This window comes from Glycine soja, chromosome 2, assembly GCF_004193775.1.
Source record: "Glycine soja cultivar W05 chromosome 2, ASM419377v2, whole genome shotgun sequence".
NCBI classification, from domain to species: Eukaryota; Viridiplantae; Streptophyta; class Magnoliopsida; order Fabales; family Fabaceae; genus Glycine; species Glycine soja.
The window spans coordinates 11,404,841-11,476,487 of NC_041003.1; the positions used below are offsets into that span (position 1 = coordinate 11,404,841).

The following is a 71,647-nucleotide window of genomic DNA, read 5'->3' on the forward strand; positions in this document are numbered from 1 at the left end:
CTAGAGGTGGAGGAGACATCCCCACCATTGTGTAATATGTATTTTGCTTCAAAAAAACCCTATTGTAGCGGAAAGGTGGTACCTTGCCATGAAAGGCTAAAGCTTTTGTTAGGAATCTCTGTCGAGTCTTGATGTAAATATTCTTTACTATCTATTTAATGTTGTTTTGATGTGTTCATTGCTTCTATCTGAATTTAATTCTAGCATATTTTTGGTTTGATCACCCATTTGTGTGTAAAGTTAGGACTTTTAGCATTGGAAAATGTTTTGAATCCTTAGAACTGGATAGAGCATGGCTAGATAACTATATTATCTGGACACGGAGTGCAGGGACTCTAGTTTTTATTATGCTGTGACCTTAATGTGGTTCGGTTAGGCTAAGTTCGATGAGGGATCCGAGAACGAAGTTTAATTAGAATTAGCCCATTCATGCGAGACATCGGTGTTTAGGACAATTGTCCTCAACATAGAACACAAAAACAATATTAGATAGAGAAAAACTTTTAATTGCATCAAGTTACTCAGTAGAAGGACCCGACATTTTTAATTCATTTGTTTATCTTTCATATTTAGATAATTAATTTTGTAGTTATCTTTAGAATTGCAACTATATCCTGTGTTTATCTCCATTTCATGATGTATACAAATGTTTACTTATTGAATGAACACTTTTCTGAATGAAACAAACTCCCTGTGATTCGATACTCGATTCTTACCATTTTATATTACTTGTGACTCAATACACTTGCTGATAAATTTCGCAGTTGTCAAAGAGCGGAACACAGAGCACATCTTTTGACGTTGTTTAGCAATTCCACATAAATTGAATTTCATTTATTGTTCATGGAATTCGATAAATTCTAGGAGAATGATTTGTAAGACACTTCCTGCAAAATGAATTTCAAATACAAAATATTAAATGAAGTTTTAAATGTTATTTTTAATATTGTTTCATATCATATATTAAACTTGCTACCATCTGAAACTTCAAACACATGACCATGCATTAGGCATATTCTGATATCACATGAGACATAACTTTTAACCTTTGTATTTATTTGTATATAATCAAAATAGTCAATGGTCCTGATTTGTCTTAAGACACAAATATCTTTTGACTTAACAATTATTTTTAAGAGAGAAAGTAAAAAGATTTACAAGAATTAAAAAGAAAAACCATGGATCTCTCAAGGATCTACCGGTTGTCATTTAAAAGCAAGATAAGTGTGCTTCAAGGTTACAATCCATCATAGATAAGGTGATATCAATTCTTATTTTTTTGTAAATTCTTGAGTGTTTCTTTGAGATGAATTCTCAAAGAGAATATTGTAGTGAGTTTCTACAAGATTCGGGAAAGATATTTCAAGATTGTCAACAACCTTGTACACTTAATATTTTGCAAATGATTGTGATATGTATTTGTAAGATTCAAATTGTATAGTAAAATTCCAATAAGATTTCTTGGAATTTTTTTATTAGCAAACTTTAGCTTGTTAGAATATTAATTTTATTAACAGGAGAAATCAAACTCTCATAATTAACATTTTTCTTATTTCCTAATCTCTTAACCATCTCACTCACGTTATATTTCTAGATTTATTAAATGCAGATCACATTGGTAGTGATCAAATTAGTATGAAAAATTGTGTGTTTCTTCTTCTTTCCTAGGTGTTTTCCCTTTACATTCTATTATTACTCATGTGTTATGTGTTCATTGCATTCATGATGTTCTCGTTCGTGTAGGTACTTTAACTAATACCAAAAGATTAGATATTGGTCAACCACTTTTGTTCTTTCAAATCAAATTGGTTCAAAGAATTTTCTGAAAATTTTCTTAAAAATAAAGAAAAATTGGTGAAGTTTTGGAAATTTTTAATTGGTCCAATTCACCCCTATTGGATCTATCCCTTTGTTTAATAATTTAGAATATTTTTATATCTTTATTCAAACAATTGAGTTTCACCTCTTAAAAAGATTAATATCAATTACGTTTTAATGCATTCTGAGGTAAAACAATAGTAGTGAATAATTACAAACAAAAATTGTAATAATTATTTTAATAGTCATATATTTTAATTTTTATTAGTTAATGGTGTAAAATTTCTTACATTAATAATACATTAAAAATTAGACTCACTTTTTATTAAGTTAAATATATATGTTTTTATCTCTAAAAAACTCATTTTATAAGTTATAATTCTTCATATTTTATGTCACGATACTGTGATTGAAAAATAATTAGTATTTTATCCCATGCATAGTTATAATTAAAATATATAATTAATAAATATATTTATACTTATAAATTATATTTAAATTTATAATAAATAATTTATATTATGATATATTATTATTTTTAATTATTGATATTTTTAAAAAATATTGAAATCCAAATTAGAACTAAAAATATATTTTTGAAAGGTAGAACTATATGAAGAGATCTTGTGGTTAAGGGCCATATGCTCTAACCAATGGAGCTATTCCAGCTTAGGTTATGATTATTATTCCTAAAATTGGATTAAAACTAAGCAGCTTATGAAGAGAATCTTCGAGAAACACCGGACACAACCCTACTGTCTTAAATATGTTTTGATACTTTTAAGATAAAGCTTTTTTTTTTCTATCTAAATTTTTTTTCAATTTTAATTTCTATAAGTTGGTATTTTTTAATTTTGATTTCTCTAATTTTTTTAATTTTAATCTTACGAATTTATATTCTTTAATGTTAATCCCTTTAAAATTATAAATTTTTTCATTTATAATTTTCATAAGTTTACATTTCAAAGGACCAATATTTAAAAAAATAAAAATTTACATGAATTAAAAATAAATAAAATTTCTTACAAAAACCAAAATTAAAAACAAACAAGTTTACAAAAATTAAAATTTTTAAAAAAATTTACAGGAGAAAAAACAAAAAATGCTAATTTATCGAGACAAAAACATATTTAAGTCAATGCTATGAAAAATTGACACCTAATTAAAATACAAATAAAATACAAATGTTAAATTAAAATTAAAACAAAAATAATTTGTAAAATGAGAAAACGACTCTTCCTCTTTGCTTCCTTTGTTGAATTGAAACTTTTATGTAAATATCTAATTTTGTCTTTGAAAGTGTCAAACAAGGACAATCTCATCCCTAAAAGGTTGAGAAATATTCTATAGCCCTTGAATTTGAGAAAATGGTAACATATTAATCTTTCCGTTAACCCATCATCATTAACCTTAATGTGAGTGTACACATTGCATTTGGACTAATTTGTCACTAAATTCTCAATGGATTATTTTGTCCGTTTTAAAGATTTACTTTTTTTTTACTATAATCCTTTATTTGTGACCGTTGATTGTCAACGATTATTTCCTCCCTCTCATCCTTTATATAATCTTCTTTCTCTTTTCTTTAACGAATCAATCTGCACATATCTCCCAAACAATTATTTTTTTCTTTTCGTTTCATTAGTGACTTGTATCAAACTTTCTAGGTTGATATCAAATGGGCGGAGAGTCAGCATTTGGGTTTAGTGGAAGCAAAATGAAAATGCACAGTTATGGTAGTCATTGTGATTTTGAGTCTTCCAACAATAGTGGATGCAATGAGTGTTATATGAAATGTAACTATGGGAGAAAGATTGTTATTTGAACCTAAAAAAACATAAAAAAAAACAAGAAAAAACGGGGAGGGTGTTCTACACTTGCCCTTTGCCAAAGGTTATTTCCATTTAACACAAGATTTTATTTGTTGTAGCTTTGTTTTGTGTCATGAAAAATTTATGTATTGACTGAGTCTAGAAGTTGTGATTTGATGTGCAACATGTTGTAAGCTATGGTTTTTTTTATTGGATGAACCCTATTAAAGAGAAGTGAATAAAGGAGATTAGAGTGGAGATTGACGGGTTGCATAACTGAAGATTATAAATACTCAATTTTTTCTGTTATGTATGTTGGTGGTGGTTTGTTGCTTGTGGTTGGTTTAGAGGTATTATAAGTGAATAAAATTATGATGTAAGTTGCTAGTTGGTGGATATTGCAATGGGTTCTATATTGTGAGTTTTGGTTAAATTAATTTCTTGAATTATATTGGTAGTTAGAGGTATTGTTCAGTAACAATATTGACATTAAGTATTATTATTGAAGAATTTATTTGTCAATGAGTTGTATTTTAGTGGCAAATTTCCCCAAAGGGGGTGCTTTTACAAAATATTTCCCCAAAGGGGATCCTTTGGAAAAATATTATATGGGGGGGCTCTTTTCTACGTACTTTGCATGGATAATATAGCAAACCGCCACTCCTAGTGGCGAGTTTGCTGGGCACAGCCACGTGGCACGGAAAACGCCACTCGTAGTGGCAAGTTACCCAGCCTGCAAGTTGCCACCATGACTGGCGAGTTAGGGCAGACTTTTGGTGCAGGGTGCAGGCCTAAAGGGGAGTTGCAACTTGCACTCAAATCGCAATTTACAGTTGCGATTTGAGTGCAAGTTGCAACTCCCATTGGCAACTCCCATTGTATAATTAAATCAGTTTTCCTCACGCTGTTTCCATTGTATTTTTGGGATTTTTTTAAATTTATTTGTGTAATATATGTAATATAATTTAAATTTTATTTATTGGAAAATAAATTGGTAATTTATTTAAATTTATTTTGATTTGTAACAAAAAATTATCAATATCAGAAATTTAAATTTTTTTTTACTGGAAAATAATTAAATTTAATAAATAATAGACATGAATAAGAATAAACACTAGACGTATATGGTAAAAAATAGTAAATTTTAAAATTCCCTTCATATTAAGTGTTAAACGTGAATGATAACCGCAAAATTAGAATAACTCTACGAAAAGTTTAAAATTCTTTTCTCCTTTCAAATATAACTCAACGAAGAAAACAGAAGTTTGAAAAGAGTTTTATTTTTTATATTAAAATTCATCAAGAAGATTTGTGACATTTGTTTTAGCTTTGAACTTTGTTTATCGGAAAATAAATTGGTAATTTATTTAAATTTATGTATGTATTTAAAAAAATTACTTGAAAGCTGACATTTAGTTTTAATTAATAATTACTTAAAAAAATTATCATATAAATTATTTTACTGGAAACTACAAAATAAAATATAAAACTAATTTAATTATACAATGAGAGTTGCCAATGGGAGTTGCAACTTGCACTCAAATCGCAAGTTGCAATTGCCACCCCCTTTTAGGCCTGCACCCTGCACCAAAAGCCTGCCCTAACTCGCCAGTCATGGTGGCAACTTGCAGGCTGGGCAACTCGCCACTACAAGTGACGTTTTCCGTGCCACGTGGCTGTGCTCAGCAAACTCGCCACTAGGAGTGGCGGTTTGCTATATTATCCATGTAAAGTACGTAGAAAAGAGCCCCCATGTAATATTTTTCGAAAGAACCCCCTTTGAAAAAATATTTTATAAAAACACCCCTTTCGAAAAATTTGCCTATTTTAGTGACACCATATTCTTTACTTTACGTTGCAATGCAGTGTAGACGATATAAGTTGGTCTTGGTCTTCAAATAATGCAACGAAAAAGCTTGTCACGATAGCTAGGAAGGTAGTGAGAGTCATGTCTCTCACTCTAATGATGACTAGAAGAAGAAAAGACACAAACTTTCTCTTAATCAACATTTCTATCACTCTATTAAAAGTGGATGAAAAAAATATAACCTTGTTGAAAAGTAAAAAGACATCACATCCCAATATTGACACGTCTGCATTGTATGTGTGACATGCATAAAACTTAACTTAAAGTTAATAGTGATGAGTTAATTGAATGACTTGTTGTCATTTCCTCTTAGATCAGGGACTAAAAAATATTTTTTGATTTTTCACGAACGACATTGTTCGCCCTTGACACTTTTAACGACAACATTGGATATTTATCCAAACTTTTATTCCCTTCCAAACTGAACTCTAGAATCGGTTTTCTTTCTCAAATAAAAAACCCTCGTCACTCTCCGAAACCTTAAAACCCAACAATGGAAGGTTTCCTCGAATCTCGATTTGTTGAATTTAAGGTTCTGTTTTCCAACACCGGCGTTGCCTGTTTCGACCGAATCTGGATTGGTTGATAGATACAGTGCTCAGTGTTGTCACAAAGTAAAATCAAAGACTTGATTTTTGCACGGAAGAACAACCATTGTGCAGAAAACATCACCACCGCTGCCGGAGAATGCAACTAACTCCAGAGGTGAGAGAGACGCAATGTTATTTTTATTATTTTGAATTTAATAATAAATAATAATACTAGTATTTTCAATGAGGTGTCAACATGTAATTTGATGTGTCCAATTAGGGTAGTGTCCACAGAACCATACGAGTGTTTCTCGGATTCAGAAAAAGAGCTATGTTGGTGATGGTTAATTAATGAATGAAGAATGGCAAAAAAAGCTGTGTTTTTTCTTCTTCCCCACAGAGCTTTTTCTTCCTCAACCACAGAAACCCCCACCCTTTACTCCTTCCTTCAGCCCTCAGTCTTTGCTCTCACCAAAAAACAACACCAACCCAATTCAGAGCCTTCTCCAAAGTCCCCAACTTTACTCTCTTCTTCCCAACTTTCCACTCTCCAAACCACCCTCCAAAACTCCCTCACAAGAAGCAACACTGATGAGGCATGGAAATCCTTCAAAACCCTCACCACTCACCACTCCTTCCCTCCCAAAACCCTAACCAATTCCCTCCTCATCCACCTCTCCTCCCTTGGTGACACCCTCAACCTCAAGAGGGCCTTTGCCTCCACCCTCTTCCTCATGGAGAAGAACCCCATGCTCATTGACCATCATACCCTCCATCAAATCTTGCTCTCCATGAGGGATGCCAACACTGCTGCACCAGCCTTTGCACTTGTCAGGTGCATGTTCAGGAACAGGCTCTTTGTGCCCTTCCATGTGTGGGGCCCTGTGCTGGTTGAGATCAGTAGGAAGAACAATGGTGGCGGCCTTGGTGGTGCTTTTTTGAGGGTCTTTGAGGAGAATTGTTGGGTGGCTCTTGAGGAGAGGATTGAGTTCATGAAGCCTGATGTTGGTGCTTGCAATGCAGCTCTGGAAGGTTGCTGCTGTGAGCTTGAGTCTGTGAGTGATGCTGAGAGGGTTGTTGGGACGATGTCAAATCTAGGGATTAGGCCTGATGAGTTCAGTTTCGGGTTTCTTGGGTATTTGTATGCACTCAAGGGGTTGGAAGAAAAGATAAGGGAGTTGGAGGTTTTGATGGGTGGGTTTGGTTGTTTGAACAAGAAGTGGTTCTATTGTAGTTTGATTAGTGGGTATATTAAGTCAGGGGATTTGGCTTCTGTGGAGGCAACTGTTGTTAAATGTCTTGGTGATGGAGGTGGTGGGAAGGATTGGGGTTTTGGTGTTGAAACTTTCTGTGAAGTGGTTAAGGCTTATTTTCAGAAGGGAAATATCAAGGGGTTGGCTAGTTTGATTGTTGAAGCTCAGAAGTTAGAGGGTTCGGATATTATGATTGATAAGTCTATAGGGTATGGTATTGTTAATGCGTGTGTTAATATTGGACTATCTGATAAAGCACACAGCATTCTTGATGAGATGAATGCTCTGGGGGCTTCTGTGGGTCTTGGGGTCTATATACCTATCTTGAAGGCTTACTGCAAAGAAAATAGAACTGCTGAGGCTACTCAAATGGTGATGGAGATTAGTAATTCGGGTCTTCAGTTGGATGTGGGAACCTATGATGCTTTGGTAGAAGCAGCCATGTGTGCCCAGGATTTTCAGTCAGCGTTTTCCCTGTTCAGGGACATGAGAGATGCAAGGATTCCTGATTTGAAAGGGAGTTACTTAACTATAATGACAGGTTTGATGGAGAATCATCGGCCTGAGTTGATGGCAGCTTTCTTAGATGAGGTGGTTGAGGATCCTAGGATTGAGGTAGGTACTCATGATTGGAATTCCATCATCCATGCTTTCTGTAAAGCTGGGAGACTAGAAGATGCAAGAAGGACTTTCAGAAGGATGATGTTCCTGCAGTTTGAGCCAAATGATCAGACATACTTGTCCATGATTAATGGATATGTCTTGGCAGAGAAATATTTTCTTGTGCTGATGTTGTGGAACGAGGTTAAGCGAAAGCTATCTTTGGATGGGCAGAAGGGGATCAAGTTTGACCACAATTTGGTTGATGCATTCCTGTATGCTATGGTCAAGGGAGGTTTCTTTGATGCTGTTATGCAAGTTGTGGAGAAAGCTTATGAGATGAGAGTATTTGTTGATAAGTGGAGATACAAGCAAGCATTCATGGAGACTCATAAAAAGCTCAAAGTGGCAAAGTTAAGGAAAAGGAATTTTAGAAAAATGGAAGCGCTTATTGCTTTCAAGAACTGGGCTGGCTTAAATGCATGAACTTTTAACACTGGCTACTTCGTATCTCAAGGATTGTTAGACCATCATGCCTGAAAGAAGCAAGTCAAAATGAAGGCTGAGGAAGGTTTTAACCTTGCATATTCTTTCAAGAGTAACACTCAGTTTAGGCTTTGGAAGGTTCTGCTCAACAAGGCCCTTTTCTCCTTTTTTTGGCCCCTGATGTTACACAAAGCAATTAATTGACACTCTTTTGATAAGTTTATCCAGTTAATTCTTTCATTTGGGCTAAATGTATTAATCTCTTCTACCATTTTGTTCAACGTGGTCCCCCAATTTTGGTTGTTGTTTGCTGTCTTGAGCTTTCTTCTTGTACTTAAGATTGGAAAGTTAAAGTTTTAAACACAGTGAATCAATGAACTGCTTATACATACATGGTTTCAAGTCAACATTCCCCAAAAGATGGTCAAATGTTCACTACTTTCTTGCTAACTATTTATGAAGGACGACGTAACCTGTAACTCTAGGGCACAAATAAATACCATCACACATTCACACATAGTAGAGTTCAATTTTCTATTTTCTTGTTTCGTGCTTCTTATGAGTTGTTTTAATTTTTTTCATTGTCTTTATCTGAACCAAATTAGAATTAACACTAGAATTGAACCTGGTTTGAAGCAGGAGATTGTTCTTCCCCAAGTCTTGTATATTCAGGTTTAATATTTTGATTCAGCCTCATGCTTTCTCTTGTAGCTCAAAACTGTTTGATAGTAATTGAGATTTTATGTGCTGCATACTATATCAGTTACAAATAGTGAGGGCAAAGGTTTTACACCTTCATGACAAAAATCTGACTTACTTAACTACTTTATATCATATAATCTATAACAATATATAAAGGGGACATCCCCTTTTTGTGTACACATTTTTTTATACGTTTTTCCCCCTGAAATATTCTGCACCCACCTACTGCAACGGCAATTTATGCATCAATTAAAGGATAAAATAGGAAATGAAATGATTAAATGGGAAAAAAGAACGTGTACACAAAAAAAGTAACTGATGAGAAGATAACTGCTCACTGTCTTTGTGCTTCACAGTTTTTTCATCCCGCAAACTGACACAATAGTTCCATTTTGTATTCATTCAACTGCCTGACTATAGAATAATAATAATAAAAACTCCTGACTACTCTATTCTCTCCTCTCCTTTAAGTTTCCCATTCATAGCAGTGTGGCCACATGTTGATGGTGGTGGTAGCAGTTCGAAAGGAGGGAACCCCCAAGTACATTGGTGTAAGGTTGATTTTGTTCCACGGTGACACTGCACATAAAGGGAATTTTACAGCTTCAGAAACTCCTTCATCCGCTGGTAATTGTGAACATAAGAGCATCATAAGGCTTACTTTATCAAACTCTGGGCCACCAATGATGTTCTTGTCAAATTCAAGCTGTGGTATGTTTATTTCTATTTTATTTCATGATATTTTTTAAATTGTTGTGGTATGTTTATCTCTGAGCAAATTATTTTTTTGTATTGGTAGTATATTGTGTTTAAAATACAGCCTGCAATATGTGATTTATATTCAGTAGGGCTGTGCATCTTATGCTACATTCCTCTCCACCTTATTTTCTAAATGTTAAATCACGATACTTGCAGATCATTTTGGCAAATGAAGTTTCCTTTTCTCGCTTTTGTTAATGCACTCTTTGATTTTGTCCCTTTTCACTGTTGGACAATTAGGATTTTATGTTTTTTCTCTGATTTTGTCCCTTTTTATTCTCTCAGACCTGTAAAACCATGATTAGTTACTGAAGGAAAAACAAGTTGTTTGTGCATTCTGTTGGTTCTCTTCTGAGGTTTAAAAGCTAACCATGATTCATTCATTAGCTATATTGGAGGAGTGGAAAGTAAAACCAAGAAAGCTTTTTACTTATAAACCCGATGGTATTTAACATCCAGAAAACTGCCAAATTAAATGTGTCCCAAGCCAAAATATCATGCTTGCACATCAAATGCTAAATCTGTTCTTTTTAGTAGGACTCTCTCATTTAGTTTTTACCATTAAGCAAGCATCATGCATATTTTCATCTTTCAAATCATCCAATGTTATGTTTTTTCAACATTGGCAGAACATGGGTAATAGAAATCTTAAAGGGTATGGTCCTTTTTCTTAACTGTCAATAGAAAATTTTCATACACAGAAAAAGGTTATTACTAAGAAAGAAAGAAAAAAGGATAAAGATACAAAGAGAGAGAAGTGTAGGTGTGATAGGCAATATGATGTTGATAGGAAGATAGAGATAGAGAAAAACAAGAGTATCAAATAGGTGTTTATGACATATGGGTGTCTATAGATAATGAGAGTGACATCTTTGTTTTTTTATTCCCAAGGTTCCTCTTGCAAATTACTGTTCTGTGAAATATCTCTTCCCTCAAATCAAAATCATCCTTTTTTGCTTTCAACAAACAAATTGATAGCAATTTCTGGGATTAGGCTTACTAAACTACAATATAAGCTAAGCATGAATCTTCTCTGCCTTATTTTATTAGATGATATTTGTATTTATAAGGGATTACAAGATATTTTTCCCACCAAAAGTGATATAACCGAATAACAAACTATGAATTTGAATTTTTGCAGGTTGTTACACGAATAACAAACTATGATACTTGGCAGAGCATTGCTAATGTTCTATCGGTTTCCCGCTTCTACACATAATCTTTTAGATGGGCCGGTTTGATGGAGATCCTCTTGGGCCTGATATTCTCAGTACGTTTGCTATCAATACCCCCTGGCGGAAAAATGTCCTTGTCCTCAAGGACATAAGCAGCAGCCAAATCATTCCAGTCTTCCTAAGTCGAATCTTCCGGCGACAGACCGTTCCACTGAACGAGCACCTGGCGTGATGGTGGGGAGGTGGACGCATCCAATTTCCAGTCCAATATAGTGAGCGGGGCAACGATGGGGTCGTTTCCCTTAGTGGTCTCGGGTAAAAAGCCAGGAGTGGTGGGAGTCTCGCCGGGGTGGAGCTTCAACAGTGAAACGTGAAAAACCGGGTGGATACGAGAGTGTGGTGGTAATTCAAGGCGGTACGCAACTGGACCTATGCGTTCTTGGATCTTGAATGGGCCAAAATAGCGCTTGGATAATTTGCAGTAGCCCGGAGCGAGAGAGGATTGACGATAGGGTCGTAGGCGCACATAGACCCAATCTCCAGGGGAGTACGAGACCTCACGGCGGTGGGTATCTGCTGCCTTCTTCATGTTGTCCTGGGCCTTGCGGAGGCGAGTCTGGAGCACGGAGCGAATATGCTGGTGATTCGCGAGGAGGGTGTCCACGGCTTCCACCTGAGAGGAACCCTGCAAATATTGAGGGATGGAGGGAGGGGGCTTTCCAAATGTGACCTCGAAGGGGGAGAAACCGGTGCCTGAGTGGAATGAGGTGTTATAGGACCACTCGGCAAGGGCTAGGAAGCGCGTCCAGGAGTGGGGGTGGTCATGCGCGAAGGCCCGAAGATACTGTTCGACCACCCGATTGAGAACCTCGGTTTGGCCGTCCGTTTCCGGGTGATAGGCTGTACTCATGCAAAGTTTGGTGCCCATTAGCCGGAATAATTCCCTCCAGAATTTGCTAACAAAGATGGGGTCTCTGTCGGAAACCAGACTCCGAGGGAGCCCATGGAGTTTGCAGACAAGATTGAAGAAGAGAGTAGCAACCGAATGAGCTGTATAGTGAGCGGGGAGGGCGCCCAAATGAATGCCTTTTGAAAACCTATCTACAATGACCAGGATGGTGGAATGGCCGTGTGAAGGTGGAAGGCCGCAGATGAAGTCGAGGGATAGCTCTTCCCAAGGGGTTGCCGGAATTGGTAATGGGTGCAGCAAGCCGGCAGGTTTCTTGGTTTCATACTTAGTCTGCAGGCATGTAGTGCAATGGGCGATAAACTTGCGGATGTCCTGTCGCATGGATGGCCAGTAGAAGTTCTCTTGGATTCGGTGGAGTGTCTTGGCAAAACCCAAATGGCCGCCAACCGGAGTGGAGTGGAATTCGTCCATAAGAGCAGGAATGAAGGAGCAATCTGAGGGGAGCCAGAGCTTCTTATGGAGGAAAATCATTTCGCGGTTGGTCGTGTAACCAGGGTGAAGGTCTGGACGTTGGAGGATGTCTTGTAGGAGAGTGGTATTGGACTGTGAAGAGTGCAGTGATTGGCACAGCTGATCCAAGAAGTCAAAATTTGGTAAAGAAAGGGAGAGGAAGGTCCCCTGAGTTGGGATTCGAGAGAGGGCGTCAGCAACGATGTTTGTCGCGCCGGATTTGTATTCAATATCATAATCATACCCGAGGAGCTTTGTGAGGTAAGTCTGTTGTTCAGGGGTCTGAATCGTTTGATTCATGAGATCTCTGAGACTTTTGTGGTCTGTTCTGATGATGAAGTGACTCCCCAGCAGGTAGTGGCGCCACTTGCGAACGGCCACGGTGATTGCATGGAGTTCACAAACATATGTGGATGCTCGCCGGAGGCGGTCACAGAACACCTTACTGTGGAATGCAATTGGGTGGGCTCGTTGGATCAAGACAGCGCCCATGGCGGTCCCAGATGCATCCGTTTCAAGGATGAAAGGTGCAGTGAAGTCTGGTGGAGCGAGGACGGGTGCCTGAGTCATGGCCTGTTGGAGTTGAACGAATGCCGCCTGGGCATCGGAGTTCCATTGAAACGCATCAGTGCGGAGGAGTGAGGTGAGGGGGGAGGCGATGGAGGCATACCCGCGAATAAAACGGCGGTAGAACCCCGTAAGGCTCAAGAAGCCACGCAATTCGGACACCATGGATGGAGTAGGCCAGGAAAGCATTGCTTGAATTTTGTCTGGGTCCGGGGCAATGCCTTTGTCAGAAACAATATGGCCCAGATACTGAAGGGTGCGGCGAGCAAATAAGCATTTAGTGCGGCGGAGATAAAATTCACCCTGAGAGAGTGTATTGAAGACCGCCGCCAGGTGCTGGACATGTGTCGGAAGTGTGGGACTGTAAATGAGGATGTCATCAAAGAAAACCGCAGCGAATCGCCTGAGAAAAGGCTTGAGAAGTTCATTCATTGTAGCTTGGAAGGTGGCCGGCGCGTTACATAGACCAAACGGCAGCACTCGGAATTCATAGTGGCCGTGGTGGGTGCGGAACGCAGTTTTATGGATATCTTCCTTTGCTACTCGGATTTGATGAAAACCTTGGTAGAGATCAAGCTTAGAAAACCATCGTGCGTGGCCCAACTCGTCCAGGAGTTCGTCGATGGTGGGCATGGAAAAACGGTCCTTGATCGTGATGGCGTTAAGGGCTCTATAATCGACGCAGCACCGCCATGTGCCGTCCCTCTTCTTGACGAGCAACACCGGTGAGGAGAACGGACTTTGACTGATGCGTATGAGGCCATTTTTGAGCATTGAAGCAACCTGTTTCTCGAGCTCGGCTTTTTGGTAGTATGGGTATCGGTATGGCTTGACGTTTACAGGGGAGGTGTGAGGATGAAGGTGGATGTGGTGGGAAATTTGGCGGAAAGGGGGAAGGGAGGTCGGTTCAGAGAATAAGTGGGCGAATTTAGTAATGAGGGAGGAGATGTCTGGGGGAGGGTCAGGGGTGTTGGACGGTGAGACGTCGGATGGGCTGGCCGTTAGTTGGAACAGGGCCGAGACACTGTTGGTGTGGAGACAACGTCGGACCTGTTGGGCCGAAATGGAGCTAGGGTGGGGGGGTACATCAGCAGTAAGGGTGATAGGCTGGCCCAGGTGAGTAAACGACATGGTAAGTCGGGTATAATCTGTGGTGATGGGCCCAAGTTCCCGAAGCCACTGAATACCTAAAACTAGGTCTGCGCCGCTGAGAGGGATGGAGAAGAGATCCATCGTGAAATGGTGCCCTTGGATAAGTACCGGAACCGACGAGAACCTGCATCGGTGTTGTCGATAATGAAGGAAGGGCAAGGAACTTTGCGATTCTGCTTTGGATAAAATTGTGCGTGCTTCCACTATCAACAAGGATAAGCACCTGATGGTTGTTGATAGTGCCGAACAGACGAAGGGTTTCAGAGGTTGGAAAACCGGCCAAGGCGTTCAGGCTGAGTTGGGGAGAAAGGTGGTCTGTCGGAGGTTCCAGGGAGGGAGGTGTAACCTCGTCGTCCTCGTCCGCTATGAATAGATGAAGACGAGGCTTACATCTATGGCCGCGGGTCCATTGTTCGTCGCAGTGGTAGCAGAGACCACGGTCGCGACGAACGGCAAGCTCTTCGGGGGATAATCGTTTAACTGGAATTTTGGGGGTGGGTGTGGATGTGGTTGAGGGGGTGGGACTAGGGTGGGTCTGTGTATAGGGGAATGATGGGGTGGGGTGACTGCTTGGGATGGGGTTAAGGTGGTTATGGGAGGGTAACGGAGAAGGCTGGGTGGGTGTGGGGTATCGCGAACCTTTGCGTCTGTCGAGGATCTTATCCTCCTGCAGTTTTGCAAGGGCCACCGCTTGTGGGAGAGAGACAGGTTGCAGAGCCTGTACTTCGCGGCGGAGCTCGGGGTGGAGGCCGGAGATAAAACAACTGAGGATGTAAGGAGGCGCGAGTTCGACGGTCCGGTTTGCCAAACGTTCAAACTCCGTCAAGTAATCGTTGACGGAGCCGCGCTGGAACAATTTGAATAACGCGCCGTGCGGGTCGTCATAGAAAGACGGTGCAAATCGGGACTCAAGAGCCTGTAACATTGCTGGCCAAGAGTTGAGGAAGCCATTATGCATCATCCATTGATACCAGGAAAGTGCCGGCCCGTCCATGTAGAAGGATACCACGGTGAGGCGTTCCTGTTCCGGCACCCCTTGGTAGTCGAAGAATTGGGATATTTTAAATATCCACCCTAAGGGGTCTTGGCCGTCGAACCGTGGAATCTCCAATTTCAGGTGATGGTGATGCTGGTTGGGTTGCGATGTCGGAGTGGTAGGGGCAGCAGGAATCGCAAGCAAGGAAAGACGATCCAGGATGGATTCGAGCTTGTCGTTCATGGCAGAATGGGCCTGGGATAGTGTTTGGACTGCCTCCTCGAGGCGTTCGGTGGCTGACTGGCGGGTGTTGTGTTCCGGCATGGTCAGGGGCAGGTCGGACCAGAATTGATGGCAATTTCTGGGATTAGGCTTACTAAACTACAATATAAGCTAAGCATGAATCTTCTCTGCCTTATTTTATTAGATGATATTTGTATTTATAAGGGATTACAAGATATTTTTCCCACCAAAAGTGATATAACCGAATAACAAACTATGAATTTGAATTTTTGCAGGTTGTTACACGAATAACAAACTATGATACTTGGCAGAGCATTGCTAATGTTCTATCGGTTTCCTGCTTCTACACATAATCTTTTAGATGGGCCGGTTTGATGGAGATCCTCTTGGGCCTGATATTCTCAGTACGTTTGCTATCACAAATTGAGATTAATAGGTAGGTGAACTCTAATTGCATCTACTTGTTATAAAGTTGCAGTTGCATTTGCTTATTCTATAGTTTGCCACTTTTTTCTTTTTGTTTTTCTAATTTATGATTTCTGGGTGAGTTGTGGAATAGATAAGTTGTATATATTATATTATATATGAGATTCTTGATGGATTAAAAATAAGTTTTCTGGAACTCGAGTCTTTATAACTTTTATTATAACTACATACATAGGGTGTGATGTAATTAATCAGAGTTCATGCTGAAACAGCTAACTGAAATGGGAGAATCCAAGTTTGTCTCCTTGGCATTTCTATTGGTTTGTTCATTGCTCTAAAGGGTGTGGTCAAATGGAGATCAACCTCTGTCAAAAGTTTTTGTTCATAAGGCAACAATATCCCTGATTGTTTTATTTAAATTCTTGTCTTGTACAACCAATTGTATTATTTAAGGCAACAATACCTATTGGGGTCCTATAAAAGTTCTATTTGATTGTTTTATTTAAATTATTGTCTTGTACAACCAAACAAGTTTTGTACATTTCAGTGCTTCCACATGTCCAAAATAAAATTGTAGAGGCTATCCACTGCTATTGTGTTTTGTGCTCATTAAAGCCTATACTATATTTTGGTGATGAGTTTACCACAATCATTGCTTTCAGTTGTTTTTCTTGTAGCTAGGGAAAGTTATGAAATAAAGAATAGAAATGATGGTCTAAGGAATGCTTAACCCATTGTGCAGTATCAACTATAAATATGTAAATTAGTGAAATTACTCAAGCCCCCTTAACAAAGTAATTGGAAAAGGGTTTCTAAAGCTTCAGCTGATTAATCAGAGATCAGATTTCTCATTTGCACTATTTTGTCTGGCAGCTTGTCAAACAGTAGCCGTCGTTAGTTTGAAGTTTTGAACTTGCTTGAAAAAGTGGATGTTAATATTCTAAGAAAACAAACCAAATTGAATGCACAAATTATTTCAAAGTAGATTTGGTCCGTGAGAATATTCTTGCCTTTTTTTTTCCTTTTCTTTTTAAACAATGGATACAAGTTAACAAATCCTTTTAAAGGAATCTTTTTTTGTTCCTTCTCTTATTCAGTTTGTATATTTTGTGTACTTCTGCTCTGCTTTTGTAGCAGTTTATATTTTCCTTTGGAGACTGGAAATCTTAGCATTACCAAATCAGATTTTGTTATTCATGATCTATCTATCTATATATCTATACATGAATTTAGCTCCTCTTATGCTTTCATCTCACCTGATATGCTTCCCATAGGCTAGTGGAATAATCTGAAAAGTGTATAGGAAAATTTCCATTCGGTTGTTCAAGAAGTAAGCGGAATGGTAAGGACTGAGACTATTAAACAAGAAGTTGGTTCCATCTCCAAATTAGAGAAGAAAAGCATAGGATGAAATAGATTCCATTCTATTCCATCCTATTTTAACTATCCAATGACAAAAAATTCTATTCCATGCCATTCCTCTCTACCAATCCATAGCAGTCTTATTGCATATGCATAGAACAACCATGGCATATTGGTATATTGATGAGTGATGGCATACATTTCTTTTGTATTTATGTATGTTTATATGATTTCAATGAGGTTGTCCGATTCCATATATTCAGTAACAATTTTATGTCTCTGAAACTTCCAATTTGCACATCTATCTTGAAATATATATATATATATATAAATCAGCAAAAGTGCACACACACAGACCAAACCAGAAAATTAATATCCTGTACCATCAGTCTGCTAAATGTTGACTAAAGATGCATTTGTTCCTTTTCTTCCAAATAAGAAAGATGACCGCGCACCATACCACCTTCTAAATTTGACATTCTGCAGATGATCTACATAGGCCGAGTGTGTCCAAAATTGGCCATCAAGTGAATCCTGAGCAGTCACCGCAAAGTCTGGAGCAACCACTTATAACATTCGTTCCAAACCATAGAAGTAACGTTACAATGTATGAAGATATGATTTAGAGACTCATTATGTTGAAGACAAAATGGACAAAACAATTTAGAGTCCTCCACAATAATATTTATTTTATTCGTCTTTCGTAGGTAGTCTATCATTCAATGCTCTTCAAAACAGAAACGTCACCTTAGCTTGGTATTTTGAGGCGCTTCACCAACGCAAATATCATATTTTGCATATCCACATCATCCTCTATGAGCCGTGATTGGTATGTCGAATTTGAAGTGTAAGCACCCGAGGTTCTCATATTGTTAACATTGATGTTGATTGGTAAAATGTATACATAATATGTTTCCTAAAGAGTGATGATGGCTTAGGTGTTAAAGATTCACACCACATTAACACTTTTTTGTTGGGTGATTAAAATGGTGTGGAGCTTATTGACAAATACAAGCACTATTTGGGTTCATGTCTTGTCTCACACAACACAAACACATAGTTAATGTCAATTTGTCTCTCCGTGACATTATGCATGATGGTACTTGGCGTGTCAACAAATTGACAACTATTTTGCCTCACAACTTCGTGCAACATTTGAATATGATAGATGAGTACTATTAACCCTCTCTTCAACACAGTCAAATATATTTTTATTTATTGATTAAAATTTATTGAAAATTATAAAATCAAGAGAGTCATTAAATAAGATATGAGATCTATAAAAATTTATAATTTTTAATAAAATTTTAATCAATAAAAGAAAATGTGCTCAAAATAATATATTAGAGAATATTCCTAACATTTCTCATCGATTGATTATGTGCTAGTGCCTAATTCTATGGACAACTAGACATGGATCCATTCTCATAATGAGGTTTATTCAACATCATATGAAGGTGCAACGGTGCATGCCACAACTAATGTTTCCTTGTGAAAATTAAGCATCCTAGACAAAAAAAATTAAAATTTCGTACCGACTAATAACTTTAACTTTAGGATTCGCACCCCCACAAATTCTCTCCATAAGCAACACAACCTAGCTTATAGCATGTCCGAAATTATTAATAGTTAAAAGTAATTTTATATCATATTTTAAATTATTTATTATAAATTTTAAATATAACTTAAGCAGCATATGATAAAATGTGATCATGGTGATAGAGACAGAAATGATGATAAAATCTTATAATAAAATGTTTTTGAGAAGAAAATATTTTAAAAAAGTAGTTTTTTATATAAAAAAAAAAGAAAAGACAATTTAGACAAACACAACTTCTTTCATATAAAAATATTTTTTTTTCTAAAAAAAATAAACTCAAGCAAATGCCTAATATGCCCTTTTCTATTTAGTAGGATTTGTTGTTATTAAGTTAGTTGTTAGAACACATTTAATGTCAGATCTTGAGCTCAAGATTTGGTCTTGTGCAGATCTTACAATAAAGATAATGTAGAGATCTTTAGGGTGGAGAATGAGTTTTGTAGAAAAACCCTGAAGATGTTTGCGCAAACTTAAAAAAAAAATTACCAATAGACCAACCCGCGGGAAGAAGAAAGAAAATGGAAGAACGAAATTTTTTTTTTAAAAAAAACAGTTTTACAAAAGAGGAAAAATGAAAAAAAAAAAAACATACCTTGCAGATGAATGGAGGTCTCGGGAGGGGGAGGGAGGAAGAAGAGGAAGGGGAGGGGGAAGGACATGTTGGGAAGAAGGAAGGAGAAAAAAGAAGAAAGGAAGAAGAATAGGCACGAGAAAGGGAAGAGAAAAAGAAGAAGAAGAAGAAGAAGAGACAAGAGAAAGGGAGGAGGAGAAAGTCGAGGTGTTGGGAAGTGGAACGTTGGGAAGGAGAAGAGGCATGAGAGAGAGGAAGTGGAACATTGGAAAGAAGGTCATTGTCTATACAGTAACATTCAAAAAATTGAAAGGAAGAAATGCGAATGATAAAAAAAATAGAAAGCGAATGATTAAAAAAAAAAAAGCACAACGCGTATGTAAAACTAACTAGCCGGAACATTATAAATGGGTTGAAAGGGTACTAATTTATATACCCAATTGTCATTCTCATTTTTGAGTTGTCAATCTCTATTTTTCAAATTCAAGCTCAGTTGATTTTTTTTTTTTTTTACGAAATTCAAGCTCAATTAAGATTTTTTTCCAAATTCAAGCTCAGTTATTTTTTTTTCAAATTCAAGCTCAATTAAACAGTTAATTTCTTTTTCTCCATGGATTCAAATCAATTTAATGGACAAAGTTATAAAATTTTTTTACAAATGCCTCCTCCTACTCAAAATTCACAAAATCGTTTTCCTTCTTATCCCCCTCCTTTTTTATCACCACCACCACCAAATTATTTTATGTCAAACACTCAAACCCCTTCTACTGTTAATTCTCAAAGTTCGCAAACATATCATTTAATCCTAACGAACAGTCCAACCAACGATAGTTTCAAATGATAATGTTGGTTCACAATTTCCACAATTTGCTACCCAAATTGGGTTAGATGAGATCACCGTTGACGAAATAGGAGGATCGTTGACAAAAAGGAAGCCTCGAGTCACCTTTGCAGTTGGAGAAGATACACACCTCATTAGTTAATAGCTCAACATTTCAACCGACCCAATTGTTAGTGTTGGTCAAGGAAAAGAAGATTTTGGTTGAGAGTCATGAAAAATTATAACAAATTTTGAGGTGAACTCCGCGAAAGAACAAATAATCAATTGAAATCATGATAACAAAAAATTAATCTGAGCGTGCAAAAATTCAAGGATCATCAAAAGAAAGCGATATCATTGAAGAAAAGTGGTTGGTAACAATGTAATGCTTAATGCATATGCCATTTGCAAGAAAGACTCGGTGTTCCAAATTGAGCAAAAATCAAATGCCAAGGCCGATGGCAGTGGTGAGTAGGCTCTCAAGGTCAATTTTAAGGTTGGCATTTCATTCCATGATTCTATATTCTACACGGTTCTTATTTTCTTTAATCATTTCTGTCTTCTGATTTTTCAATGCTTTAATTTGTTCTACAATTTCATACTATCATTCTTCTTTTCCCTTTAGATTTTACCTCCTTTAAATCAGGGAAACCAGTGTACATTAAATACTTTTATTTTTCTTCCGCTCTCACTGAATTTCCATAAGCACAAGCATATTTACTGAAGTTTCATCATCTTTTCTTTTGCATCAACTTATTTATCTGCATCCGCATACTTATAATTTTTTCTGTGTGCGGGTACATCGTTGAATAGGGAAAAGGATGAGGATTCAACATTCTTTAAGTGTCTAATGACATTGCTTTCTCTTGAATTGAGTAATCATATTTATCTCTTGAATTAAGTAACTAACATTATCTCTTGAATCGAGTAACTGACATTAGTTTTTAAATTCTGTAACCACCCTTATCTCTTAAACTAAATGTGTTTTTTTGGGGGTAAAAAGTTGTTAACCAAGTTTACCCTCTTTGAAGAGTAAGCGGGTTGAGTCAAGGTTTAAGGGTAAAATGCATGTTGTTTCCATGTGCATTTTCTGTTGTTTTTGGTTCCTTTCTACCCTCTCCTTCTTTGAAAAGAACTTCACTACAAACTGAGTATTTAACTTATTTTCTGCATCTGTACAGGTACTGTTATAATATTCAAAACCTACTCCAAATCTGAAAAGGTTAGTTCTTCAATTTTTAATCCTGCCCATCCTATCTTAAGAGAGAAGAGGATGTGAATAAATAGAGACGTGTGTTGTGAGAATTATGCTAAATGGTGATAATGCTTCTTTTCATCTGATATGAAATATTTGCAACTAAGAATAAGAAACATTATGCTAAATTGCATACTGCATAGTCATTAAATTTAACCTGTTGCCAGAGCATCAATTCTCAATCCTGACTTTTATGTAACTTTGTCCCTTTTGATGTCACGAGATTGAAGGAACTACTTTATCCAAGACCATAAATCATAAGCATGCCTCTATTTTCTGCAACGGTAATGGCCATAAGAATTATTTTTTGGACTGATCAATGCATCCCCACAGCCAAAATTTGGTTGATGTGGCTCTTTTCCAAGTCTTGGTTCTTGAAGTATATATTTAAAGAAGCTTACAATTATTTCTCCCCCAGTGGTACTATATGTTGTTTTTATAGTTGGATTTTAGTTTCTTTATAATTATTGAGTTATCAATTAAATTTTCTAAATTCATTACGTCTTATTTGATATATAAAGATTGTGTGCTTTGAAGGTTTCATAGCAAATCTGTACATTAATAAGCTAACAGTTAACGTTCAAACATTCACTCAACTTTATGAGTATCAAATTTATATGATGTCATGAATTCATATTGCAATTTTAGAATAAATTTTTTTTACAAACACGAGACACCTGGTATAATCGTGATTTGGAAAGTTGTTACCAAGGCTCTTCTTACAAATAAGTAAACATTATACAATCACGTAACTAATAATCAATCTTGCTTTTTGTGCAGGTTTCCTAAGAAGTATATCCAAAGGAGCTATTGATCAAAACGTTTTCACTCAACCAATTAATAAATTAGTTATGCAGCAAGCTTAAAGAAAAAATAACAAGATTGTGAATTGGAGCTTATGATTTGCTGTAACCATCTCACTTTGGAAATTATGAAATTCTATCATCAAATTGGCTCAAGTCTTGAGAGGTTTAGTGTTGATTAGCTTGGCATGGAATACTGTTAGTCATATTCAATTAATACAAGCTTGGTTCTCTTCCTGTTTGCCTATTCATCAGCAGGATACCTTTTTTTGCTATTCATCAGCAGAATGAGTAACGGTAAGGCGGTGGGGCCAGACAACATACCTATTGAAGTGTGGAAAACTCTTGGAGATAGAGGTCTTGAGTGGCTCACCGAACTCTTTAACGAAATTATGAGGTCAAAACGCATGCCGGAGGAATGGAGGAGAAGCACGTTAGTGCCAATCTATAAGAACAAGGGGGATATACAAAATTGTGCAAATTATAGGGGAATCAAGCTCATGAGTCATACCATGAAATTATGGGAAAGAGTGATCAAACGGAGATTAAGAAAGGAGACTCAAGTTACTGAGAATCAATTTGGTTTCATGCCGGGTAGGTCGACCATGGAAGCGATTTATTTATTACGGCGGGTGATGGAGCAATATCGCATGGCCCAACAAGACTTGCACTTGATTTTTATTGACTTGGAGAAAGCGTATGATAGAGTGCCTAGAGAGATTTTGTGGAAAGCTCTAGAGAAGAAAGGGGTTAGGGTTGCATATATTCGAGCTATCCAAGATATGTATGATAGGGTATCGACTAGTGTTAGGACACAGGGTGGAGAGTCAGACGATTTTCCCATCACAATTGGTTTGCATCAAGGGTCAGCCCTTAGCCCCTACCTTTTTACCTTAATTCTGGATGTCCTCACGGAACAAATCCAAGAGATAGCGCCGAGATGCATGCTTTTTGCAGATGACATAGTCCTCCTTGGAGAGTCGAGGGAGGAGTTGAATGAGAGGTTGGAAACTTGGAGACGAGCTCTAGAAACACATGGCTTTCGCCTAAGCAGAAGCAAATCGGAGTATATGGAATGTAAGTTCAACAAAAGAAGGAGGGTTTCTAACTCAGAGGTGAAAATAGGAGACCATATTATCCCTCAAGTCACACAGTTTAAATATCTTGGGTCTGTAATACAGGATGATGGGGAAATTGAAGGGGATGTGAATCATCGCATTCAAGCAGGATGGATGAAATGGAGAAAAGCATCGGGGGTGTTATGTGATGCAAAGATACCGATCAAGCTAAAGGGAAAGTTTTATCGGACTGCGGTAAGACCGGCGATTTTGTACGGAACAGAATGTTGGGCGGTCAAGAGCCAACATGAGAATAAAGTAGGTGTAGCGGAGATGAGGATGTTGCGGTGGATGTGTGGTAAGACTCGACAGGATAAAATTAGAAACGAAACTATTAGAGAGAGGGTTGGAGTAGCGCCTATTGTAGAGAAGATGGTGGAAAATAGACTTAGGTGGTTTGGGCATGTAGAGAGAAGACCGGTAGACTCTGTAGTGAGGAGAGTAGACCAGATGGAGAGAAGACAAACAATTCGAGGCAGAGGAAGACCCAAAAAGACTATAAGAGAGGTTATCAAAAAGGATCTCGAACTTAATGATTTGGATAAAAGTATGGTACTTGATAGAACATTATGACGGAAGTTGATCCATGTAGCCGACCCCACCTAGTGGGATAAAGCGTTGTTGTTGTTGTTGTATATTGATGAACTGCCTTGATCTAGCTTTAACGCTTGTATGCACATCTAACTATAGAGAGGTACAAGCCTACATCCATGAAAGCTTGCTTCTTTGTATCGAGGTTGGGGTGATAATTATGCTGAAATAATGCAAAGAAAGTGGGTCTACAAGCACGGTTTTGTTCTCAGTATTTTGTGTCTTCAAGTGTCCTGCATATGTTATCTGACATGCATAGACAACTCCAAACATAACTTATTCGAAATGGGTTTATTGGTTATTCATGAACACGTTTTAAGCTATAATGCCAATGGCCCAATACTTCCAGAACCAGTTATATTGGTCAGCAAACCTTTTGTCACTAACAATTATGGACAAATTTAATTACCACACAGTAAGATAAATTTACAATATATCGAATTTAACACAATAGAAATGCAATAGGACAATAGAAATGCAGATACATAGGTGTGACAGTGCCATGTGTTTCTGCTAGTGAAAATAATGTGTTTGTATGATTTTGTTTATAGGGTTTTCTTATCGAATGTATTTACTTGAAGCTAATTTTGTATTCATGTTCTCTATTTATATTTTGGAAGTACATTTTTATAACATTCCTGGTTCGTGAATGTTCAATACTTGACATGTCTTGCAGATTAGGCAACAATGACAACTCAGGTCCAATCAACATCTGGCATTTTCGTATGTGCTATGTACCAGGTTTGCCTTGCATCAAGCGAGGGCATCTCTGTCCATGCAGATTCTATTTTCTTGACCTGGTCGAAGCCATGGCAAGGTCCTTTTCTATGTGCTGATTGTCACAACAAGAATGATACTGTAGAAGGAAAACTCCCTAGTGGAGTTAGAGTAGGCCTATTGTTTATGTCCTTATTCTTTTTGCAACAGATGTATATGTGATATTCAAGAATTGAGTAAAATGGTCATTGTATTTGAGTAACTAACTTCTTTTCTATAGAAGTTGTGTTGCCTAATATGCCACAAAAGTGATGAAGTATGCAGCACTGTGGATAGCATACTACCTTTACCCAATATTCCTGTAAATAAATTTCCATCACCTTTTCAATCCTGTATTAAAAACTACCCAATATTACTTTTCTTCATGTTACTTGAACCCTCTCTCTTCTGTCCTCTACACTGTTTTTTTTTTCCTGTCTTTTTCTCTTTACTTAAGAAGGCCTTGTTTTGTGTTTCCCTTTGGAATTAGTGGAAGGACAAAGAAATATGCACTGGCACTGCATCTTTCGCACCTTTTTGGTGTACAAGGTCTCTGTTTTTCATTTATAATTATTGTTGCTAACACATGCACTGCATGTATTCTTAAAACATCAAAAAATGCAAAAAGTTCTAAGAGAATATTTGATTTGTTTTTGTTGGTTTGTTAACTGTTCTCCATAAAATTTCAGTGTTTACCTCCTAGCTAAATTCCTTACACCATTATTGTAGCACCAAGTAAAATAAATGCCAACTTAATGAATAATTACACCAATGGATAAATAAAGATGCCTCTCAGCTTAAACTATTGGGTTAGTGGGTTACAAGTGTGAGGTGAAGTCTCACATCGAATAAAAGTAAAAAAGTTGAGCATCATATAAGTGAGGAGAAAACTCATAAAACTAAGTTTTATTGTGATTCATTAGTGTAAATCTTCCCTGTATTTCTTAGCTATATTTCTTAGCTACTCATGACCAAGTTAAAAAGAAAGCATCTTTAGTATGCAATTACTACAGCTAGTGTTTTTTTCTTTTTTTTTTTAACAATAGCAAACTTTTGACCAACTTTACAAACAATCACAAAAATCGAATAGACTTTTACTATTTTAAATTAAAAATTTCAATTTCTAACAGAATAAATGAAATTTAGACTACAATAAATAGTGCAATTTCTTTCGCCAATTGATAAACTAAGAGGATAGAAGATTGCAAAGATGAAGCCAATGAAAGTCTTCTATTGAACTTGGTCAGGATGATTAGTGAGTCAGAAAGCAAGGATACCACACAAAGTCATACTGCAAATTTAAAAAATTACATTATGTGACACAATTATTAATATGCATAAATTTATTCTAAAATTAACATATTAAAAGAATTGATATTTTACAAATAAGGGGGACTCTATTGTAAACATAATAAAATTGTACAATTATCTAATTATTGTGATATTTTCTTTCATTCATTTATATTGTATAAATGTTTAAAAAGTAAAAATAAAAAGTTATAAGATGTAGTTAGATAGAAGTATTCCAAGTACATGAACATATACTGGAACATATCACACTAATCCTACCAATGCATGTTGGTGTGATCGGATAAAAGTGTAAAAAGTAAAAACTCTTTATATTGTCAGTGAATAATGTTTACTCATTAAAAAGTGTTGGTGTTTTAAATAAGAAATCAATGCTCATACACTGTCGGTATAAATTGCATAGCTTATCAGAATAAATCTCTCCTGAACTGTTTTGTCTATCAAATTCTTCCTTTGTTGAGCATTTGAAACATGGCAAACAACTTCCAACACTTCAATTCCTTCAGCCTGGAGATTTTCAGCCGCCACATCAACATTTTGCTTTAGCAATTCAACCAAAAAGGAAAAAAAGAAAAGAAATCAGCAATGAACAAACATGTGTGCAGAGCACAAGAATCACTTGACAATCCTGTCAATGGTAGTAGGTGGGAATTTGGAAACAGATAAAGCATTTGTACGAACTACGAATCAATAATAACAATAAGTCAAAAACAATAATTTCATCCTACCGTTACATGAATCACACACATCATTAGACTCAATTAAAAACCAAATTCATGAAATCGCTTTTAATCATTTCCTCCACCATGCTTGTTATACCGACCACCCTTATATCATTTAAAAATTAGTCTCTCCTTCATAATATGAATCAAATAAATGAAAAGAAGAAAAAAAAAATCCTTAATTCTTGTAACCCAAATACAAAACCAGGATTTTTTTTTCTAAAACCAAAAGAAAAAGATGAAGACTTTGACCTAAACTCCATAAGAAAAGAGATTGAAAACAGGAAATTAATTGAACCTGTTTGCGAGAAGAGATGACAACAGATGCACCCTCCAAGCCAAGCCTATGTGCTATGGCAAAGCCAATTCCCTGAGTGGAAGCTGTCACAATTGCCACTTTCCCTTCAAATCTCTTACCCAACTCAGATAAAGAAAGAGGCTTTATTTGTGTCTGAGAAACGACCATTTAAGGAGTTTACTCTCCAATGCTAAGGTGTGGAAGAAACACAACTCTGACTAGGGATGAGTTATCAATTTTCAAAAAATAACACACCTCACCCTTTCAACAAGTTGCAGGTGACAAATCTCAACCATATATTAAAAAATTAATATATCTAACAGTTAAAACGTTAGTAGTTAGAGTGAGTGGCATCTATGTTTTTTGTTCCCAAGATTCCTTTTGAAAACTACTATGTTCTGTGAAATATCTTCCCTCAAATTAAAACCCTCTTGTTTGCTTTCAACAAACAAATTGATATTTTTGACAGGTAGGTGAACTCTAACCGCATCTACTTGTTATAAAGCTGCAGTTGCAGTTGCAGTTGCTTTTGAATATTCTATAATTTGCCACTTTTTCTTTGTTTTTTTACTTATGATTTTTAGGTAAGTTGGGGAAAAGATAAGTATTATATACTATATATGAGATATTTGATAGAGTGTAACCAAGTTTTCTGGATAACTACATACATAAGGTGTGGTGTAATTAATCTGAGCACATATATGGTGAAACAGTTACTGAAATGGGAGAATCCAAGTTTGTGTCCTTGGCATTTCTACTGGTTTGTTTAGTGGTCCAAAGGGTGTGGTCACATGGATATCATCCTCTTTCAAAAGTTGCTGTTCATAAGGCAACAGTATCACTTCTTGACCTTGCTTACATCAAAGCATCTCCAGCAGTTCTTGGACTACAAGTAAGTTTTAACACTGTTGTGCAATGTAAATTGATCAGTGGTGTCACATGTAAACCCTCTTGATGATCACCAATATTTTTTATGTATTAGTTTTCTACTTGCCATCTTGTTGCACATTGCCTGCTTGTTGCTGATGTAAGTTTTACTGGATTCTGTAGGAGCAAACTGCTGAATGGGTAACTCTGGAGTACAGTTCTCCAATTCCATCAATTGATGATTGGATTGGAGTATTCTCTCCTGCAAACTTTAGGTAACATTCAAAATCAGAGCCTATTTGAAGTTTAGCCAGAAAACTGGCTCCAAATTTGGAGTCCTATAGAATTTTACTTATTGTTTCAATTAAATTCTTGTCTTGTACAACCAAACTTGGTTGCTTAGTTTTAATTGATTTTTCCTGTTTTGTGCATTTCAGTGCTTCCACATGTCCAAAAGAAAACCGTAGAGTCTACCCACCACTATTGTGTTCTGCACCCATTAAGGTACATCGGTGGATGTGAACACTAACCTGTACCATATTTTCATAATGAGTTTACCACAATGATTTCTTTCTGTTGCTTTTCTTAGCCAGGAGAAGTTATGAAAGAGAGAATAGAATTGATGGTCTGATGAATGTTTACCCCATTGTGCAGTATCAATATGCAAATTACTCAAGTCCCCTCTACAAAGAAACTGGAAAAGGGTTTCTGAAGCTTCTGCTGATTAACCAGAGATCAGATTTCTCATTTGCACTATTTTCTGGTGGCTTGTCAAACGTAAGCCACCATTAGTTTGAACAAGTGGATGTTAATATTCTATGATTCTTATACAAACAAAATTGCATGCACAGATTATTTGGAAGTAGATTAGATCCATGAGAATATTCTTGCCTTTTTACTATTTACTTTTAAACAGTGGATACAAGTTAACAAATCCTTTTAAAGGCTACTTTGTGGGCTGAGTGAGAATTATCTCTTTTTCAGTTTGTCTTTTTCGTTCACTTCTGTTCTGCTTTCCTAGCAGTTCATATTTTCCTTTAGATACTGTGGAAGCCTTAGTCTTACCTCCGCAGATTTTGCCATTCATAATCAATCTATCTATACATGGATGGTTAGGATTAGCTCTTCTTATGCTTTCATCTCTCACCTGATATGCTTCCTATATAGGCTAGTTAAATAATATGAACGGAATGTAGGAAAGTTTCCGTCTCATTGTTCAAGAAGTGAACGGAATGGTTTGGACACTGCTAAACAGAAAGTTGTTTTCATCCCCAAATTAGGAGTCTCAAAGCATATTCATAGAACAACAATCAAATACATGCTCACAGAGAAGTTCATGTTCACAGACATTTACACAAATTCACGAGCTCACCTGATTTTCCACATTTGCATACTTGCATTGGATGACACACATTTCTTTTGGATTTATGTATATTTTATATGATAATCCTTTAATTAGTAATTTCAATCACATTGTCTAACAGTAACAATATTTTGCCTCTCTAAAACTCCTAATTTGCACATCTATCATGAAATAGCTAAATGCAATCTCTTTTTTGTTTCTATTTACATCATGACAGCCAAAGCTAGTAGCAGTATCAGATAAAATAGCTTTTGCCAATCCAAATGCACCGCTTTACCCTCGCCTGGCACTAGGAAAGTCATGGAATGAGGTAAGTTCATTTTCTCTAGTCCTAGACTGCATAAAACTTAAACAGTTGATATTAAAAGGATAAGGAAGTTCCCTATGTAAGCAAATGCTATGTGAACTTGTGAAGAAAGAAAGCATCCAGCATGCTGCTATTATCTCTGAGTTAATTTTTTAAAATTTTTTTGCATTTACTCTTGTTTTTTTTTTTTTCTTTAAATGGTTCTTGCATTTTATCAAATTAAATTAAATTAGTATAATTTTGATCAGATGACTGTAACATGGACAAGTGGATATGGGATCAATGATGCTGAACCTTTTGTTCAATGGGGTCCAAAAGAAGGGGATCGTATGCATTCACCTGCTGAGACACTGACTTTCACTCGTGATAGCATGTGTGGTAAGGGAACTTCTTTGATATGTACTTGAACCTAGGATTTGGAATCAACAATGGTAGTACAACATAATTAAGAGATTATACAGTTTTCGATATATGAATATTCATGGTAAAAACGATTTTTTTTTATAAAAAAAAGGCAGAAAAGTGTTGGAGAATAATTTATATAAAGTATGTTATTAAATAAAATGTGTCATACTTTCTAGTGTACCAACTATCAATCTAAAACCATATTTTCTTGTTTCCAAATTGTTCTTGTCAAGAACTAATTCATCCCTAGATCTTAAATTGTTAGGTGCAAATAAGGCTTTCTCCACAAAATGTCTTGTCACACAAACCCTTTAGGTTTGGCTTAAGGTGTATACAAAGCACTAGCCAACTTTAGGTTTGATGTGCACATAAAGTGTTTAAGCTTCATATCCTTTTACAAAGTGCTTAGTCCACCATTGGGAACATCAGTAATCTTGAAAGTTTAGTTTGGTGGAAAAAAAATAAAAAAATGTTGCTCATTATTGCACATTAACATTATCTATTTATGAACAGGTGCACCAGCAAGAACAGTGGGATGGCGTGACCCTGGATACATACACACCAGTCATCTGAAAGAACTGTGGCCCAACAAAATGTATGTTATTCTAGCTTAGGCCTAGTTTTATGCACATTTTAATCTTATGCTTCCCTTTCAAGGTATACGCCATATTCATGAATCTTATATTCAGATTTTGTTTTCTTTATAGTAGATTAGCTTTTCATTAATTTTGTGAGAACTTCACTCTAAAGGCATAAACTTAATTGATATTGCTATCTATTATGAGCCAACATCAATCAAATTTATTATTTAGGTTAAATTTGATTTTTTAATTTTTTTTTTCAATTTAATCCTCTAATTTTTAAAATAGATTCAATTTGGTTCTTTAATTTTATACGTTTAATTTTGTTTTCTAATTTTTAAAATCGATTTATTTTTTTTGGAAAATTTGATTTTGTAGCGGTTTAAAATCACTTAGTGACAGTTTTGAACAGCTACAAAGTGTAATTTCTTACCATTTAGATTAAAAGACCAAATTGAATTGATTTAAAAAAATTAGAGGACCAAATCAAACAAAAAAAAACTAAAGGATCAAATTAAATCTAAAAATAAATTAGGAGATTAAATAACTAATTTAACTTTTTTATTGTCATTATATGCTACTATATAGATATCATCTAGATTTTAAACCTTCACTACCAATAGAAAAATAACAACTATAAATTTGCTATTGAGCTCCTAACTAGGAAAAACCTATTGAGTTGCATCATATTTTCTATTTAAATTAGTTTGCTATAATGCTGCATGATAATTTAATTGTGCCTTCTGTTGATTGGACAGATATGAGTACAGGATAGGACACAAATTAAACAATGTTACATATATCTGGAGTGGAAACTATCAGTTCACCGCACCTCCTTTTCCTGGACAAAAGTCCTTACAACGTGTAGTCATATTTGGAGATATGGGAAAGGTTTGAACTGTTATGAAAAAGTATGCATGCATATATTCAATGGATGGCATCTGCCATGTTTCTCAGTAACGTTGGTCCTAATATATGCTGATAATTTGATATTTAAAATTGTGATATTCTCCTCATACCCGGAGCATATTATATCAAATTTATCTTTCTTGGCCTTTCTAAATTATAGTATACGGTATCAAACCAAAGAATATGCTATAGAATGAATCTTCATAGATAAGAGTTCTTTCCTTACTATTTCTTTAAGAAGCTGTCATTGTTAAGCGTATAAGTGTTAACAAACTGCATATTAAGCGTATAATTGTTAACCATACAATAGTTTCAGTTGGGGCCACATCAGTCACATTTGTCCATAACTTCCCACAATATCAAGAATCATGATGACACTGCAAAAGCGACCACAATTTAAAACCTTGTTTGAGATCCTATTGTCCTCAAGTGTGAACCACAATCCTTTTATGATTTGAATTCTCTAAGTATTTGATAATATTTAACCATGCAGGGGGAAGTTGATGGTTCCAATGAATACAACAATTTCCAGCATGGCTCAATTAACACTACTCAGCAGCTTATCCAGGACTTGGAAAACATTGACATTGTTTTCCATATTGGAGATATATGTTATGCAAATGGATACCTTCCTCAGTGGGACCAATTCACAGCACAGGTGGAGCCAATTGCATCAGCTGTGCCTTACATGATCGCAAGGTTTTTATATAGCTTACCCCAAAAATTAGACTAGGAAGTGTTTTGTTTATTTATTTATTTTTAATAATGATTCCCTTGTGGTGATTTTGTCCTTTACAGTGGGAACCATGAGCGAGATTGGCCTGGAACAGGATCCTTTTATGAGAACATGGATTCTGGGGGAGAATGTGGTGTGTTGGCACAGACTATGTTCTACACCCCTGCTTCTAACAGGGCTAAGCTTTGGTATGGCGACATGACTTCATACATTTCTTCAAATTATAATCAATAAATTAGCGAATTGTTAGATTTTTCCCGTTTAGAAAGGTTATCTTCTTTTGGGTTTAATGATTTGAGCATGAAGAAAGTGAATCACCAAGAATTACAAATGCCATTCAATAAAGAGTAAATAATCAAATTGAGGCTTTGAAATAATTTTATACCAAAGTCCACCAATGCTTTTGGTATTAAAGCTTTAGGTAGAAAATACTCAACAGAATTAATCAGGTATTTGGAAAATGTTACGTTTCTACACTCTTTCACCAGGTATTCAATTGACTATGGCATGTTCCGCTTCTGTATTGCTGACACTGAACATGATTGGAGAGAAGGCACAGAACAATACAAGTTCATTGAGCATTGTTTGGCATCAGTTGACAGACAAAAACAGCCATGGATAATTTTCCTTGCACATCGCGTACTTGGATATTCTTCTTGTATCTGTTATGCAGAAGAGGGATCATTTGCTGAACCAATGGGGAGAGAGAGTTTTCAAAAGCTCTGGCAGAAATACAAGGTGGACATTGCCATCTATGGCCATGTGCACAATTATGAGAGGACATGCCCCATATATCAGGTTTCTTAAACCTTGTGCTCTTCTTCCATTCAAATTTTGATGAATATAAGGCTAACATGTACAATAAGTCAATAACAACACAACATCCAGAATTAAGCATTAAGTAATCAAGATGTCGAGTTCCCTAATCCCTAATATGCTCTTCTTGAGAAAAATGAAACAATACCATTTTACATGCCACAAATAGCATCATTTAAACCTGCAAGAGTTGGAATGAGAATGCATATTTTCTCGACTAAGAACCTTTTTTTACATTTTGCAACAGAATATCTGCACTAATGAAGAGAAACACCACTATAAGGGAAGAACCTTAAATGGGACCATACATGTTGTAGCTGGTGGTGGTGGAGCAAGCCTTTCAGCATTTACTTCCCTCAAAACCAAATGGAGCATCTTTAAAGACTATGACTATGGGTTTGTAAAACTAACTGCTTTTGATCATTCAAATTTGTTGTTTGAGTACAAGAAGAGCAGAGATGGAAAGGTTTATGACTCCTTCAAAATATCACGGGATTATAGAGACATCTTGGCCTGCACCATGGATAGTTGCCCAAGTATAACAATGGCATCTTGATTGATGAAATGGTGAAAGCTTCAATGTATCCAGCCGTGTTGAAGCAGTGAGTTATGAGTAGACTTAGATGTTGTATGCGGCAGCAAGCTGTCACCTTGTTCAACATGGCTTAGGTAGAATGCACACTCAATTTAAGCTGCGAGCACTTTCTTGTACCTAAAATAGAATAGGAGGGCAAAATACAATGCTATACAAGCAATTCCAGTAATTACCAAAACCCAATGGAATCCCGATGGATAGTCAAAAACTGTGGTTTCAAAGTTCATTCCAAATACTCCTGCTACAGCAGCAAATACTGCAGCTACCAATGTAGCTGCTGTAAGAAGCAACTCAAACTGTATTAGCTGGTTTTGAATATTTCCCTGTAATAGATAGAGTGAAAAGTAACGCTGCCTGGTTTACACAGTTTAGAGTATCAAAGAAATAAAGGAATAGACAGAGAATGTTGCAAATTATTAATCTTAGCATACCAATTTTATGTTGATAAAATCTTCTGTGTCGTCAATGTATTCTTTGAGCTGCATTACCAGAAGGAAAAAAATCAATACTTAGCATTTGCATGAAGCACCATGCCTAAATAATAAAATCATACGCTGTTAGCTTACATAAAAAGTCACTATGGGGACTACTCATTAGCAAAAATCAGAATGTAACAGCTGATTGGCTGAAGGCATGCCTGAGCTAATTTAATGTTATATATGTACACCTTAGTTATATTAGCAAAAACTATGATATCCAACATACAAATACTCTGTTATATGTTATAAGCAACATGGGTAGATTCTAATGCTACAGCTGAGTAAGTCAAATTTCTCATACCGACAATATCGTGTTAAGAGTATTATCAATGACAATAAAATATGCTTCAAGCAACATTTCCAGTGGCTCAATCCTTTCCCCATTATCAGACGAACCCATTGAACTACCATGTTTACTAGAATTTCCAATGCTGCTGAAAGCCCTTTGCAACATCTGGACTCCACTAATTGTTCGCTCTGGTGAAGCAGGAGCCGACTTTGAAATTAGTCTACCTGATGCACGAGTTTGAAAACAATCATTAAAAGTGCAAGTATCCGATCTTCTCTTTTTCTCAGTTAGGCACATCTCAGCCATGTCACCATCATCATCCATGAGATGTTCTATTTCATCACGAACCTGGGAATTAAGAATAAGTTACTAGTTGAAGGTAATAGAAAGCTAGAAAAATGAGAATAGTAATCAAGAATAATAATTCTACGTTGATCAACCTTCTGAACTCGTTGAGTCAAAGCAAGCAAGTGACCTTTAAATCTTCGAACACGTTCCAGATTTAGAGTACTGATAGATGAGGCTAGTTCATCCAGCACAGGATATATTTCCATTTCCAGTTCATTTACCTATCAAATCAACATTCTTCTTAATATACGGGATTCAAGATGAAAATTTACTTACACATGGCTGGAAGCTTCTCCAATGTCTTTTTCTATGCATTTAGCAAGGCATATAATTTGGCATATAAAGACAATTACCTGAATTCCAACACTAAAACAACAATTTTCAAAATTCAAGATACAGTACTATACCTAGTCTGAAGCCGTTGAAATTTTACACTACAATGACTTAGGTCCAAAGAGAGAAGTATGACAGCCATGATAAACCCTCATTCCTTCGTATTTCTTGAATTGGATGAGTTCAGATGAAGGATAGTTTACAACGTTTGATGGAGATATTAACAAAAAGATTTTATGAAGATATCAACAAAAGAATTTGATGAAGATAATTTTGGAGATATCTATTCTATGAGGTATAAATTTAAAGAAATTCTATCCAAACAAAATACTAGGGATGGCAAAAGGTTGGGTCAGGCACCGCATGGGTAGTGGCTTCCCGTGACCTGCACAGCTGGGGAAAATCCGTGCCCGCTACCCACCAGGTGTATCTGTTTGAACTTTGAAAATTACCTGCAGGTATCCATGGATACTTGTGGATACTTCAAATTAAAAAAAAGGTGATTCTTTTAAAAGACACTTTATCAAGAAGACCCTTTATTTGCTATAAAATTTGAAAATAAAGTTATACTCCCTCTGTTCCTAATTATAAGACTCAATTACCTACTTCATCAAGATTAAGGAAAGTGATTAATTTAGTTGGTAGCAATAAATTTGTCTTAAATTTATAACTTTTTTCAAAACTATCCTTGTCATTAATACTCCTCTCTTTTCTAATTGTTTGCCAGTTCATTCCTCTCTCTTCTTTTAATTAGGGGCATTTCTAATCTAAAAATAATTAATGTAAGGAACATTATAGGTTGGGTCTTATAAAAAGGAACGAGCACCATTTTAAATTAGGGTCTTATAAATAGGAACGGAGGGAGTACTATTTTCAGATTTTATATGTGAAGATTACATGTCTTTAATGAAGGAAATCAGATTTTGTATTGTAAAAAAAAAAAATCAAAGAAATAAGAACGATACCATATATGGTGTGATTTTGAATCTCTGGACCCAATTCCTACTAGTAAAATGCATCCCAACCACAGTAACTAGTGAATTAAAGAGCCATATCCAAATAAAAAAGAACACCAAATAAGTCATATAAGTCATTTAATGGGTAGCGGGTACTCGCAGATACAGATACTATGATACCCAAACCCTTTTTGTTAACATGCAAGTAAAAAAAACACATACCCAGCCCGCTACCTGCAGGTATCCATTTAAACTATCCATCTTCTATCCATAAAAGATTTTATTCGCGGGCACGGATTTTTTTGCCATCCCAAAAGTGTAGGGAATTATAGAGTGGAGACACTTATAATTGATCATCTTTCATAATCCCTCATAGCTCTCACTCATCAGTCACAATATTTCATCATCTTGGTGGATCTTGGAGCAACACAAACAACAATAGTCAATAGCGCGCAATAGCAGCAGTGCAACACTTTTGCAATCCCAAGTTGTGACCACTATTACAGTGTTTACAGCAGGAAAAAGGTGAAACATCTTTTTTTGTCCATACATTGCTTTGTTTTGGGAGGCAATCTTGCAATTTCAATCCCACCCCCACCCTCTCATCATTGAATCAAAGACTTCAAAAATAAACCTATGTTTTCACACATCTAATCAAGCATTTTCTCTGGACAAACACCCACTCTTCTCTAGCATCTTCAACACTTTCCAGCATTTTCAAACCAACCTTAGACTTGCTCTGCTTAGTCCTCCCTAGTCTCTCCTTGTAAATATCTCTGGATGAACTCTCACTGTTCTCCAGAATTTTCAGTGTTTCCCAGTGTTTTCTGGCCAACTCAAGACCTCTAAAACTTGCTTTGTTATATTCTCTACACTCATGCTCAGCTTTGGCCTTTCTTTATTTACGTACTCAGTACTCTATTGTTGGTTTATGTGTGTTTAGCTTTAAATTATAACTTCTGTTTATTAATTATGAATATGTCTTTAATTTTGGGATACTTTTGTTTATTAATCATGAATATGCCTTTAATTTTGGATACTTTTTTATTTTTTAGCATTTACATATGTTTAGTATAAATTATTTAATGTAACCTCAACTTCAAGCAAGCATTCTTCAAGATTTGATTTGAGGTCTTTGCTACATGGAAAAAGGATTTTGGGGATAGCTTCAGCTTTTATTGATCAGACTGCTGTGATCAATCTAAATGCTAGATCAAAGGATACTTGGGTGTGGGGAGCTGCATCTAATGGGATCTTCTCTACTAAATCTGCTTATCTGTGCATTAAAGCTGAGCAGTCTTCTAAAGATCATCACCTTGGTTTCTGCCAGCTTTGGGACATTAAAATTCCACCTAGAGCCTTATCCTTTGCGTGGAGATTACTTTGGGATAGGCTTCCCTCTAAGGAGAACTTATCCAGGAGACAAGTTGAGCTTGACAATGATTTGTGTCCCTTCTGTCAAAGCAATTCTGAATCTGCTTCTCATCTGTTTTTCAATTGTCAAAAAGTTATGCCCTTGTGGTGGGAATTCAACACCTGGGTTAAGGAGGATAGAGCTCTTCACTGTAGGCTCATGGATCATTTCCTCCAGCACTCCTCCATAGTAGGTTCGCAGGTTACCAATACAAGAAGGAAAATTTGGTGGATAGCAGCTACAAGTTCCATATGGAAGCTCCGGAATGATGTGATTTTTCATAATCAGCCTTTGCACATATCTAAGTTGGTGGATAACACTAACTTTCTCACTTGGTCCTGGCTGAGGGGGTGGGAAAAGGACTTTACTGCCCCTTTCCATCAATGGTCCTCAGCCATGTCTATGGCTTTTATTTAGAGTGCGGTCTGTAGGGTCAGGTTTCTGGGGGTTTCTTGTAGGGCTTTTGTTTTCCTGTTTTTGTTTTTCTGTTTCTGGAGAGCTTATCTCCTGTACTATCCTGTAGTACCTCTGGTACTATTTATTGTTTAATATATATATATATATATATATATATATATATATATATATATGTATGTATATTAATTTTGCAGTTCAAAAAAAAAAACATGGAAAAAGGATTTTCCTTCTCCCTTTCTTCTCTTTTTTTATCATGAGTTAGACATACTATAATTTGATATTTATCAACCTAATAAACAGAGTACTGCCCATGCTACTGTACTAGTTGCTACCATGAATTTCTATTTTCTATTCTGTGTATGCCTATTAGTTCCTTTTAGCTTTTTAGATGGTTTGGATTTAGACCTAAGGGTTAGCATTTGCTTTTTAATTAATTATTAGTGCTTTCATCCTATACAAAGGGGTCGCAAGGCTGTAATAAGAATCCAGTTTCCTTAGTAACAGAAGTTTTCTTATAGTTCCCTAAGATATTAGCTAGAATATTCCTCCTGCCCCCCTTTGTTTGTGCTTCAGATCTCCTTGCACATTCTTTTGTCTCCCCATATTTCTTTTGAGTGCTACATTATTCCTACAGCTTTTACCAGCCTGAATCTTGATTGCAGTGAATGGTGGAAAATATTGTGTGACAGTCAATAAAGTGTAATAACCATCAAGCTTTATGGATTATATGAATTTTCAGGTAAATACTTGGGATGGTTGATGAAAATTTTTTCAACATGACAAATCCTTCAGTAATTTAACCAAAATACTTGCGAGCATATAAACTCGTTGTTCCCATTTTCAATGTAAAATGAAAAATGTAGAAAATGTACTATAAAAAATTCACAGCCAATAATGTGAAAGATTTCCCAACAAATAAGACTTTTTAGGTCAATTCATACCTGAGCATCTAAAGATGTGCATGTCAATTCTAGAGCCAACTCCAGTGCCCTAAATTCAAAAGGTAGATCATCTGTTCAAAAATGGCAGACAAAGTAAGCAATTCTATGCAGTAATTACCTCCATAAAAATAAAAATAAAAACTCTGAATGGCTTGAAAGTATAGCAAATATAACATTGCTTTTAAGAAATAAATCACAACATCAGAAGAAGTAACATATTCAACTTAGGCTTTCATAGTATTATCAAGAAAAGACCTCATAGCTCACAACACTCAATGTCTATCACTTATTATTCTTTATCCATTCCCTAACAATGCTACAACAGAAAAGACCATTAGTTATGCTAATAAAGTCATAACGAACCTAGATACATATAAGACATTATTTTTTCACACAAGTCTTCCTTGCACCTAATTGTGTTTGTTACAGCAATATTAGCTGCAATCCTTCCTTACCCGCTTTTTCATTCTGAAGCCGGTTGCATAATTCTAACCTATACTGACCAACACTACCATCCAATGAATTCATTAGGATGACCTCATCAGCAGTGATTATACACCGGATTTGCTCAAGGTTGACTACAATAGCCTTCTCCCGTCCTAATATTGTAGAAGGATAAATGAACATCGGATCCAACAGCCGGAGATCTCTAGAAGGCAAAGAACAATATCTCATTATAGTTGCCTTGTCAAGTGTCACAGTCTGAAAATTCCCATCCTGACCAATTTTAATCCAAGAGCGACTTCCATGACCTCTTTTCTTCAGGCCTGATATAGCAGTCCCACGATTTATTTGCCCATTGAAATAAGACCTCCCACCACCATCATGAGATAAAGAAGACTCGGGTAGGCTGGAAGAATAATAGTGGTCTTGTGTTTCATCCATGGCAATTGTATCATACTTTTCTCACAAGCAGTACTGATACAGTATTTCTTTTAGCTGAGGTAGTATTCAGCAGTATTCACTACTCAGCATTCATTTCCAACACAACCTTGATCTACAGGTGATAACCGGAATCAAGAACCGCCTCTAAGGTGATCCATACTTTGTGCATTTCTTAAATTCAGACCTGAAATTGGAAGATAAGATAGAACCAATGTGCTAGTTAGTCGAACAAGAACATATCCCAGAAGCAAATTACTGGACTGGGGAAGGACAAAAATAAAAGGAAAGAGGTCATATTCATGTACTTCTTCTAATAGAAGAATTGAATGCAACCAAATCCTCTCTTCCCATTTCTTGTTCCCTTTCCTGTTCCCCCATAATAAAAAAAAGAAAGAAAAAAAAAAGCGACGCGTGAACCGATAAGAAAAACTACAAATAGGAACAAGAATGTTCCATTTTAACCACATATCACTTTCACTTTTAATTGAAGGAACAAGAAACTGAGACAAGTGATTTCAATCCAATTGAATAATAAAACCTTAACCTAAATAATCAATCAATAAAAAAGGAAACAATCAAATTAGAGAAAAACAAAACTAAAGGGGAATAAACCCAATGCTCTGGTAGTTACCATCAATCAATGCATAGTATATCTTCAAATTCAAAAAATTGTTTAGCCAATAAAATTACTTTCCTTTAAACTTGTAAACACTAGTGCTGTGCCAAAATAGCAATTCTCGCTAAACAGTCCTTCAATCAACTAACTTCAACCCAACTCATAAACAAATTGAATCAGTTAAATTCTCCATAAATTGAACTAAATCTCACACTCAAAATCGTAACTTTAAAATCATCAGTAATAGCCATCTTCCCACTCCTTAATCTTCCACTAACTGCACCCACAATTCCCCCGAGTCTCAACCAAGATTTCACCTTTTGCATATTAATGATTTCTATCAAATTAGATTCAAATAATAGAAAAAATTGGAAAAAAATTGAAACCCCAGAAAGGAAGAGAGAGAGAGAGTAAAGTTACCCGAAGGTCGAGAATCAGCAGAAAACGTTTGATAGGTGGAGCCGTGGAGGATGGGTCAAAGTAAGATGATGCTAAAAAGGTTTATATTCTCAAAGAGTAGAGACGAAGAAGAAGATTTATGAATATTGTTGCATTACCAAATATGATAGATTCAAATGGTAGCAATGAATTTTTCATACGAAAAGCAATGATTTTTTCGTCATTGATTTGTGAACATTTTGAGTTCTGATTTAACTATTTCTTTTATTGTTTTGAGAAAGAGTAAAATAGTTGCGAAGTTGTAATGGTGAAACACTTCACTTTGATCTGTGGTCCTATTCCTGAAGGGGTTCATAACTGAAGTCAATAAATTAGTTAATTAAATTAGAAGTATTTAGTATAATTATTTGATTAACTAGCTTCTTCATATAATTATCAGATAAAGTATATTTTGTAAAAAAATGATAAAGTGAAATAATTAAATATACATATTTTTGTGGCATTAAATATACATATATATGTTAAAAATAAAGGTATTAATTAGATGATAGTAAAAAAATGTAATTTTTTAAAAATTGACAAGGACAAGAAATTTGGGAAAACAAATATCATACAGACTCATGAATCATATGCTATTTCTATTGACCAATCCAATGAGAGCCTTAAACTAGTAGTTTTTCTGTAGAAAAGGTTGTCTAACTTAAATCCTTTGATAGCATATTTTTTACAAGTATATGTTTTTGGTTTTTTAAAAATTTTAAAGATCGACTTTAGTCTCTCTAAACTTTTTTGTCCTTTTAATTTTGAAATCTATTTTTCATCCTTTTAAATTTAAAATACCTTTAATCCTTTAAAATATTTTAGATAGAGTTTTATAGAAAAATGAAAAAAAGTTTAGATAACTCTTAAAAATGAAACAAAATTTTCAAAATTAGAGAGGTGAAAAATGGACAAAAAAATTTAAAACTTTTTTTTAGAAAAATTAAAAAAATCGAACTTTAAAAATTTCAAAGGATAAAAAATATATTTTATATTTTTTTATAAGTATATATTTAGTAGTTTATAAGCTCCTCATTTATTTTGTAACACATTAAGTTAAAACTTTATTGGAAAAAAAATATTTGATCATAAGAAATCCTGGAAAATTAGGCCAAAATTAAAGTGGACCACCTTAATAAATGATCAATTGTGGACTATTAATGATGCTTACAGTGTTATAGTGTACCATCTGAACAATAATATTGTCTTTTTCCTTCTTCCTAACAACTATTCCCTGTGACATTGTATGTCGCCACGATTTTCGGTGTACTCAAATGAAACACTAATTAAAAATAGAAAAACTAAACCTTCCACACCCTTTATTCCTCCAACCCCAATTATTAAAATGGGTAGGTAATCAGAGCTAGGGTTCCAAGCAGAAGGAAGATTTTGAAAGGCTTTGTAGGCTTGAGCACGGTGATATTCACTACCCTTTGTTTCCTTTGTGGTTTCCCTCACTCGATTGTTTTTTTCTTCACAAGATTCCTCTTGTTGCCGCCAGCGACAACAAAGAGGTAAAGTACTTCAAAGTCTTTATCTGTTGGTGTATGGGTTTTTCCTCATCCCGTACTCGTACTTGAAGGGCTGGTTCGGACAGGGGAATGACATGGAGAGGCAGAGGATGAAGAATTGATGCTTCGGAGTCCGGAGAAGGAAAATGAAAGTGCTGAGAATCTGAGATAGTGGGTGAGGAGCATGCAATAATGGAAGTGCTTAAATGCACGGATTTTTGGATCTTGTTTGTGACCTTTATGTGTGGGGTTTGGAACAGATTTGTGCTAGTGTTCCAATGTACACAATCAAAAGGCCACTATTATGGCCACAATGGACCATTATTAAGGTGGTCCAATGTAGCTTGGCCCTAAACACTAAGACACCAATCACAAACCAATTGAAAGCAACTTTCGAAACTGAATTGCATAGTCGCCTCAAGCTGCAGGTTATTATCATTAGTCCACACACCAGAAATTATGCCAATTGCAACAAAACTATGAAGAAGTAAGTACAGAAATTTTCTACTTTTAAAAATTAACAAATTTGATTAAACATTTTTTTTATATCTTTTGATAGATATATTTTGTTGAATTAAGTTTCTTCTACGTCAAAGGATACCATCATAAAGGTCTGAGTTTTGCGCTTGTGGGACACTCTTAATATTATTAAGAATAAAGAATTAATTAGCACATACATGGTGTGTGATGAAGAGGTCTCAACTTCTTTTTTGCTCTTTATTTACCCTACAATCATGCTCATGCAAACTAATTTTCAATGCTAATTTTTATATATTTTTTGTAGAACAATTATATTCATGCTACTATACCAAGAAAAACTGGAAATAAGTTTAAAAAAAAAAGTTGGAAGCAGGAAAAACATACACCATTACTAATTTTGTGTTGTTGAACTATAAACACAAATTTGGTGTGGTTATGTTAAAGTTCAAGTCTACAACTACTATTGAAGAATCATGAAATATGCACATGTATTTGAATTTATCAAATATGATTTTGTTTAGAAGGAACATATCTACCAATTTATCTTATATTTACTTTTATATGTGTAACGGCCATATTGAGTTATGAATGATAATTATGGAAAGTTTCAATCCTAATAGATAAAAGAAGTGTAATATCTCTTCATTTTATGAAACAAGATCAAGCTCTACAACGCTCATATTATTTGATACTAAAAATACTCTCCACAATTACAAGTCTCATTGTATAAATAGGACATCAAGATTTTGAAGAACAATGACACAAGTACAAAAAAACAAAAGTCGTGACTTAAGAAAAGAGAGAAAAGAACAACACCCGTAAAGAAATACATTGAACTTAAATTAGTCTATTCTTTGTATTATGCAAAGTATTGTTCACATATTAGAGTTTTATTGTAAATTCACTCATTAAGTGTTGTAAAGAATCTCTGATTCTAAATCAAACTTCTGTTTGTAAAAGTTATGAGTGGTTTAGTGAAAAAATAATACTTAAATGTTCTTAGATACATGGAGAGTCAAAAGAGTTATGACAATAATGACCTTGAAAATATTTGTAAGCCAGAATTGGAAGAAAAAAAAATACTTGTTATAATCAATTTTGATTAGTGAAACCTTCTACTAGTTCATAAAGGAGAACGAGATGTAGTTCAGGTCGAATGAACTGATATAAAACCAAGTCTTTATATGGTTCTGCTTTAGCTTGTCAGCATATTTTAAATCTCATTATTTACACATTCTTACACACAAGTTTTTCATTGAAAATAATATGTATATATTTATCTTATTCACTAGATGTGAGTTTTTGTTAACCAATTTATTCAATAAACATCTTTCACTTGAAAAATATTTCATATTTTATCCAACACATTATTCAATTTTCTTTTAGTGTGATTTATTGTATTTCAAACAATAATAATAATAATAACAATAATAATAATAATAATTTTTTCATAAAAGTAAATTTTAAGACATTTTGATTTTTTTTCTTATAAATTTAGATTTTAAAGTATAATAAATAATATTCATCATGTATCATAAATAAAAAATAGTTATAGAGTATTTCATAATAGTGTAATTATTATTAATAATGTTATCTTTTTGAATTTACTTAGAATGTGAAATTTTTTTATTAATGTATGATAAGTAAATTTTAATAATTATATATGAAAAAATTAGTAACACAGATAAATAACAATTCTTATGAATAAATAATTATAATAGTAATTATATTACAATATATTAAATTCAAATATATAAAATGTGAAACATATAATAATTATTATAGATAAATAATTTTAAAAACTAGAAACTATTGAAATAATAGTTATAATAATGATAACGATAAAATTTTTTCATGAAATAAAATTATAAGATATTCCTATTTTTATACCTAATCAATAGTGATTTATTATTATTAATAATGTTATGTTTCAAAATTCACATATAATGAGAAGTTAAATTAATAGCATATAAAAAGTAACATGTAATAATATTAAAAAATTAGTAATAAATCATAATAAATTTCAATTGACTTAATATTTTTGAAGACAATCTCCTCAATTGAAAATGTAATTAATTATTTATCAATTTTAATTTTATTTAATATGCTACTAATAAATATATAAAAAATTATATATATATATATATATATATATATATATATTATTTTATAAAAAATAATAAATACAAGTATAAAAAGATATAACCTAAATGAACCAGTGCATCGCACGGTGTAAAATCTAGTATAAAAAGTATTTGAAAAATATAATTAATGTAATTTATATAATTTATTTATATGTTATGTTTTTATCTTATATGAGATTCTTTATGTTAATTGCATGTCAACCCTTTTGATATTTTCAATAATTAGACATGAAATTAAAATTAATATAAGTCTCCTGTATAAGCAGAAAAATAGTATTATACATATGCTAGAAATTACCTTACACACATTTAATTAGTTGTCAAATACGATTAGTTGGAGATTTGGTGTGAAACAAGCAAATAGTTAGTTGTTCACATAATGGAATTGAAAACTTCAATTCCTATAATGTCGCAACACATCTCATCACCTAATTCTCCAACAAAACCCTAGTTTCTAGTTTCATTTCACTTTTTGCTTCCCAATTCCAATTCCTCTATTTGCCACCAACTTTCAAATTCAACCACCTTTTGCTGCTAACCACAATCGTCAACATCAAACAACAAACAAAAAATTCTAGGTACAAACTGTTTTTGCGGTTGTATGATTTTTCAGGTATATTTTCTTATTCAGACAATCAAACCTATTTAATATTTAATCTGTGAATTTTTCATTTTTAAAAATTTTGACGTAAATTCTAAATTTTTTGTTTTTTTCTTGCATTTTGTTTATATGTTTTATTGTATTTTACGTTGGAATTTTGTGTTTCCTATTATTTTGTGTTTGATTTTATTTTATCTATGAATGAATCAACATGGATATTAGGGGAGAAAGAATTTTGAAAAGGGGTATCTAAAATTTAATACATTACATTTTGAGCATGACTAATGTATGTGAAAAATGAAACAAGAAGGTAACGTAATGGAATGATAAACATTTGATTGCATTTTATGTTCTTGAATCATTGAAATGTATATTGCAAATGGTTAGTGGGTTAATAAGATTAAGGATTCTAGTTGTGGTCATAGTTTTGTTGCAATCCATAATATTGCGGAAAATTGCAAGTAAATACGGCTGATGTGATTGCCTTGTAGTCGCAAAAACAGAAAAACCTTGTGACCAAAATTGCGATTGTCGACCACTTTTTAAATCCTCATTTGACTTCTAAAGCAATGGAATTCACATCAAGTGCTAGATGTTCAAGGTGTTTTGTTAATGTAGTTCTTAATCCTTAATTCAAGGGTGGATCTACACATAAAAACCTCTCATATATTGTTTGTTGATATGCTATGAAAACATTAAGATTTAACACTAGGTTGCTGAGATATATATTATTCTCTTAAGGTCTTTTGTTTGTTCTCTAACCGTTACGCTAAATATAAAATTCCATTTTTTCAGTGTTTTGTGTGGAATTGAATTCATCATTTCTTCATAAATTATTAATAACTATGTGTCATTTATTAATCATGAAACACCTTTTATTCTTTGTTCTCTTTTTGTAATATCTTTTCTTTTTTTCAAAAAAGAAAAGCTTTAAAGCCCCTCACTCATGCAATTAACATGGAAATATACTGCAAGTTTACATTTCAGTTTCCTATCACTGAAATGTGTAGATATAGTATGATTCAAAGTCAACTACTCAAGTAAAATTTGTAATGGAATTAGGACATCGACAACTTAGTTCTCAGCATTCAAAAAACTCGTGCGAGAAGAGAATCAACAAATGTTCAAATGCATGAAGAGACTTTTGATGATAGCATAAAAGATAAGAAAGCAAAAAAAAAATCCAGGAAGAGAAGCACCAAGTGTTCAAATGCATGGTGAGACATATGATCATAGCATAAAAGACAAGAAAGCAAAAAAAATATCGAGAAGAGAAGTAAAGAGTTTTGAAATGCATGGAGAGACATTTGATCATAGCATAAAAGACAAGAAAGCAAACAAAAAATCAAAAACTATTGATCACCGTCAAAGAAGTAAAGATTTAAGTTGTGAAAGTGGAAGCAACAGTGACTCAGAAAGGCAAACAAATATCATCAGTAAAGGTGAGCATAGTAGGAATGATCACTCTGACACACATATCAATGGCACTAAAAGCATACCTTCCTTAGCTAGAAGGACAAGTTCTTCCTCTTCATCAGAATCATCCTCAGATAATTTCTTTAGAATAAAGGAAGCATTTAAGTATACCAAGTCTGGAAAAGATTATGTTTCTAGCAGTGAGAGCTCTGACAAATCTAAAGTTGACAACAACCTTCTAGTTCCAACATCAACATATCAAGTTTACGATTTGAGTCGCAACCAAAAGGGTATGTCACCAACTGCTAGTCCTCCTATCCAAGTGATGGATCGATCTGGAAGATATGATGCTTCTATTGTTCCATCTTCAATCTTTGAAACAAATACTAATCCATCAGAATGGAGTATTTCTTCTAATGATTCATTATTTAGTATTCAAATAGGGCAACCTAGTTTTACCAGAGAAAATGCGCTTATGTATGCTGAATTAGGCTTTTCAAGAGAATTGACCAAATCTGGTGAGGAGATAAGCACTGTCATAAAGAGTGTTGATGTAAAGAACTTGCAAACAATAGAAACATCATATGGACCTTTGATGTTGGAAGGAGAAAGGCTCAGTGAAGTTGATAACGAAATAAAGACTTCACATCAAACTAAAAGTTACGAGCCATCCAAGTCCAATGTGTCTATTCTTTCTCATAGTAGCGACATTGGCATGTCCTCTATTGCTTTCCCAAAGTGAGTTTATTTGTCTTTACTCTTTTAATCTTATACATTATATACACTCCATGTCATAAAATGTTATAAATATGATCTGAGTAAGCAAATATACATATGTCCATGAGGACATACTTATATTTGTTTATAACTAGGTTTTTTGCACAAGTTCTTTACAACTAATTTATAGACAAGCAAATGTCTTCACTATTAGTGTGATAACTTGCAAGAACATTCATCTATAGATATACAAAATATCACAGCTAAATCTACTTAGTGAGGAATATCCCTTTTTATGCAATGTAGAAAGAAGCGGACACGAAAATGGGCCTACTTCTATAATTGTAGATGGGTGTTCTGCCATTTATGGTCGAGTTGTGAATGTTCGAATTGTTGTTGGGGGTCCTCTTGCTGTTGGAATTGTAATCGTGCAAAATACAGACATCGCACCTCCCCAATGTATGTTTCCTCGTCTTCAACTATATCACATTTATTATTTAGGCATCAAGTTAAATAACTCAAAGATGTTCTTTGGTTATTGCTATATGGTTACTTTTACACTCAATTTACATTATTTATTTTTGCTCCTTTTGATCATAAGTATGTCCTTGTTATCTGTCTTGATGTTTTCACATTCTTTAAGACTTTCTAATTTTCTTGAGATTCTTTAAAAGTTTGTGAGTTTCAGCTCAAATTGTACAAGCACATTAATTTGGACCTGTTTTAAATTGTTGCAGTTTGACAGAAGTAGAAAGAAATAATTCTATGAAGATGGATATTCCTCGACAACAATCAGATAAACAAGATTCAAAAGTAACTAACGACTCTATTGCCAGTTATTGCAGTTGTTTCCAATCTAAACAAGAATCTGAAGTGACTTCCAACTCAAGTTACAATTTTTACAATTGGTTCAATTGTTTTTCTTGTCCTTCTTGTTGTACATGGGACCTTTCTTGCACCAGTTGCAAGTGTTGTTGTTAAGGGATTAAGTTTTACGCAATTCAGATGTCTCATTTGTTTATAGTTACCAACACCTTTAGGTACGTAGGTTTAATAAAATGCCAATGCACACGTATCTTCAAGCTTGTGTGTGGCACCCTTCCATTCAAAAAAGTACCTATGAAATTGTCTACGAGCTAGATTCATAATGAGTAAAGAGAAATTTTGTGGCATCCTCGAAAATTTAAGGTTTTTTAGTATTATTATTGAAAATTTCCATCTATCTCTCTCTCTCTCCTTTGGTGTGTCCAAAATCATTCAACTATTGGTCCAAAAAACAACTGTACCAAAACCATTATATTCATGGGAACTCTAATAATGAGAATCACCATGAACGAATTCTCTAAAAATTGAACTACATAAAGATTCTACAACTAGTTTTGCAAGGTTTATCTAACAAGTCATTCCTTAATTATAGAGGAATTACTTTGAAGATAGATCAAGAGATTGTTTTGATGTTGTATATCAATGAAATCCTAGAATTTGGGACATAGAGGCATCAATTGACATTAGGGTAAGGTTTAACACACTTATACCAACAAATAACTTCAATTGATCTTACCATTAAATTTTAACCATCATATAATTCATATTCAATATATTTAAAATGTGTAAATTATGTTAATATTGATGAATAACCAATCTAGTTGAACTATATTGTCCAGTTAATTTTTCGCAAACCAAATTTTCTAATGTTCAAACTGCTGAAAGTTTATAATTACGGTGGTATATGTTTGCATATACCTGAAAAGCATATCACACATTAATTTTAACATGAATTGACAAAGTTGAAATAAAATAACATAAATATGAAATATTATCAGCAATTGTGCATGGTGTGAGTAGTGCAGAAATCTAACTTTTGAAATATTCTTCTTCATAAAAGATTCTTTAATTTTTTCGATTTAAGTATTCAAATCTTAAATTTGAAGTATTCACCATACAATATGAAGCAAATTATATTGACTTCCTCTATGATTTCTTTTGAAATTTACTTAACATCCTTATTAGTTTTGTTTTTCTTATAATAACTCTTTTTAATTGTTTGAAATACATTATATTGACGTTTTCTATTATACAAGAAATGCATTACATTATATACTATTATAAAAAGGGTTATTGCAAAGTTAAAAAGACATGTATTATGGGAATTTAAAAAAAAACACACAGGAAATGTCAATCTAATATGCTCTATAATATAACCTTTGCAATTTGGTTGAAAGAAATTCTACTTCAATACCACTTGTGAGGTTGCTGATAATTTTGGAGTGCGTATATTTAAGTAAGTTTCAATTACTAGAAAAATTAAAAAGATTGTACAATGAATTTGAGGGTTTGATGTGTTGTGTATTCTAGTGAACCCATTTAACAACAACAATGATGTGTTGCATTTCATTATTTAGTTTTATTTGTACATTTTGGCATTTAGGACTTAGTCTTAACTCATTTTCTCTATTTTTCTATCTTTTGTAGAATTGGTTGCGCTCTGGGTGTTATTGTGTTTTTAGGTACCAATTTTAGAGTTGGAGGATACTCTTCGTACCTTAGAGAGAATTTGGAAACTTGAGAAGTATCAGAATCATGAGATATATCGTTCACAACTGTGACCATCAGATTTGGAGCATGTTTTGGAACAAGAAGAATGAATCATAGACATAGGACATGGATCGCAATCGTGATTGACGCTGAAATTTATCAGATCTCTTTTACTAGATTGCGACAGCATGGATCACAATCATGAGATATGAATCACGACCGTAACGCATGATAGACGTAAATTTTAATTACTTTTAAGAATTTCATTTGTATTTGGGTCTAAATCGTTTAGCCTATTATCTTTAAACAAATTGAATGACCCCCACAATTCACATTTCTGTGTGTGCCAAAGTTGTTTGAATTCACAAGATTGGATGCATTTTCTTTTAAGTCTTGCAACATATTTATGTGAAATGGTCTCTAGCAAGTTAAAGATTAGCATGATTCTCCCGTTTTGTTCTTTGCATAACAGGCCAGACAACTACCTTAAGGGAATAATTAACAGGTCAGTATTGTTTTCAATACATTTTCATTGGCATAACTCAACAACATCAATATTTTAATGTTCCTTATATTCAACACTAGTGCTTTGAAAGGACTTGATGATACTCCACAACCGAAATCCAAGGCTGCTGCTAGGTGGATTGTTGTTAAGGTACGTGATTTAAATAAAAGTTCTACTTATATATATTTTATGTGTGTGTACACTAATTGTAGTTAACGTTTAATTAATATCCAAATTTCATTATGTATTTAGTGTAATAGACAAAAAGGAATCACTGAATGTGGCTACTACGTGATGCACTGGATGTCCACCATAATCTTAGGATCTTTCAGGAATAATTGGGAGACGGTAATTGTTTATTACAAACAAATTTGGTTTTTTTATAATTGTTATTACATTATTAATTTATTTTTTTATTTCATCATGCAGTATTTTAATGAAGTTAGACCATTGGAAGCAGAGAGATTTAAGGCACTTCGCATACAGTGGGCACAATATTATCTAAAAGTTAGAAATCAAACATAGGATGTTAGGCAACTATGTAACTTTAGGTTAATAAATTAGTTTACGTACTTTGCATTATATTTTTTACAATTGTTGTTTCATCTTAACATTGAACAACCTTTGTTGATAGCTAGTTTTTTGCTAAAATCTATTTGAAAACTGAATGCAAATGATATATGTTGTGTGCTGTGTGGTCTGATTTTAAATTTACAGGTTAAATTTTGGTTTTTTGTAAAAACAAAGACATTATATAAAAAAAATTCCTGAAAACAACATCGATTTTTTATAAAAACCGATGTTAACGTGGGTTAACATCGATTTTTTGAAAAAACCGATGTTAACTATCAATAGTAACACATCCGTTAACATCGGTTTTTTAAAAAAACCGATGTTAACTGTCAACAATAACACATTCGTTAACATCGGTTTTCTGTAAAAAACCGATGTTAAAATTCAATAATAACACATTCGTTAACATCGGTTTTTATAAAAAACCGATGTTAACGTGGGTTAACATCGGTTTTTTGAAAAAACCGATGTTAACTATCAATAGTAACACATCCGTTAACATCAGTTTTTTGAAAAAACCGATGTTAACCCACGTTAACATCGGTTTTCATAAAAACCGATGTTAACTGTGAATAGTAACATATTCGTTAACATCGGTTTGTTATAAAAACCGATGTTAATTGTCAATAATAACACATTCGTTAACATCGGTTTTTTATAAAAACCGATGTTAACTGTCAACAGTAACACATTCGTTAACATCGGTTTTTATAAAAAACCGATGTTAACGAACGTTAACAACGTTAACATCGGTTTTCTGTAAAAAACCGATGTTAACTGTCAACAGTAACACATTCGTTAACATCGGTTTTTTGTAAAAACCGATGTTAACTTTCAATATTAATATACATTTTCTGGGTGTAATTCATATTAGCAACATCGGTTATTTATATAACCGATGTTGGTAATTTTACTTTAACATCGGTTTTTGAAAAACCGATGTTAACGATAATATTATCAACGTCGGTACTTTCAACATCGGTTGAAAAACCGATGTTGAAAGTCATAAATAACCGATGTAGAAAGCATATTTTCTAATAGTGACATAAGTGAGAATTGAACTTATTGTAGTTTCTTTGTTTGAGTGTGGACTCTTCATATATGGGCTCTCTAGAGAACTTGATTTGGAACCTGTTGAGACTATAATTTCTTCTTGCTAGGGTGAATATGATCAAGGCAATTAGGAATTTTCTTTCAAAATCCTGACTTAGATTGAATTTGACCATTAACTGTTCCCTTGAGCCATACACTATGATTTTTCTTGGAACCTTGTTGTTTATTTGTTTTATATTGTCGTGGTACCCTTGAGAAGTACATTGGGAAGCTCACTAATGAATTGTTGGCATTGGCTAAGTGCTTCAAGAAAGTGGTTTAAGAAAAATTGTGCGGGGATCAAAAGTTGAATAATAAAGTGTCAACAATGTTTGACACACAAACAAAACAAAACAAAAAAGAAAAAAAATTGATGTTGAGCTGGTTGGATGAAAGATACCATATTCATGATGGAAGGATGAGAAATAAGAAAACAAATTGTGATTTCGGTTTGTATGGTATCCATACTTGTGCTATAGCTGCACGATGTATTTTCTGATAGGGTATTAAGAGTCATTTGTAGCCATTTGTTTCCCCCTTGTTCTTTCTAATTCCTACCTTATAATTTCACCCCGGCCCCGTTACCTCCAAATAAAAGACCTTGTGATTTGTCTTTGTTGGCAGAATTATTTAGTGGAGATGTGGTTCCTTATCAAGCCTATGGTTGAGTTCCTTAGGTGAAAGACTTTGTAAATTGTTCTTACCCCTTAAACACTTGAGTGGAGTGAGATGAGTGAACTTGTCTTTGGAGATTAGCCTCTAATTGGACTTGAGGAGATTTCTTGCATGCTTAATTCTTGACTTGTTGCTTGTACTTCCTGTTAACCTTGTGTCCGAATTTTGTGAATTCTTGTGTTTATTTGCTGCCATAGTGAATGCTTGAGGACATCAAATCTTAAGTTTTGGGTTGTTTGATGCGTTACATTAATTTCATTTAGTTTTATTTGTACATTTGGGCATTTAGGACTTACTGTTAGTTCATTTTTTCAAATTTTCTATCTTTTGTGGAATTGACTACGCTCTAGGTGCTATTATGTTTTTAGGTATCAATTCTAGAGTTGGAGGGCACTTTTTGCAACTTAGAGAGACATTTGGAAACTTGAGAAATATCATAGTCGTGAGATATAATTCACAATCGTGACCATCAGCTTTGGAGCATGTTTTGGAATAAGTAGAATGGATCACAGGCGTGAGACATAGATCACGATAGTGAATGGTGCTGAAATATTATTAAACCTCTTTTGTTAGTTCAGGATAACATGGATCACAGTCATGAGATGTGGATCACGACCGTGACACGTGGTAGACGTGAATTTTAATTACTTTTTTAGATTTTCATTTGTATTTGGTCCATTATCTTTAAATACCCTTATGAACATTAGGATAGAGAGCTAGAATCTTGATTCTTTTTCTCTTCTTCAGTTTGTTATCTTCTTTTCTAAATTTATGTTTTGCTTTCATGGCTACCTGTGAATAGTCTTTTGTTTCTTTTATTGGGAGTAGCCTATGAACGTTTAATGAATTAATTTTTTGTTATCCTTGGGCGGTTCTTGTTCTCTTTATTATTTTTCTATTGCTCTATTTATGTTGAATGAATTTGGCCCGTGTTTGACATAATCATAAGGATTTGGGGAAGTACTGAGACATGAACCCATAACTCCAGAACTATAGAAAGGAAGTTATTTTATTTCCAAGAATAACATTTTATAGACTAAAAAAATATGCATGAAACAAGCGTCCACGTAGTCTCTACAATTTAAAAATATTTTATGTAATCTCTGATCTGATAAATTGACACTTTATGATAATTTTTAGTACTTTGTAACAGTTTTTAACACTTTGTGTAGTTTTAAAATGCAAATTGAAGCGTCTAAAAAATAAAAATTAATTTATGAAAGTTAAAAATTGTTAAAAAAGTTAATTTACTATGCCAGAGATTAAAAAAATATTTTTTCAAAATTCAGGGACAAAAAAATATTTTTAAATTTTAAGGACTAGAAAAACACATCGCAAAATTTATGAACTAAAATAGTAATTAGGTCAAAAATATATTTACATTATTATTAAATCATGAGATTAATAAATAAAAAAATTATATTCTCTAAAAAAATCATCATATCATATAATAAAAAATTAAATATTTTTAATTAATATTATCTTAAGAACTAATTGATTCAGAGGAGAAGTACTAATAATATCTTATATTTAAATATTACATGTTTCCTTAAATATTATGTGTTTTCTATAAGACATTCTATTAGTTTATTATCTTAGAGGTCTCTTTGATTCATTAAAAATTAAGATATCATATTTTTTTTCATACTTGATTTGAAAAAAGATTAAAGAACAACACAAATAAAGCAGGCCAAGAAAAATCTCTAATTTTTTTTACTCAGAAAATCATGGGACAAAATTTTATCTTAAGTACAAAGTATTAAAAAGACACATATGTTCTCTATTTCTATCTCTTTAATAATCAAAAAATTGTAATTAATCAACATATTATTTTAAAAAGAAAACACCAAATTTTGTTATTCCAATATCTCTCTTTTTATTTCAATAAACATGTTAAATTTGATATAAATTATATTAAGATAATTAATATTAAGTATTTTAGTAAATTTTATATTATTTTACTTGTATTTTCATTATTTTACTTGTATCTTATAACTTTTGTATTTGTCCTGTGTTGTTTTTTTGATCTTGTTTAATACCGTATTTTTAGGGTCTTCACGGGTCCAGGTCAATCTGACCCAATTATATTAGATTGAGTTTTTAGGCGATTGAGTCGAATCTAATTCAACCTATTTAAGACCCAATCATATAAGAGTTGGCTAATGAGTTTTACTTTTTAATTTCAACTCGACTTAACTCATATTATATAATTAAAATTTATTAATATATAAATCAATTATTAAATACAAAGCACATTAATTTTTAGCTCACATAGTTTATTAAACCATTCATTATTTTTTTTCTTTGTTAAGTTGTTGTTTTTATCCCTGACTTGGTTTTGTTTATATTTGCTCAAACTAATACAATACTTTATCTTTATCTAAAATAAAAATATCATATTAGGATTGAAATAATTAATTCTATTAATCCAATATGGTCATAATTTGGTCTCTTTTAAATGTATTAAATCATTATATACTTATAAAGCTATAGGCAAAAAGAAATTATTATTCCAAAAAAGTTTACAAAATAAAAAATAATTTTACATATTTATATCCGATTAACCCATCGCAATCCAACATGTTTATGATCGGGTTGGTTGTGTTGGGTTAGATAGGTAAAAAATATTGCACAAATCCAACCAATCCCAACCCATAAAATTTTGATCACATTGAGTAATAGATCTAACCAAACTCAACCCATAAATACTTCTAATATTTTTAACAATCAAGCATAACTTAAATACTTTAAAGAAATATTCATTCTAATATTAATTTAGGTTTATAATTTATTTTTTAAACATATTTGTTACTATTCCAGTAAAAAAAAACATATTTGTTACTATATATAAATATCATATTCCTTTTTATTGACAGAATCATGGATATGTTTGGCCAGCTTTTTATGTTAAAAGCTGGTTATAAGTTAAAGATAAAAATAATAACTTAAAAAATAGTACAACCTGTTTGTCTATTAATTTTAATATTTAGTTTTAAAACTATTTTTTAATTAAAAACCAATTATCTTCTTTAATAAAAAATATATGTATTCCTTAAAATTGCATCCACAAACATCTTGAAGGGCCCACATAAGTAACATTGAACAAATGAGGGAGCTAGAAGCATAGGAATAGGGATGGTAAAAAAAATTTGTGTCCATGTATAAAATTCATAATAATTATGAAACGAGTAGTGTAAATGGATATTCGTTATCCACGGTACCGATATTTTAACTGTCCATTAATTAGTGCAATAGTATCCACACATGTAGATATCCGCTACCACTTGAATACCCAAAGTACCCTCGTATATATAACCCTCATATATATAACATGAGTTAAAATTTTAGCTTATGTTTTAAAGAGTCTAATGTAATTTGAATTTATGTTTTTAAGGTAGGCAATGGACATGTTTTAAAGAGTCTAACTCTCATGGAGTATTATATATATTTTTTTCTTTTGCTAAACAAAAAAAAAAATTCTTAGCTTTTTAATATTCATGGATACTTATGGATATCTTTAGATTTACAAAAAATCATGAATACCCGCATGTTCAAGGGATGAGCACAAACATATATTTTAGCTTGTGGGGTAAGTAGCAGTTGGGCAATATCCATCTCCGCCCATGCTCGTTGCCATTCCTACACAGGAATTGGGTGTTGTGAATTATAGGCTCAAAGGCAAAAAAATAACATAAAACCGTGGTAGTTAGAACCAAATCAGACTGGCCGGTTCACCCGGTTGAACCAGGAACTGATGACCTATCTAGTTGGTTTAAACCTCAAAATTGGTGTACATTTAAACTGATCATAAACCAGAGAAACCAATCAAGAACCAGCAAAATTACTAAAAATTAGTGGTAATATTTTATCTTGGTGGCTCGAAGAAAATTACATTTTTTTATATTTTTTTGCTAATTGATTTCATGTGTTATTATTGAACTTAAAATATTATGATATACTAGATTTATATTTTCATATATAACTTAATTTTTTTTTATATGTTACCACTTATGATACTTTGAAGTGAAGTTTAATTTTTAATATTATAAATTTATGTATATCATGATATTTTTTGTTTAATATTACTTTATATATTTTATAAATTTTTTAAAAAAATATTATTTTATTTAAATCAATTCGACCACAATTCAACCTCAATTACACCATTAAACCACTATTTTCACTAATTCAATAACCATCTTTTTCTACTAGTAACATTGTGTAAAACACACAGTACTAAGGAATCGAAGGCCAATTCTTTTTAAAAGGCTAGCAAAAAGCTCTACATAAGCTACTCGGGATAGCATTTTTCCAAGCTCTTTTTTTTTTTTGCTTATTATAAATAAGCTACTTTTTATTTTAGAGCTTAAATAAAAAAGTGTTTGACCTACCTTCTACTTAAAAAGAGAAAAAAAAAAGTCCAAAAAAAGTTGGACCAAACGTACCCATGATTTTTTTTTTAAATATAATAAATGATCACTATAAAAATTAACACTAGTAATTTTGACTATGCAATTCCAATCCTTACAACAATTTTGTCCTCAAATATACAATGTTTTTTTATTACAAGCACGAAAATTATCAAAGTTGACAAAATGGATCAGATTTATTGGATCAAATCAAGTTGGATTGAAAAAATATTGATTTAAATAGAATCAAAATTATTTAGATTAACCATCTGGCTAAACTCAAGAAATATAAGTCAAAATTCAATTAGGTCTATTTTGGTTCGATATTTTTTTAATTTTCATTATTTTTTTAAAATTTGTGTAGATTTGGAAAAAAAAGAGTAAAATAAAGTAATATGGGACGACCTAATGGGCCATGAAACCTAACTAAACTTCAAAAAAATAAGATTCTTATAAGATATGAATGGATCCGATTCACATTTTATTTTTTGTAATTTTAATGGGTAGGTTTGATCTTCCCATATTTGTATTTTCCTTTTTCTTTTATTAATATAATTTAGGCTTTGTTGCTTTGGCAGACTTTTTTTATATAAAATAAAGCACCGGAAACTACGAATCATTTTTTGTCTTAGGAGACTTTCAAATTTCAGGTATGCAAAACAAAATTAAATGATCGAAATATTCATCATGGATTGATGAGAAAGTATATCTTAAACTAATACTATTTTATTTTTCGTGGATTACCAATATTCTCTGTATTGATATTTTTTAATTTAAAATATGCGATTGTTTTATATAAATTCTTTTTATCTCATATGGTGTGATCTGTCTCGTTACCTCTCTTAGTTAAAGAGCAAGCATTTTCATTGAAAGATGACTTCTTAAATATATCCTCTTACAAAACAATTGCCAAATTGAAAGAATGTAAAGAGACATATTAAATATATCATTTTACATCTGATATTTTATTTTTAACAATTTTAATTTTTAATTTAGGTTTTTATTTATTTATTTCTAATAGTGTTTCTTTGTTAAGTTTGAACTTTAAAGTTGTCATGAACATACATGTCAAGTTAAGATGATCTTAAAAACAAAACGGTCATCAAATCTCTTATGAATTTCCGTTTTATTTTAGCTTTACTTTTAATACCAATTCTCCTATTCAACAATTCTTAATGGATAAATAGTCATTTTTGTCCATCAATGTGTAATTCGCTGACAAATGCATTCCTGAAAGATGAAAATATAAAATTTAATCCCTGAAAGTGTAAAAAGTGCAAAAAATATATCTTATCGTTAACTTTCGTCTATCACAGTTAATAAAGTTGTCTATGTGGCACAAAAGGACAAATTTGTCACTGAAATAATGACCAATGTGGATTGCCAACATAGGGTATATTTGTCATAATATTTTTTTTTACTTTTTATCTTCTCACTCCGTTGACAGATATCCTTGAAAGATGACAATACAAATTTTAGTCCTCAAAAGTATAAAAGTGCAATAAATATATCGGAATGTTAATAATAGATTGTGACTAATGATGATGATGATGATTATTATTATTATTATTATTATTATTATTATTATTATTATTATTATTATTATTATTATGTGTTTATAATTTAATGCTCATATTTGTTTAGTATTTTTGTAATATATTTTTTAAATTACCTTTTAATATATATATTTTTATTATTTTGATTTCCTTGTCAAATCTTAATCTTTACAGTTAAAAAAAACTTTATCTTATATCTTATAATTTTATTAAATTTCTACTAAATTTCTCATTTTTAATCTTTAAAATTATTCCATATCCCAATTTCAACTTAAGTAACCTTATATTTAGATTGAAAATAATATGTCAAGAGTTTTGAGTAGAAAAAACACAATCGGCTTCGAGACCAAATTTATTTATTTTAGAAAAAAAATTTAATCAACTATTTTTTTTAAAAAAAAGTCTCACAAAATTTAAACTAGATAAAACTAAAGTAGAATTTAAAAAAAAATCTCACAAAATTTAATCAATTGAGTTATCATTTAAAAAAATAAAAGTCTTTTATTTTTTAAAAATTTTTGTTTCTTCAATTAATTATTAATCTTTATTATATGCTCTTCCATAATATGTCAAATGGAATGCAAAGTCGCTGTAGCTTCTAAATCAGCGAAAGATACAATTCTATGTTCTCCAAGTAATAAATCTTTGTAGTAGTTTTTCTTTTTAAGTTAACCTTTATATTTGTTTGAGCATTATTATATTTTTATTTAAATTTATTTGAGTTCTTTATTTGTTAGTAACTGTCTTTTATTTCATTCATATTATATATAATAAGTGTTGTCTTGAGTGGAAACACATAAGGTTTATCCATAAGATTCTTTCATATTTGAGGTATATATATACATTTTATTGATTAAAGAAAAAGACTTATAATTTTACTTTAGTTCTATCTAGTTTAAATTTTCTGAGACTTTTTTTTTAAAAAATAGTTGATTGTATTATTTTTTAAAAATAAATAAATAAATAAATTTGATCATGCGGCTCGTTGTGTTTTTTCTACTCGAAACACTTAGACATATTAATTTCAATCTAAATATTAAAGTATTTAAGTTGAAATTGAGATATAGAATAATTTTAAAAATTAAAAGTGAGAAATTTAGTAAAAATTTAATAAAATTATAAAATATAAGATAAAGTTTTTTTTAACAGTAAAGATTAATGTTTGACGAGAAAATCAAAATAATAATAATATATATATATTAAAAGACAATTAAAAAATATATTGCATAAGTACTAAATGAATAACAGTAAATTATAAACACAAAATAATAATAATAATAATAATAATAATAATAATAATAATAATAATAAGTTACAATTTATTATTAACATCCAGATATATTTGTCATATTTTTTATACTTTCAGGAATTAAATTTTTTATTTTCATCTTTCAGGGACGCATTTGTCAGCGGAGTCGGAAGACGAAAAGTCAAAAAAATATTGTGACAAATATGTCTAACAATTCACGTTGACAATCATTTCGGTAAAAATCTTGTCCTTCTGTGCCGCCACTTAGGGGACTTTATTAACGGTGACATATGGAAGTTCATGACAAGATATATTTGTTGCACTTTTTACACTTTCAGAGACCAAATTTTATATTTTCATCTTTCAGGGGTGTATTTATCAGCGAATTACACATTAAGAGACAAAAATGGTTATTTATCCATTTTTTATCTTACTAGTTTTCAAAAATAATATTTTGTTTCGAGGGTTTTTGTTACAATTAATTAAGATTTATTAAGAATTTAAATTTAAAATTATGTTAATTACAGTATTGTAGTTTTTTTAATATTACAGTATTATAAGGATCAACAATGATTTTTTTAAGGAAATGATCGACAATAATAATGAATTAATTTTAACAGACACTCAAAGAGATTTATATACGTGATTATTCTTCTTCTATGTTTTTTTTAATCATTTCTCAATGATTATAAATACAAATGTTATAATAATGAAATAAATAGGATAAACGTCTACATTAGATAAAAATTATAAAGAAAACTAAAATGGTAAAAAGAAAAATAAATAAATTTAAAAGACAAAAACAATATAACAGGTATGAAGTATGATTATACTTCTAACAAAAAAAATATTTTTTTTTCAAAAATAAAGACAAATAAAAAATAAACATTATTTCTGAAGAGATGTAAAAGGAGGAAAAAATATAAAAGCATGCTCAGGTTAATATGAAAGATTTCAATGCACAAAGCCATAGTTTTTTTTTTTCGACCTATCCATAAATGAGTATTTTTTAAAAATCTACTCCTATTCGATAATTTTGAAAAAAATGCCTGGTAAAGAAAACCTAGCCTAACATTAATCCAAGGCCTAGCTTAACAGCAAAGTTTTTTATACCTTTTTTAACGTGTTCTGAAACTTAATTATTTGATGACCATAAGAATTGTCACGTTGATTTGAATGGGATTCGCATTTCAGAGTGAGTCATATGGCTGAATTCTCAGCATTGGTGGGTAACGTGCATTTTCTGCACGCATTATTATTATTATTATTAGAAGATACGCATTATTATTCATCTTAAATAATTATCTTGGATCAAAGAATCTATTTGAATTAGTTAAATAAAATATATGAGTATTCTAAAATTTATGATATTATATTTAAATTTTACAAATAAAAAAATAATTATTTTGATCTTAAATATATAAATAAGTAATAATTAAGTCCTTGAAAAATAAAGTTTTTTTGATTTAATTCATAAATATATAAATTATTGTTAATCTTTAAATATTATCTCATTAATAAAATAGTCTCACAAACTTAAAATCAAATAAAATTATCCCACCTTTTACGCATATAAAAACTAAATCAAAATATTTATTTTCATAAAATAAATTGTCATAAGTTTAGAGGATCAAAATAGTTAATTTATTCTTCTTCTTCCTTCTTCTTACAAACCGATGTCGTGTCTCGCCACTCGAACATTACAAAACTACCTTTTTGTTCATTTATTTATTACAAAACGTGAAGTAAGAGTGACACGTGCGTAGCATGACGTCATCGTGCTGGCTCTAAGCGACACCGAAGGGTCGCTCTCACCTGCCATTGATTGATGTGCATTCCCCTCACCCGCACCGACACGTGGCATTCCCACGTACACCAGTCCTTTTGCTTGTCCTTTTCTTTTTTCAGACCCTTTTTTCTTATCGCCTTTTTCTTTTTTATTATTATTTATGAAAAATTAAGTGCAACTTGGTAGGTGGGCCCCGCCTCCATCATGACCCTGTGCTTGGGACCATGTGACGTGTATGGATTATAGTTTGTAATATAAATTTAAATAAGTATGTTATAAATTTAGTTTTGATAAAAAAAAAAGTTTACTATAATGTTATTTATGTTTGAATATTTTTTATTTAAAAGTGTGTTGATAAAATAAAATTTGTTTAAATAATATTAATAAGACATACTTTAATTTTTATTGTTGTTGAATAATATTGCATATAGAAAAATAAATTTCAAAAGCAACCTATATGTTACTTTCAACTAAATCTCAGTTTTGTGTTAAACGTAGTGAAAAATTATTTTTGGTGTGCATTTGGTTGTGAGAAGAAAAAAATGAGAGAATGAAGCTAAATGAAATCAAATAAAAATATTTGAATTAAAATTATTTATTGTGTAAAAAACGAACTTATGAGATTCATATTGAAATTCAAAATGTTCACATAACCAAACACACATGTATGTCTGACGACTGTGTTTAGTTGAGATAATGAAAATAAAAAAGATAAATATTTAAATTAAACTAAAAGTAAAAAGTGTAGAACTCATGGGAGATCCATTCTTTTTTTTTTTCCCTCTTTTTAGTGAGTCAAAAGTGTGATAGAGTTATTCATACGAGTATGCAAACATAGCCTAAGTATTTTTTTTATTATAATTAATTTTATTCAAATTAAATAAAAATATTAGAGATAATTTTATTCAAATCAAATATAATAATTATAGTTTTAAGATATCTTCTTAAATTGGATAACTCTTTTACATGCTTGATGGCACAAATTATTTTATATTGACAATTTGATGATGTACTAATATTATAAAATTATTTTAAATTATCATTTAATTACAAATTAATATTGTTATAATTTTTAAAATAATTTTATATAAGACAATAAATTTTTCATATATGATAAAATTATCTTATGATGTTATTATATAATTTTTTTCTCATATCTTATTAATTTATACGAATTAATTATTTTTCGCAATATTTATTTGTAAGCATATATTTTCCAAGTGCAAACTCCTTTTGTATCTGGGAAGTTCCTTCTCCCCATTTAGAATATATTCTCTTAAATGATAGGGTAGGTTAATTTTGCTTTATATTTCCATGTGGAATAAAAAAATATTATTCTATGTGTAAAATAATAACCGTATAAGTATTATCTATTATCTATTTTCTTAGTTTATGCTGATGATGCATCTGTTCATTTGCATTTGAGTCTAATCACATTCAGTTGAAGGCTGTTCGAATTAAATTAATATTCAGATTCAAATTCTGATGAGCAAGGGAGAGAGGATCAGAGGAATAGTTGGTACGAGGTTCTTGGACTTGGAAGAGTTCGCAGGGAAAAGAAACAAGAACTTCTACTGATGGTGCAAAATAAAAGTGGACATGTGTTCACAGTTTAGAGGTTAAATTTCTTTTTTAACAATTATATTATAATTACAATTTACAAGTATTCTTAATTTTTTTTCTTCATTTTTTATCAATAATATATTTTTTTGACCAAAAGTCAAAGATTAATTATTGAAATAGAACCATTCAAAGGGTTGAATCTTTCCACATATAACTTTTTTATTAAGATATTAATTAAAAATAATCATTATATTTAAAATATAAAATATTAAGTATTTATTTAAATAATTAAAAATATTTATCAAAAACATTAGATTCTTAATTAATTTGAAGTATTCGAAAACCAGACTTTTTTTTTCTCCGCGAAACTTTAAGTTTCAAATTTACCAGCTCTTTCTTATGGCCAGTCGACTGACTTAAATAACAACTGATTTCTTAACAAAGTTACAGTTTTTTTATAAAAAAAATAATAAAATAGATAGACATCTTTAATATTATTAAACAAGACATCAATAACATATTAGAATTTAGAACTGTTAGCAGAGACTTACCTTTTTTTAAAGGAGCATAGACTTACCTAAAGAATCAAAGTAAATGTCCAAACCACAAATAATTTCACTTACAAGTATCAAATAATACGAGACGGAAGAGACATTTTCTTTCATAGTAAAAAACAAAAGGTTAATTATGGAATTTATGGAGTTGGGTGTTTGGTGATGTTATTTTTCTGGAGGGAAAGTATTATAGGAAATGAAAAACTTATGAATATAAACTATTTTTATTTTTTTCAGAAAAAAGATAATTTTTTATAGGGAAGAATATTATAGGAAATGAATCAATTTAATAAATGAGAGAGATAAATTTATTATTTTGATTGAAAGTAAATCAATTAATTTAAATATGGAAAATATAATAATTAAATTGACTGAAACATTACAAATAAGTCTTAATCTAAATTAGATAAAATTAAGTAATTAATTATTCTTATTGTGTGCAAGGTTGCACACATTAATATATATATATATATATATATATATATATATATATATATATATATATTATTTGTGATCTTCTTTTAATTTTAAAAATACCCATATATAATGTTATATAAACTTATTTCTTAAAAATCATATCACTGAAAAGTTAATAAAAATATTTTAGATATAATCTAATATAAATATACACGAGTTTTATAAAATGGTTCCTATAGTTTTATTTTTCTGGATTTATATGCTTATATGTAGTTTTTTTTTTAAAAAAAAAAAACAAAGGAAGACTGAGAGTGCCTTCAGGTAAGTAGTTTAATTAGGAACATACCCAATAAGTTTATCAGATGAAAGCTTATATTATAAACTTGATCATGATATTTGTTGAAATGGACTAAAAAAATTATTTTGATTGCTATGATTTTTTTGTTAGAAGATAAAATAAACTTATTAAAGGTTAAGAAGGTGTTTAAAAAAAAATTATGAATAATTTATAATTTTTTATTTTTAATAAATATTTGTTAACTCATTTCGAAAATTTTCATAAATAAATTTATCAAAATAAAATTTTCTATTTATTCCAATGTTTCGTATATCTAATTAGAATCATAAAAAATAAAAAATATGTAATTGAATTATTTATCCAAATACATCAAAGTTACTTTCATAAAATCAAATAAACTTTATATAGACTCTTACCAACACCCTCGAAGTTTAAGACAAACAAAAGGAAAATAAAAGGCTGGATGGATGTTAAAATTGGTAATATGATGGAATTGAATGAACGTCAACTTTTTTCTCCCAATAAAATGTAGGTCTAGACATTGACTGCACAGGCTAATGCTTATGTGTCCACATCTAGTTCTACACAGTGAAAAGTTAAGTTGAAATGAAAAATTTCAATTAATTTAGAAAGCATATGCATTGACTATAAGATTCTCACGTAGTCACGTTAGCATAACTTGAAAGTTCTAGTAAATGTATGATTATATATGTGTCATATTTTGAATGGGATAAAGACGTTATTTCAAACAAGTTCTATAGAATATTTTGTATATAGAATGAGTTAACCCCTAAAGGCCTAAATACTCCAAAAATCGACGCAACAATCCACACCCTTGCTTTAATTAATCCCCATTTCATATTTAAAAAACTCAATTATTTAATTTGTTAAGATTAAAAAAAATTAATCTAATTGATGATAATAAATTTATTCTAAGATTATACAGTATTTTTTTAAATATCCATATTATTAATACTTCATTTGTTGTTAATCATAAGATCATTTTAACTAAGTTATGTCTCCTAAAAAAAATAATTATCGCATTAAATTTATTGATTATTTATATTATTATTTCAAAATTATTTTTTATTTTCTCTGTCTAACTACTTGTTTCTAATTAATGTTTGAAAAAAGAATAATTAAGTAAGGATATATATGAAAAGAATAATTAAAGCATCTAAATTTAGAAAAAAAAAATCCTATTAAAAGGGACAAATATTTTTTTAAAAGGGTCTTATAATTAAAAATGAAAGGAGTATTCAAAACTACAAAAATATTTTTCAAAGTTGATTTTTTAACACCTTTCATGACAATTTTTAACTATATTTAAATCCATCGTCGTGAAAAATAAACATTTTTCATGATAATTTTTAAATATCTTAAAATACTAATTTTTATACCTGATTATTTTAGAGACTATCTTAAAATGTGTTTTTTTTGTTAAAAAATATTTAGAACATGAGATTTTAAAGATAATTTTTTTAAAATTCATCTTAGAAATTATATATTATGAGATGATTGTCAGAAAAAATCGTCTTAGTATATACAATTTCTAATATAATTTTTTCTAAAAATTGTTTTAAAATATATACATTTTAAAATAGTTTTTAGAAATCGATCAATAAAAGAGGAAAATGATTTTTTAACATTTGAAATATTATATTATACGGTAAAGCGTGTTCCCATTATACATTTGTTTGGACTTTGTGTCCTTTAACTATCATTGCAAGCAATTTTATTACTATTCTATTTGAATGATAAGATAATAATAAAGTTAAATACAAATAATTGTATTAAAGTAAATGAAATCCATAAAAAATGTTGTTTTTTGGTCAAACAAATTTATTAGTAAATTCAAACAATTAGAAAGAGAAAATGAAGTAAACTTTTTAAGTATTTTATACATTTATTTAAAAAATTATAATGAAGGACATATTCAAATTAAATAAAAATTAAAAAACTAATAATGAAGGTTATATTCATATTGAAATATAGAAAATAATTTTAATATAAGTAATATATTGATTATATTTCTAAGTTTTGAGTCATACTCTTAAGTTAGGAATATGAATGAACAAGCAAAAGTATATTACGAAAAAGAAAAAAATAATAATTTTTGAACGATAAAATATAATAAATTTAAATACAAATAAATGTATCAGGAAATGAAATCCACAAAAGGTTCTATTGTTATTCAAATAAATTGATTAATAAATTAAAATAATTGGAATGAGAAATTCAACTAAGCTTCTTAATTGCTTTATACATTTATTTTTAAAAAATTTAATAACGAAGGACATGTTCATATTATAATAATGCTAATAAAAAATTAATATAAATAATATATTGATTATATTTCTAGATTTTGAGGCATATTCTTTATTTTTGGAATATGAATAAGTAAAAATATATTATGAAAAGGAAAAAATAAATAAGTTTCTTTATTCTGGTATTGAATTAGAATTTTTTAATTTGAATGATAAATTATAATAGATATAAATACCAATTAATGTATTAGGGGAGGTTTGATAGGAATTTTTTTTATGTCCAAGAATCATCATTCATGGAAATCATTTAAATATTTTTTTTCAGAATTAAAGAATTACATAATATTTTTTTGATTATTTTAATTATTTACAACGTGAATATAAATAACATAATATTTTACTCTGGGAAATGGTTAAAGGTACGAAATGGTTTTTGTTCAAAACACACGAACCTTGCATTTCGTCAATTTCTCTTTTTTATTTTATTGATATTTAAATTAGCATTTGCTTTGAAACAAATCACAACTATTGGGAGTTTCATTTCGTGCAATCGTGCAGTGACTTGTCGTATTAAATAATAAATTGCAACACTTTTTTATTATAGAAAAAAAAATTAAACCCAAGAAAATAAGTTTTTCACCTTTTTTTCATGAGAAAATTTTACTGGAAAACTTTCTAAGAAACATTATTTTTTAAGAATCTTATTTTTTTTAAATGGATATTAAATATGAAATTTTTTAACTTAAGATTCTAAAAAACTCAAAACTTCTCCACCTACCAAATTTAATGATTTTGGTCAAATAAATTGAAATTGATATTGGTCAAATAAATTTATTGATAAATTAAAACAATAGAAAAGAGAAAATGAAATAAAGAAGTGTTCTCATTGTAAAAAAAGTTATACGCCTAGTAATTTTTATTAAATATTTATAGATGTATAGAAGGACGATACTCATAAATTATATTGATATCGAAGATCCAGACAATATTAAAAAAATAATAATCCATTACTTAATGAATATTTTTAAAACGATCACGTAAAAGAATAAATGTAATATTATGTTAAAACATTTAATAAAAAAATCCAAATTAATCTTTAATAAATTTATGTCAGACACATCCTTAATTGATAAAATTAAAATTACCCATTATTAATATTTAAAATAAATTTTTCTAAAACTATACATTGTTGATATGCGTCCTTGTAAAATTATTTTATTATGTATAAAAAATATACTTTAATATTATAAAATTATTTTATAATATCATTTAATTATAAATTATTATTGATATAATTTTAAGATAATTTTATAAAAATAAATAAATTTATTATATATAATAATTTATAAAAAAAATTATACACAATAATTTATAATTAAATTATAATATAAAATTATATTAATCAATGTATAATTTTTTTAATTATTTATGATAAATTTATTAATTTTTATATAATTATTTTTCTGATTGATTCACAGTGAATAAAAATAAAGTGCTCAATATATTAATATTAGTAGTAATAATAATTTTAAAAGATTAGACAGAATTTTCTTTTTCTTTTTCTTTTTCTACAGTTTTAAGAAACCACGTGTCTATAGCTAAGTTTTGGACGATTTATTAATTGAGTTCTTTATTGAAAAAATTATTAAATAATGATGGGGTACAGCTAACGAGTAAAAGAAACAACGTTGAGTTGAGTTCTGAGGCTCGCACATGGGTAGCAGTTGTAGTAGTAGAACTTGACGTATTGGAGAAAAGTTAGAACCGTATAGACCTAACAGGACGCGACATGACCCAACCCAAAGTCGCAACGCAACAATACGAGGACGAGGACGAGGACAATTATAAATCAAGGCATTACTCATCAGTGTTTTCTTCTTCTTCTTAATCGCTTCATGATGTAGTAATCACCTAATATTTTAAAAACATTAGTTAAAAAATTAAAAATAAAATATTTATCATAAAAATTATAAAAGACATAAAAATAATTATGATCAACAACAACAGTCAATACAAATAATAATAACTTAACTTATGTTTTTTAATTAATTAATTCAATATTCAAATCCTTATCCATCTTTACATATATAATAAAGAAAAAAAATAGTCACTTTAGGTGTTTTAAAAAAATTAGTGACCATGTTTTAAATCAGCATTATTAACGTTAAAGCCACGCGTCCCTTTTTCCATCCCGGGATCTTGACCGACGCGTGGCGCCCCGTCCGCCCCCACCCTAAATTCGACACGTGTCCCCCCTCGACAGCGACCTCATCATCTGCGTAGTGAAAAATCGTGTCAATGTCGCCACGTGGAACCTACGCGCCTTTCCCTCGCGACACCCACTTGTCTCTTCTTCCTCATTCAACCCGTCACATCCCAGGGGCACTTTCGTCCTCGGATAAATATTATTATTCCTCTCTCACTTTCTCTCCTTTTTCCTCCTCTTTCAAACAAAACAGCAACTTTTTCTTCTCCTTCTCCTTCTTCCCCCATTTTTTCTCCTCACTCTCCTTCTTCTCCTCTGTTTCTCGTTCTTTCGTTTTCGTTTCTTCTCGCGGGTTTTTGTGAAGCCAAAGCGTGCAAGAAAGACAGAATCCGAGAGACCGATTTTGTTTTTTTTGCTGTTAATTGCTTCGTGGGGAGTGTGGAAATAAAAGGAGGAAAAAAAAATTCATTAATATTCATATTCATTCGAATTAATTGCATTAATTTTGAGAGAAGAAGGAGAAACCAAAAAAGGAGCGGTTTTTGCGATCTGGGTGTGCGCTGTTTTTTGGCGTCATTCGATGATAAAGCATCATCACCACCACCGCCACCATCATCATCATCATCATCATCATCATCATCATGTTTTGTGTCATGGGTTTTGCTGATTTGAATCATCACCACTCGCCACCCCGCCAGGGCTTTGTTGTTTTGTGCAGCGCACGCGGCTTGTGTTGTGTGAGGAGCATGCGTTAGAAGTTAGAACAACAACAAGTGTTGTTACTTCACGATGTTCTATGTTGTTGTTTTGCTTTCGTGTAACGGGCATTGATGGAGGATTATAAGAACAGGCATAGTTATCAGCAACAGCAACAGAAACAAGAAGAAGAAGAAGAAGAGAAAGAAGTAGTGTGTGAGAAGATGGAGAGGTACCCTAGGGATTTGCTTCAAGGATTTTCCTTGAGTGGTGTTACTACTGTTAGGGATGGTAATAATAATAACAACAACATTAACAATAACATGATGCATCAACATCATCATCATCATGTTCTTCATCACCATCATGAGCAACAGCAACAGCAGCATGAGGTGGATGATGAAGAGGTTGAGTTGAACCTTGGTCTTTCTCTCGGTGGAAGATTTGGGGTGGACAAGAACGCCAAAAAAAAGAAGCTTTTGCGTTCTTCTTCTGTGGTGGGGACAATGCCTCTTTTCCGGGAGGACGATGCGGTGGCGCCGTCGGCGGCGGCGTTCCCGGCGCTCATGAGGACTTCGTCTCTGCCGACGGAGACTGAGGAGGAGTGGCGGAGGCGGAAAGAGATGCAGACGCTGCGTCGGATGGAAGCGAAAAGACGCCGGTCGGAGAAGCAGAGGGGATCCCGGGAGGTCGCCGGCGCCGGCGAGGAGGTGGAGGCAGGGAGGAGTGTGGCAATGGGATTCAATAAGTTCGGTTCTTCGGCGGAGGCGGCGGTGCCGCCGCCGCCGGGGTGGGGTGTGCCAGGAAAGCAAGTTGTTCTTGGTGATGTGATGGGGAAGGGAAAGGGGTTTCAAGGATTGTTTGGGCAACCATCTTCTCACGGCTCAGCTGATTCTCAAGGAGGAAGCTCTTCATCACTTTCTGAAATGGATAGCAAGGCTTTTCTTGGTAAAATTGCTATTATATTTTATGTCTATGAGTGTAGTACTATAGTTTAATTTTCTCTTGTTTTCAATATTAAGTTATACCATGGTTTTAAATTGCCGTCGCGGTTGCCTTGTGGTGAGTCAGAAAACCTTTATATTGGGGGGAAAATACGGTTAATGTGGTTGTGGTTGCGTTGCAGTGAGTCAAAATACCTTGACAGCAGCCGCAATTACAGTTGTGGAACACTATTTAAAACCATGAGTTTATACCTTTTTGTTTTAATTTGTTGCCTTGTGTGTTTGTTTTGGACTATTGTTTCTTGATGGAGATTGAGGTTGTGCTGCTTTGTGTGGTGGTGAGTGTGTTTTGACTGTGTGATTGTTGATGAGGGTATGTTCTGATGTGTACTTGTGATTTGTGTAGCTTTTTATCTGTGTGTCTTGCTTGTTTTAATGTCTCAATTGATTATGTGAATTGGTTGCTAACAAGGGTGATGAATAGTATAAAAGATTTGATTCTGTTGTCACTTGTTCCTTAAAGAGTACCTACGTGATTGTTACTTGTAGGGGGACTGAATATAGTTTGATTTTCAACCTTCAACAGTGTTGTGTTATACATGTATTGAAGTTTACCCTACTGAAGTTGTTAACTTATCAATCTCTTCCCTTAATTTTTTTTTTATTTCCTTATTTTTTATTTTGGTCACTGTATTTCTGAAAAGTTCGAATGGCTATACACTTGGGGCAATTTTCTTCCACCTTCCCTTTGGGTTTCTCATTGTTA

General features: G+C 32.4%; 6 protein-coding genes and 4 long non-coding RNA genes across 15 annotated transcripts in view; 8 read left to right on the forward strand and 2 right to left on the reverse strand.

Annotated features, from left to right (window-relative positions):
- The first annotated feature begins 5,835 nt into the window (after window positions 1-5,835).
- On the forward strand, window positions 5,836-13,489 carry LOC114387377 (pentatricopeptide repeat-containing protein At1g69290). Of its 3 annotated transcripts, none has more exons than XR_003661302.1 (3): window positions 5,836-6,201; window positions 9,556-9,778; window positions 10,968-13,489. XR_003661302.1 is itself a non-coding variant. In XM_028347555.1 (2 exons), the coding sequence occupies exon 2, from the start codon at window positions 6,389-6,391 to the stop codon at window positions 8,363-8,365; it is 1,977 nt and encodes a 658-aa protein (XP_028203356.1). In that variant the 5' UTR covers window positions 5,869-6,201; window positions 6,307-6,388; the 3' UTR covers window positions 8,366-8,772. The 3 variants fall into 3 exon arrangements, 1 of the variants encoding a protein (XP_028203356.1); XR_003661301.1 differs by having other exon boundaries at window positions 5,839-6,201; window positions 9,539-9,778; XM_028347555.1 differs by lacking the exons at window positions 9,556-9,778; window positions 10,968-13,489 and adding an exon at window positions 6,307-8,772 and having other exon boundaries at window positions 5,869-6,201.
- A 1,219-nt stretch (window positions 13,490-14,708) lies between these two features.
- On the forward strand, window positions 14,709-18,234 carry LOC114387389. The gene is made up of 2 exons (XR_003661303.1): window positions 14,709-15,795; window positions 17,634-18,234. It is a non-coding gene; the product is annotated as an uncharacterized LOC114387389 (long non-coding RNA).
- Window positions 18,235-20,357: 2,123 nt separating this feature from the next.
- On the forward strand, window positions 20,358-22,469 carry LOC114370945. Its single transcript, XR_003657967.1, has 3 exons — window positions 20,358-20,634; window positions 21,320-21,360; window positions 22,174-22,469. It is a non-coding gene; the product is annotated as an uncharacterized LOC114370945 (long non-coding RNA).
- A 3,784-nt stretch (window positions 22,470-26,253) lies between these two features.
- Window positions 26,254-27,206, reverse strand: LOC114387427 (tropinone reductase-like 3). Its single transcript, XM_028347618.1, has 2 exons — window positions 26,990-27,206; window positions 26,254-26,509 (listed from the first exon to the last, which is right to left on the reverse strand). Exons 1-2 carry the CDS (start codon window positions 27,155-27,157, stop codon window positions 26,345-26,347), a joined length of 333 nt encoding a protein of 110 aa, XP_028203419.1. The 5' UTR covers window positions 27,158-27,206; the 3' UTR covers window positions 26,254-26,344.
- LOC114387397 (probable inactive purple acid phosphatase 1) lies at window positions 27,131-34,018 on the forward strand. Of its 3 annotated transcripts, none has more exons than XM_028347591.1 (13): window positions 27,131-27,267; window positions 27,703-27,881; window positions 28,040-28,131; window positions 28,294-28,360; window positions 28,511-28,633; window positions 29,437-29,529; window positions 29,775-29,904; window positions 30,445-30,526; window positions 31,271-31,403; window positions 31,915-32,120; window positions 32,220-32,345; window positions 32,646-32,955; window positions 33,221-34,018. In XM_028347591.1, the coding sequence occupies exons 2-13, from the start codon at window positions 27,711-27,713 to the stop codon at window positions 33,527-33,529; spliced, it is 1,842 nt and encodes a 613-aa protein (XP_028203392.1). In that variant the 5' UTR covers window positions 27,131-27,267; window positions 27,703-27,710; the 3' UTR covers window positions 33,530-34,018. The 3 variants fall into 3 exon arrangements, with proteins under 3 accessions (XP_028203392.1, XP_028203384.1, XP_028203400.1); XM_028347583.1 differs by lacking the exon at window positions 27,131-27,267 and adding an exon at window positions 27,339-27,458; XM_028347599.1 differs by lacking the exon at window positions 27,131-27,267 and adding an exon at window positions 27,559-27,573.
- LOC114387417 (magnesium transporter MRS2-5) lies at window positions 33,022-40,926 on the reverse strand. The gene is made up of 7 exons (XM_028347609.1): window positions 40,667-40,926; window positions 39,201-39,814; window positions 38,746-38,816; window positions 34,777-34,905; window positions 34,349-34,684; window positions 34,000-34,047; window positions 33,022-33,891 (listed from the first exon to the last, which is right to left on the reverse strand). The coding sequence occupies exons 2-7, from the start codon at window positions 39,628-39,630 to the stop codon at window positions 33,661-33,663; spliced, it is 1,245 nt and encodes a 414-aa protein (XP_028203410.1). The 5' UTR covers window positions 39,631-39,814; window positions 40,667-40,926; the 3' UTR covers window positions 33,022-33,660.
- Window positions 40,927-41,879: 953 nt separating this feature from the next.
- LOC114387437 lies at window positions 41,880-42,630 on the forward strand. The gene is made up of 2 exons (XR_003661313.1): window positions 41,880-42,198; window positions 42,267-42,630. It is a non-coding gene; the product is annotated as an uncharacterized LOC114387437 (long non-coding RNA).
- A 4,081-nt stretch (window positions 42,631-46,711) lies between these two features.
- LOC114372654 (uncharacterized serine-rich protein C215.13-like) lies at window positions 46,712-47,578 on the forward strand. Its single transcript, XM_028330335.1, has one exon. It carries the CDS (start codon window positions 46,712-46,714, stop codon window positions 47,576-47,578), a length of 867 nt encoding a protein of 288 aa, XP_028186136.1.
- Window positions 47,579-50,887: 3,309 nt separating this feature from the next.
- Window positions 50,888-51,284, forward strand: LOC114370950. Its single transcript, XR_003657968.1, has 2 exons — window positions 50,888-50,941; window positions 51,023-51,284. It is a non-coding gene; the product is annotated as an uncharacterized LOC114370950 (long non-coding RNA).
- Window positions 51,285-69,481: 18,197 nt separating this feature from the next.
- LOC114387443 (ninja-family protein AFP2-like) overlaps window positions 69,482-71,647 on the forward strand; it is a 5,247-nt gene continuing 3,081 nt past the window's right edge. The window contains exons 1-2 of one of the 2 annotated variants that reach the window (XM_028347644.1): window positions 69,496-69,879; window positions 70,274-70,885. In XM_028347644.1, the coding sequence (XP_028203445.1) occupies window positions 69,822-69,879; window positions 70,274-70,885 (670 nt within the window). In that variant the 5' untranslated portion in view covers window positions 69,496-69,821. Of the gene's footprint in view, window positions 70,886-71,647 lie in introns of both variants that reach the window. The other variant, XM_028347635.1, reaches the window with a different exon arrangement.

Excerpts from the sequence above, each read along its gene's own strand:
- LOC114387427 (XM_028347618.1), bottom strand. The coding sequence starts at position 27,157 with ATGGTCGTTTCTCAGACACAAATAAAGCCTCTTTCTTTATCTGAGTTG. Across the intron at positions 26,510-26,989 it reads TCATCTCTTCTCGCAAACAG|CAAAATGTTGATGTGGCGGC; the intron begins GTTCAATTAATT and ends GAATTGCTAAAG.
- LOC114387397 (XM_028347583.1), top strand. The coding sequence starts at position 27,383 with ATGTTCTGTGAAATATCTTCCCTCAAATTAAAACCCTCTTGTTTGCTT. Across the intron at positions 27,459-27,702 it reads CAAATTGATATTTTTGACAG|TTACTGAAATGGGAGAATCC; the intron begins GTAGGTGAACTC and ends ATGGTGAAACAG. Across the intron at positions 28,132-28,293 it reads TTCTCTCCTGCAAACTTTAG|TGCTTCCACATGTCCAAAAG; the intron begins GTAACATTCAAA and ends TGTGCATTTCAG.
- LOC114387417 (XM_028347609.1), bottom strand. The coding sequence starts at position 39,630 with ATGGATGAAACACAAGACCACTATTATTCTTCCAGCCTACCCGAGTCT. Across the intron at positions 38,817-39,200 it reads GCTTCAGAATGAAAAAGCGG|ATGATCTACCTTTTGAATTT; the intron begins GTAAGGAAGGAT and ends ATTTTTGAACAG. Across the intron at positions 34,685-34,776 it reads TGACTCAACGAGTTCAGAAG|GTTCGTGATGAAATAGAACA; the intron begins GTTGATCAACGT and ends CTTAATTCCCAG.
- LOC114387377 (XM_028347555.1), top strand. The coding sequence starts at position 6,389 with ATGGCAAAAAAAGCTGTGTTTTTTCTTCTTCCCCACAGAGCTTTTTCT.
- LOC114372654 (XM_028330335.1), top strand. The coding sequence starts at position 46,712 with ATGCATGGAGAGACATTTGATCATAGCATAAAAGACAAGAAAGCAAAC.